At 36.0% G+C, this 72,089-nt stretch overlaps 2 protein-coding genes across 2 annotated transcripts in view; both read left to right on the top strand.

Annotated features, from left to right (window-relative positions):
* Positions 1-38,632: 38,632 nt before the first annotated feature.
* LOC111510534 (uncharacterized) lies at positions 38,633-51,325 on the top strand. The gene is made up of 5 exons (XM_074174934.1): positions 38,633-42,044; positions 45,994-46,273; positions 48,968-49,030; positions 50,921-51,010; positions 51,212-51,325. The coding sequence occupies exons 1-5, from the start codon at positions 41,680-41,682 to the stop codon at positions 51,266-51,268; spliced, it is 855 nt and encodes a 284-aa protein (XP_074031035.1). The 5' UTR covers positions 38,633-41,679; the 3' UTR covers positions 51,269-51,325.
* Positions 51,326-71,288: 19,963 nt separating this feature from the next.
* The window catches only part of LOC111510531 (chymotrypsin-1), a 5,596-nt gene continuing 4,795 nt past the window's right edge, over positions 71,289-72,089 (top strand). The window contains exon 1 of the mRNA XM_023166449.2: positions 71,289-71,439. Coding sequence (XP_023022217.2) covers positions 71,391-71,439 — 49 coding nt within the window. The 5' untranslated portion in view covers positions 71,289-71,390. The remainder of the gene's footprint in view (positions 71,440-72,089) is intronic.

The following is a 72,089-nucleotide window of genomic DNA, read 5'->3' on the forward strand; positions in this document are numbered from 1 at the left end:
TCACACTTGATGAGTTTGATTTCGCTATGAGAAGCACATTGATATCACTTATTTCATGTAAATTTTTACCTCTGGATTTTTGAGAACTTTCATCTGGTTTCCATCTGATACACACTGTTATGTCATTATTGTTTGCAACATTTTCTAAACAGCTTCTTGTCAGTTGATCTTTGGATTTTCCTTTCTGATAACAACATGATGTTCTCTATGGTCTCCTTGAATAATACAATTTCATTGCATGAAGACAATTGATTCTTTCAACTATTTTATGGTTCCTCTACAGACAATTTGAATTGAATGACAAATATTCTGAAGAAAATTTTTCTAAAAACCTTGCAAATTATTTTTACAAGTGTTTACATCAACCACTTCATTCCTGCTGATTTAATTGTGCGGACTATCCCAAACATTGGGTGAAGTTAGTGAATTGCATGCATTACCAGCATATAGATATAGTACCCATTGCCGCACCTTTTTTCTAAGGAGAGAAGTACTAGATGGAAATTCTCAGGCGCTTTAAAAGCGGTGCCTGTAAGAAAGTAGCGATCTATGTTGGTTTCGAATTGCTGGAGATAGAATTCATTTGGAAAAACGTTCTCAGGAAGTTCATTCTACATTGATTTAGAACTCTTCCAAAAAGAAGTTTTAGCCCCAAGTAAGAAGGTGAGTTAGCGGTTATATTATATTTGACGGGATCTATGTAAAAATCATTGCACTTTCTTGTATTTACAGAATGGTAAGATGAAATGCGATCACATTTCGACCCATTTGTGCGTGAATGATTGTAAACGCGACATTTCTGTAACGGAAGAAATTAGTGAAAATGAAAGATACACAAATGGTAGAATCTCTTGAAGGTTTCATTAATAGAGAGTTTCTCAAAAACAATCTGCCAGGTTTAATCTTGGAGAGCTGACAGAAAATCTGTTTGTTTATTTGAATTGTACGACATTTTGAAACAACTTTTTTGAGATTGAGCTGGTTTTTCAAACAGATTAGTTTCAAGGAGTATCATTCTTTGATCTGAGACATAATTATCCAAAACACATATGATTGGTTCTGGAATATAAGTGAAAATGTGGTCCATGATACTGAAGGAGTTATCACTCAATCGGGTAGGCCACATCACCTTCGAACTGAGTCCAAAACTAGATAACAAATTTATGAAGTCGTTGAAAAGGCTGGAGTTACGTGTGTGATCAGTTGAATCCAGGTTGATGTCCCCGGCAAGAACTATAACAACATTTGGTACATGAAATTTCTGCAATTTTTTAATGTTTTATATAAGCCAATGTTTTATATAAGCCATCGTGTGACTTATAACAGGAGAACACTAGTAAAACTCTATTATTTATAGGGTTTCTCCAGAGAAACCTGTTTTTTCAAATCCTTTTCAACACCAAACTCGCAAATTAAGTCGTGTCTGTAGTATACAGCCTGCCTACAGAAAAAACTACCTAGATTGAAGCTGCTAATATTTTTTGATAAAATTGACTCAGCATTGGCATGAGTTTCGTTAAAGCATAAAAATTTGAAATTATTATTTTTCAGTATATCAGATTCTAACACATTTATAGTTTCATTGTTCAGGCATCTAACATTCAGTGAAAAAATGTTAGGGAGAGTATATCACTTTGGTGGAGTTCTTCTGGGTTCTGTTTCCCAAAAAAACTCACTTATGCAATAGCCTTTTGGCCAAAGCTTAGGTGTCAGTTCTCTTCGAAAATTTCTGTTGTGAATAGTTACTTTGAAGGAGATGTAAGCCTCTGGATATTTGGCGTTGATTTTTTTTATTTTCACCTCGGGGAATGACGGTTCTAACAATTTATGGAGATCAGTAGCACTTGTAGCTTTATTTACTCAGTAAACATGCAGATTTACGAATTTGGGAACGCCCTTGACTTCAGTATCCTGATTGTTTCCAACTATGCACTTTCTCCGTGGACATTGGGTTTCAATCCTCAAGAGCTCAGCTGATACATTATTTACGTTTATTTGGGAATTCCCACTTTTTCCATCCCCATCTGGTGTGCCGATCTTCGGTGCTGTTTCTTTATTCGGTTTGTTCAGTATCGTTTTTTTCTGGTCCGAATTATCTTTTTTATCCGTCAATCTTTTTTGAGGAGATAGTATCACCTCCGAATTCGTCGAATTGTTTTCATTGAGAGATTCTAATTGATTTGTTGAAATTTCGCTCTTATCATACGACTCGCGAATCAATAAGTTTTTTTGTTTTATAATTTATAAGAATATCACATTTTCGAGTTTATTTACTGATATTACTCTCGACATCCATGGCTTCAAAAAACTCGTTGTCACTCTCAACGTTATCTTTGTTACTGCAACAAATAACATAAGTTTCATTCTCTGAAACTTTCACTTTCGCACTATATCTTGCGCAACTTGAGTGGCAAACACTGTCACACTTTATGCATTTCAGTCCAGTTGAAGATTTCGATTTACGTCTTGCATCAGGCAATTTTCAAACAGTTAAGTTCGAGGTGTAGTAAGTTGAGCCTCTAAACGATGAGCAGCTACAGTCCGTCGCGTATTTCAGATATGTACCGCTCTTGGTATAATCACATGTGCCAATTCACTTGAACACTTCCTGTGGAAGAATCTATAGAAGAGAGACAAATCTCCCACTTTTTCACGTTGTTCCAGACTATCAAGATTGCAAGTGATGTTCGTGTTTTCAGTAAGGCTGATGGCTGTTTCCTGAATTGAATCTAGCACCTTCAGGGTGTAGCATTTAAATTTAAAATACCATAATAATGAGATGCTATTTGTTTTCCTCTCTTGACATGTGAACTATTCAATACCATGAGATGAAATTCAACAAAATAAAAGTTATAGCTTTATTTGTGAATTGATACAGTATCACTATGTTTCCCTTGATTAATCTACTTCCTAGTAGTACAGTGTTGTGATAACCTAAAATAAGATCGAAATTCATTTATCAATTCTTCAATTGAATGATATTCTAGAGCTAATCTGCTGTCTCCTGGAAGTACACATAAATTTAGCTTTCTGTATCTCATATGCAGAGTCTAAACCATTTTCTGTAATGAAAAGAAATAGTTTTAGAATTTAATCGTAATTACCTTCATTTGATGAATTTGTTTAGTGCTATACTATCTCACTCACCTGATGTATTATACTATATATATAATTGTTTATTTCTTTGTATTGTTGTGATAATCGTAACATTTGATGTTCATGATCTTACTGAATCTCAAGTAATCTTTCCGGAGTGGTGTTCATTGTTTACATTTGAGTCACAGGTTATTTACCTTCAAGGTTGACCCAATCTAGTTAACATTTCTATACCGTCCTCTGCTCTTGCGTCAGTATGAAATCCTCCAATCCCGTTCATCCAATGTTCATGGTGAGACCTTCAATTGTTTATAACCTTGTACTTATTCTGTACTCATTCTGACATGTATTGAAGAGAGATGGATATTACACTTCTGTACGTTGGGCAAAGTTTCAACTGAAGCCGAAGGTTTTAGAGTTCAAGTTAGTTTCTTGTTCAACAAAAACAGTTTTGAAGATTGCCGTTTTTATGAGATTGTGGAAAAATGAAAAGTCGTGCAATATCTGTTGAGAGGATCAGACCTCATATTAATCTGCTCTATTTTTGGTGTTTGATGATATGTCTATCAAGTACAGGCAATATTCCATTCGTTTATTTGTTTGAAGACCTATCGTGGTTTGAAATCCCTCTAGAGTCAAGAGGTATGTAAAAAAAACTGTTTAAAAAAAACCGTTCTATATCGGAATGACAATTTCAAATTCCATCCGTTCATGCAAAATAATAAACATTAAATGGGTAATAAAATGTACCTATTTCACAGGGTCTTTGTTTTGGGACGTACTTTTGGAGCTTCCTGGTTTCCAAGTTTCCATTTTTTTTCAATGCGAAAGGCAGCAGATTTTGATGGATCATCGTTTTGCTGAACACCCCTCAATCGCTGAGATGCTCAGTTGCTGAGACCATTTGGTTTTGAGCCCATATGTTGACGAGTCCAGTTCATTTTGATCATTCCTGATTCTATATTTTCGTCTAAGTTTCCATTCAGATGAACGAAAAACATTATATCCAATTGAATGTCACCACTACCTTGTGAAGATTATTGAGGTCAGTTTCACCTAGTTTTAAGTATGTTTTGAAGATATTTTATATATGAGTATCATCTGATTGAAAATTATCATTTTTCTATTTTCATCATATTACATTAATAATATAAGGTGGTATCATCAAACCGGTTGAAAATCGAACAATTTGAAGACTGATCAGTATAAAAAATTCATAGTTACTCCGTTATTAATTGTATATACTCATCTAATTGTATATCATGTATTTGGGTTATTATTAAAATTTATTTGGGTATTTTAAACTTTTATTTCATTACTCTCTGTCAATACTCAAAAGGTTTCTGAGTTCCACAACACCAAAAACTTCAGTGGTGCTCCGTGGCAATTGACCATCAAAAAATAAATGAATAAATAAATAAAAGGTAACGTAGTAATAATAATAACATCGTTTTATGTAGTTTGAACCCATGACTCAGTGCCGCCAGAGGAAGAGCTGCCGTTAGCTTGTGCAGTTGTATAAAAAAAATACGCTACAAGGGTATACTAAGGAACGGAGCTACATACATGTGAACAATACTCCAAAGAAGGTTTGAGCTGAGCTTAATAAAGTATCAAAAGTTGCTGAGGGGTGTACATTTTTCTGGTTCGGAACAGTGTTCCAAGCTTTTGAGAATCAGCCTTAGCAATTCCAGCGACATGATTATGCTATGACGAATTGGTGTCCATTTTGACCACTAATAAACTTATCGAAGCAGTAAGCGGAATTGTCGGTCCAGACATTATTATATCCAGTTCAAAGACATTTCTCTTTGTGGAGAAAACCGATGCCTAGGTTTTCGTGGCATTGAATTGAACCTGGTTACTTTCACCTGAATTCGAAATCACTTCTAGATCCCCATCAAGATATGCAACCTCCTGCTGTCCGTGAAGATGTACATCTGTAGCCAATGTCTTGGAATCCAAATGGAATTATTAGACAAGTGTGCTGTCGTCAGTAAAGCAATGTATTGGATCTTGGTTTTCTTCAATAAATTGTTGATATACTATAGAGTTGGAGACAGTATGGATCCCAGGAGAACACCAGCGTTGATGGTAAAATATTCGAGAGATATCATTGGATGGCCATTTGCAGGAAACGTTGTTTCAGGTAGCTAGAGCATCGAAGTTTGGCCAGCAAACCCTCATGCCACACACGTTTAAAGGCCTCAAAAAATAGTTATACTGGTTTATGATGGAAAAATATAGATTATAAAATGAGAATTGCCGCAACGGATTCAAGAACAAACTCGTTATACCCATTAATACCTGTTAAAGTTATAAGCTTCCCGACAAACAAGAGATTGTTCTCTTGGAATTACTGTCAAATTTCAGGCCGACTCATTCATCATCTCGTTGTCGTCGCGTAACCCAATTTTGGTGCATTCTATCAATGTCTTTCGAAGAATTATATTTTCAACGGGAATATCTGGTGAAACCACTAACAACCGTCTTTCAATTTTGGGATATTTTCATAAATTGAAGACATTCCAATTAATATCCATTAATTTATGACGTTTTCACTGTGGAATATGGAGAGGATTTTTTATGATATCTGCTGTGTACAGTTTTATAAATTAGCAATTGTTGAAGTGAAAAATCAATGACTTTTTGAAGATTTAAGTGGATTGAAGGTGGTTAGGTTGAAAATAGATCTGTTGAACGATTCTTCCAGACTTTTCTAGCAAGGCAGAAAAAATAGGTGAATGAGGGATAAAAATACATGAAGATATCCTCTTGAATAATAAAATGAAAAATAATTTTCCAGAGATTATAGACCCAAAAACTATCGAAAATGAACGAGAAACTTTTCAAAAAGCGACTGTTACTGCCTTGAGAGTAGCATTTTCCTTTGATTATTTTATTGAAAACAAGAGATAAAACAAAATTTGATATAATCATACGGACGCAATTTCGTAGGAGAAACAGTACTCAGTACTTTTTGTGTGGAGGGATAACAATCATATTTTTCACCTCAGAACCATATTGCGAAAGTCAGTTCTGAATGTAATTTTCCGAATTTCCGGATTTTTTCGTTCAAAGGGTTTTATAAAAAAGCAATTCGAATGTAACCTGCGACGATTATATACGCCATAATAGTCCTACCGAGAGGACTATTTGCAATGTTCTGGATGAATTGAGTCCACTGGTTCAGTAAATGATCGGCCAATGCCCTCACGTCGACAAAACGAGAGATCTGCAGGAAACATCGTCGCTGTCTGTGAGAGTGTACAGGAGAATACGGGACAGTTGATTTCGGCCACTCAGCAGAACTCGGTCTTTCGTAGAACAGAAATTGACGAATTTTACGTCGTGACTTGGGCCTGCATCCGTACAACCATATATAACGACGTGTGTTCGTTAAATGGGCTCTGGAGCAGTTGGTAATGCGGCCCATACGTGATCAAACAAAATTGCGGAATTTGGAACGATACCCATACACATGAGATCCTCAAGCGACCAGTGTATCCCGAAAATGTCACTGTTTGGTGTGGATTTTGAGCTGGCGGCATCATAGGTGCATATTGTTTTGAGAACGACTCTGGTCATGCCATCACTGTCAAAGGCGGGCATTAAAGGTTGATGATAACCAATATTTTGTGGCCTAAATTGAATGATCTGAAAACTAATGACATGTACACGAGCCAATTGAGGGTATGGTCATCTCACATGGAAGTGATGTGAACTGGCCATCGAGATCATGCGATTTGAGCCCATTTGACTTTTTTTGTGACGTTTTCTTAAGTCGCAGGTGTATGCGAATGAGCCACAACTTACAGCTGTCCTCGAAGCAAACATAATCCATGACATCAGTCGGATTCAGGCTGATTCATGCACCACAGTCATAAAAAACTGAACGTTTTCAATGCAGCCAGCTCATTTTTTAATTTGTAAAATATTTGGTCTCTCCTTCTCGTACCACGAATCAAATGAAAACAGGAATTTTGCTGTATCACAGTAGTTGAAATGGGCCAACACCACTAAATCACTTTATATTTTTTCAGTATTGCTCCTTCCTTCCCTGTCAACTGACATGTTATAGAACTGTTGTAATTTAGTCAATCGTTCGGTTTAACAACTTAACGTCATTTAGATAACAACTACAGTGTTCACATTCTGTTATTGATTGGCAGGCGATGACTGTTCGCTTTTACAAATTCCGGATCGTACCTACAAACTCCGGTCGGAACATTTATCATGAACTGAAGTTGGTTGGACAGCAACGATCTTGTAAATTTCTTCCGTCCCATTTGAATTTCCTTCTGTTTTCAGCGGGAAATAATTCTTTTGGTTTCTGTCTCATTCGTTAGTTTTTTAAAGACTGAAGTTGTTTTGTGGAAAAAAAACTTTCCGAAGAGTTGGGAAATGGAAATACTTTTCAGTTTTATTGACCCAAGTGAAATGTTAACTCATTCATGACGAATCACCTTCACATTTGTTCATGTGTTGGTGTAGCCTCAAACAAAAATGAAGCATCAATGAATATATATGGGAAGATTTGAAGGATTTCCAATTGAAAATCAACTTGCCCTCAATATATTCCCCTCATCATATTGAAGAAGTAACACTAGTAATGATAATAATTATACAACTTCCACCAAATATGTTAATCACTGACATTTTAAGTCAAAACCTAAATTATAGATTAGGAGTTTTGGCATAATATTCCGTCTGAGATGATGACAAAAACGACTACCTTGCAAGAATAATCAACGGATGAACAACTGGAAACTTAACATACACACAAGCCGTCTCAAACGGTGTGTGGTGTTTTCAGACTACGAAACCATTTTCAAGAAGATATGACCACAACGAGGAGCTAATCTGCCAACCCATCAGATAGTGTCACGCTTCTGAAGTTTTGTGACTTGACACCGGGGTCTCAATCTACTTATACCCAGGTCTCGTCACTTGTCTCCAAAATAGTCTCACTCTGGCTGGTCTCAAGCGTCAATTGATTCGAAACCTGGAGAGTAGGCGGATTGAGACCTCAGTGTCAAGTCACAAAACCATCAAAGCGTGTTACTACGTGAGGGGTAGGCAGATTCAGACCTCAGTGTAGTCATACTTGGTTGAAAATGGCTTCAAATTCGAACCTACACGCGTATATCATTTGTTTGCGACTGAAAAATATAAACAACTGCTGATTACTCACAGACTGCTGATCTGATTTTCAAAAAAGAATCAATGAGTTTATAATCAGGAGACTGATCAGGAGAGGTTGATATTTACTCACATTCAAGAGTTACGGGGGGAATCTTTATGTCCGCAGTACCTATATACGGAACGGCTCCTATTCACTGAAAAATCCATTTTACACTTTCGTTTGGGACATGATTTGGAAGTCAATTTGATAACTGGTATGATGGTGAGTTTTACAGCTAGCAATTACATAAAAATAAAAAATCAATTTTTCTATAATATTTTATGAAGATCTAGGACATTGGGAGATATTAAGCAGTTTTATTTTCTGGATGGAGGCTACAAGTCTCAAAGGTGTTCCAGATACAGAAAGTGAGTTTTGAATGAAGATTGAAGTGTATTTCGATTGAAAAAATGCGTAGTGAAAATTTTCTACACGTGAAGAAGCCAAAAATACATTTATCTGAAGATAACACTGCTTCCACACCCGTGCATTTTGTTAACAAGTTGGCATCATCATCAACGGTTACATAGAATCAGAAAAGTCTACTGTCACTCAACATGAATGATTTAATATTGGTTTTCCTTTTTTTTCTGATTCGGCTGAATAGTACAATCGAACTTATATTCAAAATTCAACTATAGTTACAGCAAATTTAGTATAAACATAATTTTTATGAATATTGAAGAGCTCTGACAACTACAACCGGTTTTTTCATATTGTCCTGGTGGACTTTTATATTTCAGACAATGAAACTGGAAATGGGAATATCACATAAAGCCAAAGCAATGATATAAAAAGCTGCCTCATCAAAACCCCTCTCTCGCAACCATTTTTCATTTCATACTGAACAAATGCTCTTTATTGTTCCATTAATTCGAAGTTATTGCGCATTTCGGATATTCCAATTGGATCAGGTAATCCAACAGAACAATCAAATACTGGAAATATCTCATTCATCCTGTAATTAAACTTTGAGCCCTTATTGTGAGAGAGATTGGAAAAGCACTTGAGAATCAGTGGATTGGTGGAATTTTTTTCACATTCCATTGAAATTCACTTGAACAAAATTGACACAATCAAAGTTAGATATCTTTTTGTTAGATGTAGAGAACCTATATAAGTAAGACAATTTCTCTATACATAGATGTATGGATCATGCAAATAAGTAACTTTCAGACACAAATCTTTTGACGTACTCAAAAAACACTTTATTGTGAAACACGTGTTTCACCATACAATGGCTTTCTCGAGCTTGTGCAAAGACACGCCCGAGGAAGTCATTATATGGCGAAACTGAAAATCTGAAAATCTCACAATATAGTGTTTTTTGAATACGTTATTTATGGATTTTCATCCAGTATCGGCCAATTCCATCAAATTACAAAGCTTTTGGCTGAGATTTGATCAAATACGTGAATGAATGTTACTACGATGTCATCGATGACATAAGGAGAGCAAACTCATTCCGCGACATAAAAATCGTGATTTATGAATTTCACTAGTTCGGACTTCCATTGTCTAATATATAAAATGATTTGAAATCCCCAAAACAACTAAAAAAGAAGCATCAAAAATGAATAGCTGAAAATAACAATTATATCAAGCAAAACAACCTGAAATGAAATAATAGTGAAATAAATAAACATTCCACTGCAGTGGAATCCACCAGTTCCCTTATAGACCAGACCAAGGCAGAAGAATTCAGATGGAAAATCAGAGAACAGCTGGATCAAGAACCAGTTCCAACATCTAATATCAGCAATGAAGAACGTAGAGCTCTGAACGGCATACGTAGAGACAACACAATCAAGATCCTACCTGCAGATAAAGGAAACGCTACTGTGGTGATGGATTCTGTTCTCTACGAACAGAAGATCGAAGAGGTTCTCCAGGAGGGACGATACACAAAGATCTTACGGAACCCTACTGCATCAATTGAAAGGAAGTTGTACCAGATTTTGAAAAAACACCAAATCTATTTTTCGGACAAGGAAAGAGCATCGCTAACTCCGCACCCTCACTTGTATGGACTACATAAAATCTACAAGAAGGATGTTCCGCTTAGACCGATCATCAGCTCCAGAGATTCGGCTACTCAAAACTTTTATAGATTTTTACTTCCCATGATATAACCCTTACAAGGAAAAACATTGTCTTTTGTGAAGAATTCAAGGCATTTTGTCGAACTACTAGGGACAATTGAAGTCACACAGGAACATCAACTAATTAGTTTCGACGTGGAAAGCCTCTACACCAACGTTTCGGTCGAAGAAGCACTCCAAATCATACAGAGAAAGCTATTCGAAGACGGGAACCTGAAAGAGAGAACGAATCTACCTATAGAAGTAATTATCACTAGGATGCTGCGGTATGAAACTGTTATTTCCAACTGAAGGACGAATTCTTTACACAAGATGAGCTACTGCCGTTGGGATCGCCACTTCCACCAGAACTAGCCAACATATATATGGAGTTGTTTGAAACTCTGACCATTGAAGAAGCCCACAAGAAACCTCAAGTCTGGTTGAGATATGTTGACGACACCTTCATAATATGGAACCATGAAAATACTGAACTAGACGCCTTCCTGAAACACATCAACAGTGTGAGACCCTCCATCACTTTCACAATGGAGAAGGAAATCCACAACGAATTGCCATTCTTAGACGTTACGGTGAAGAGGACCGACACTAAGTGGGAAACATCTGTATACCAAAAACCCACTCATACCAGGCAACCAACATCAATCGACTGAAAGAGGAATCATCAAGACTCTATTGAACCGTGCTTTCGGGCTCTGTAATACGAAGGAAGGTCTAGAGAAGGAACTAGACATCATCAAAAATAATCTTCAACGGAATGGCTACTCCAAAGCGATGGTAGAAAAGACTGGCAAACAGACAGCAAGAGCCTCACAAGGAAGAGAAACCGTCACAACCAGTGCTTACACTTTTCTACATCAGAGGATTATCGAAGAGAATAAGAAGAATTGGTTGGTCCCAAGCTGAGATCATATATAGAGAGGAACATTGATTTAGGATAAAATTCAAGGAAGCCGCATACATGTTGTCCAACAACGTATTCAGCCAAGCTAGCGTAGAGATACGCAACATATGGAAACCCATCATCAAGCGAAAACTAGCCAACTCCCGTCAAACTGTCATCTCCCACTGACTAACGAACCGGAAAAAATTGGAAGCGGGAATGAGTGAAAGTACTCGAACGACCCATAAATAGTCATCTCTCGGAGAAATCAGTCCAGTTATCACCCGAAGACGATTGTAGATAACAACAATCGAAACGTCGTGAACTAACTTGGCTTGGAATGTTTATTTCTTTATTTTTTCTTCAATTGTTCTATTTTTACTTGTATTTTATTTCACTATTATTTCATTTCCAGTTTTTTGCTTAATATAATTGTTAGTTTCAGCTATTCATTTTAAATTTTTCTTTTTCATTTGTTCCAGGGATTTCAAATAATTTTATATATTAGACAATGGAAGTCGGAACTAGTGAAATATATCATGAAACATTGTCGATCACCTTCAAACATCATGATTTATGAATAAATTGTATGTTTTTTCTTATACTATTATCCAAATTGGTACTGAAGGGCCCTAAGACAAGTGTCTTACGGCGAAACATTGATGTCTACCAGTGGGGATGAAAGTGTTCTTTGTAAGTGAAATTTTAACCTTTCATTTAGTATACTGCGTAGAAATCCTGTGAATGATATCTGATTCAATTCCAAAACGAATGTTTGGAATACAAAATGAGTAGAGGAAATTGTTCATATAAAAGAATTTGTAGCTATTTCAGGAGGGCTTCTTCGTCCAGTTTGTATCTGAAAGTTACTTCTTTGCATGATCTACACATCTATGTACAGAATTACTTCTTTTGGAATTGATTGCTACCTTCCTATCTTTGGAAGATTCCTACATTCCTACAACAACACTGGTGTTCCCCAGGGATCCATATTGTCTCAAACTCTTTTTTTATATATCATTCGATATATTGCTTTGTTGACGAGAGCACACTTGTCCCTCCATTACATTTGGAATCCAGGACATCGGCTGCGGATGAATATCTTCACCGGCAGCAGGAGGTTGCAAATCTTGATGAGGATATAGAAGTGATTTCGAATTGGGGTGGAAGTAACAAGGTTCAATTCAATGCCACGAAAATCCAGGCATAGGTTTTCTCCAAAAAGGTTTATGTTTTCGAACCGGATATAATAATGTCAGGAGAGATAATTCCGCTTTCAGCTTTGGTAAGTTTGTTGGGGGTTAGAACGGAAAACAATATGTGTTGGCACAATCATGTCACTGGAAATGCAAAGAACGTTTCTCAAAAGCTTGGAACACTATTCCGAACCAGAAAGCTACACACCTCAGCAACTTTCGATGCTTTATAAAGGTCAGATCAGACCTTCTTTGGAGTGGTGTCCCCGTGATTAGAGCTTCGCCCCTGAACACATCCTGAAGCTGCTGGATTCCATCCAGAAAAGAGACATCCGCCTGATTGGACACGCGAACATCACTTGCATCCTTGATAGTCTGGATCATCGAAGAAAGGTGGGAGATTTGTCTCTCAATTATAGATTATTTCACAAGAAGTGTTCAAGTGAATTGGCACATTTGATTCCGCCAAGAAATAATCGACGGATTGTGACTGCTCATCAATTTGAGTTTCAACTCAGTTCATTTCAAACTTCACTGTTCAATTATATCAATTCTCAGAGCTCATCTGTTGAACTACATTCCACAAAAATATTCAGATTCATCAAGAAAATTGAATTTTTTTTTGAAATTTCAGTCAGTATTATTTGTGAAGTTTCTTTTTCTTCTAACTCACTGGAATTATAGAACTGATTTGCAATTTGCTGCTTGTTGTAAATTAATTTACAGAGTTTTTCATATTCTTAACCATTTCGGTTAATTTTTTTCGTGGTCTCTTGAAATACCGAAGGATCCATCAACTTTTCTCATATGATCATCAGTAAAACCTTCAATGATTTCCACTGTTTTTCCACCAGCCGATATTTGATGAAAATCCATATTGAAACCGAGACACGCGTTACGCTATACAAGAGCTTTCTCAAGCAATAGCTTTGTCAAGAGTTTATGTTTGAGACAGCTATTGTATAGCGAAACACGTGTCGCGGTTTTTGTAAAACTTTTTAAAGTGAAAATCGTACAATGAACTGTACTAATTAGTTTTTTTCATGTTTTTCTTTGGTCGCAGTTTCTGAAATGGAAGCATATGTCTCTTCCTGTTGTAAATTACAGTTTTTTAGTAGGTTTTGGAATAATTTTTTGATATTCGCTCGGAACTATCAAATCTAGTTTGCTTTCTCTGAATTTTCTTATCCGAGGAACAATTCTGAAAGCACTGCGATAAGATGAAAACAAATCACCCGACTACAAATGAGAAACGACCGATAATAACTGAATTAATGGTTCCAAATTATTCATCGTCTCTAGGAGTCATAATCCATCGTTCCAAAATTCTCCTTAATAATTCAAACCCGTTCCATTAGAGGCGGCTATTGATTATTCGAACGAACAAGAAAACTCAGTTGACAAAATAATCACTCTTCGTTCTTTGTGAAGATTCCTTTCAAAGAATTAATTCATTTAGTGAGGCTCCACGACGTAGAACACGTAACATTCGAATAACACTTTGGGCATTACGACCGTCTCCTGAAGTGTTTGAAAATACCCGCAGAAAGTCAAGAGATATTGCTAAAAGGCCATTAACTTCCTGGGCAAACACAAACGATTGCACTTCCACCAATTCGAAATACTTTAGTCCTGTCGATTCCGAACAATTATCAACTGGCGGTGAATGCTTGGAAATGATAAGATAAAATAAGATAAGATATATAGTCCATCTTTTCAGGCACATATGGTATACATAAACAGGTCAGTCAAATCAATTTTAAAAGTAGTATAAAAAAACATAAGTCACTAAGTGAATAAAAATTGTTATCCAATAAAATTTTCTTCAGTTGTTTTTTTAACTTTTTGTGATCGGAAATATCTTTAATTTTTCCTAGAAAATATATAAATAAATATTATATATATATATATATATATATATATATATATATATATATATATATATATATATATATATATATATATATAAATATATAAATATGTATATAAATAAATCTATGTTCTTCCAACCTTCAACATCAGACGATATTAGAATTATTTTAAACAAATTGAAAACTAAAAAAACAAAGTAATAAAAGGTGTAAATATTGTAATGAATCTGAGGCCGGCCCTGACCGTTATCTCAGACACCAAACATATGACTCATCGCGAAACGCAACGACAATTCTAGATTAGTGCCAAAATGACGAGAAGAGATCAGCAGTGATCGTTGCCGCTATATAAGCTGGCCTTCCGTCCCTAGAGGGACATCATTCATCAGTCCAGCTTTCATCCGTGATAGATCAAAGTGAGTGAAGTGAAATTACCTAAGTGAAGTGTACCTGAACCCAAGGATTACCTCAAAGTTGTCCACCGGCGTGAGGAGTCACTGATTCAATCAAACTCTTCCGATAGGGATAACTGAGCCTAATTCGAAAGGCGAAGGCCAGTGACGTGTAGTGCCATCGGTAGCACCCGGAGGTGCTGCCCAAATCAGCAGATATAAGGTCGTATTCTATATGTTATTATTAAAACATTAAAACACTACTATTACCATTAAAACATGACAAGACAAACTCGACTACAAAAAAAAACTCAAATACCCCTTACAAGTCCTTCCCCCTCCTTTTCTGGATCATCCCCAGAACATGAACCTACGGAGACTCCTCCGATGACTTCCACATACGTTCCCCTTCCTAACCTAACCAACATCTTCAATATCCGAGAAATTCCAGAAAAACTTTCCGACCAAAGGGCACTTTTCAATTTACTTAACACAAATGAATTCCTCCGTGGACAAATCACGGAGTTGAAGGTTAACTTTAACCATACCGCCCTGCTCAAAACCTCTAATTGTACCAAATCGGCTGAGCAACTACAAAAACTGCTACGTGACCGCACAGGCCACGTTGCTTTTAAGGTGGTCGACTTGAGACCTAGAAACCCGCAATCCACTACCCCCAAAGAACCACACCTATATTTCCTGATCAGGAGTGTTCACCTAGATTTTACGATCGAGGAGATAAGCGGCTTCTTGGAAGCCGCCAAAATCCAAGTCACCAAGCTCTGGAGGATAACCTCCAAAAAACCTCAAAACCCAACCCCTCATTCGTATTATCACCACCAACAAAGAACACTACACTAAATGTTTGACTCACGGAGTCAACATATACGGCCGAACTCACGAATGCGAGGCCTCCAATTTAAATCCTCTTCCCCCCATTCCTAAATATTGCAGTATTTGCAGTCAAACTGGACATTCGGCAGCCGAATGTCCAACCCACAAACCCAAATGTCCGCACTGCGGGGAAGCACACCCTCCCACCAAATGTGCCAAAATTTCCACACCTAAATGCCCCAACTGTGAAGGCGACCATCCCGCCTTCTCATTAAAATGCCCAAAAAGGGTTACCACCCCCGAAAACCCCAAGGAGGTTGCTCCCATCAAAATCCAAAACCCCCAAACAATCACCCCAGTCACACAACAGATCGAGGCTGTTATCAAAATCCAGACAACAACACAACACAAACACCAACATAAAACACACAACTCACTCAGCCTGAAGAGGCATAAGCCTATAGCAGGGTCCTACACAAACACATACACACACAAAAATTGTAAAAACTGTAAAAAACTTGTAATATACGATTTTCATTCATTCATTCCCTAGAGGGGGTAGTCTGTACTTAGAAAGTGAATCGTGCGTTTAAAGAAAGGAATCTAACTGTGAAGATAAATTAAGCGTTAGTTACTGAGTGTTGTATATAAATTAGTTGTGATAGTGAAATATTGTTAAAAATAAATTTGATTAAGACAGTTAATTCGTTAATTCGTTACAATATGTTTGTTATCAAAAGCTGTGCTCAATACATAACTGATCTTTTGGCGGACATAGTCAATACATGCTTCACTGAGGGTTATTTTCCACTAGAGCTGAAAATCGGAAAAGTACTTCTCATTCACAAAAAAGGGGATTGCTCACAAGCAAAAAACTTTCGACAAATTTCCATTCTACCATCTTTCTCGAAGATAATTGAACATGCAAAAAGGATTTTTGTGCAATTTTGAATACAGAATTGCTTCCTCATTCTGAAATCCCAACGGTCTTTTCGACACTAGTTTCATCAATCAAGTTGACGTCATATTCTTCATATTCGATATTTACTATACTGATGACGCTAGTATCTATAACAAGTAACACCAACTATCGGACTACAGTGTGTGTCGCCTCTGTTTGGCCTCTGGGCACCAAATCAGGTTTTCAGAGCTCTGCAGTGGCGTACTCTTGCCATGTGACGTAAAAGACCACTCACCATACAAACTAATCGGCTTCGTTAAGAAGCTGGGTTTGTTTGGTCGAGTGTGAATAGATGTGAGCCACAGTCAGTCGTGTATTTCTGATATGTACCGCTCTTGGTAAAACCAAATGTGCCAAGTCACTTGAACACCTCCAGTGAAAGTGTCTATAGAAGAGAGACAAATCTCCAACGTTTTTTCGATGTTCCACCTACATTCTTAATTCGAATAATAAGGCCAGGGATACATGGAAAATTATTAAACAAGAAAGAGGAAAAAAAAGTTCAAATACCCACCCATCTCCTAATTTAAACGCAGAAGAGTTTGTTAATTACTTCTCTACTATTGCCAAAATACTAGTTGATCAACTGCCACAAACAACTCACTCAGCAAAAAACTATCTAAAATCAATACCTGCTAATCCAAATTCATTCTTCTTAGCTCCAACCACACGCAACGAGGTCATAGAGGTAATATATGACATGAAAATATCGAATTGTTTCGATATTTATGAGCTGAATAGTGTGATGTTGAAAGAAATAGTGTATATTATTCTGAACCCATTGCTATACTGTGCAATTTGTGTTTCAGTCAAGGATTTTTTCCTGATATTTTCAAAAAAACAAAACTTATTCCAATTTTCAAAAAAGGTGACATTGACATGTTGGAAAATTATCGTCCAATATCGATTATTCCCATTATTGGCAAGGTGATTGAAATCATAGCTAAGAAAAGATTAACTGACTACTTTGAAAAATTCAAATACTTGAATGAACATCAATATAGATTTAGGAAAAACCGCTCAACTATACATGCTGTGTCGAGATTGGTGAATGATGTTGTGGATGCTTTTGAAAAAAGGAAATTCATGGCATCTACCTTTTGTGACTTGAGCAAGGCATTCGATTGCATATCACATCAAGTTTTACTTGACAAACTTGAATACTATGGTGTAAGAGGAATCACAAACACATTTTTCAAATCTTACCTCACAGGGCGTAGTCAAACAGTTCATCTGAAGTCTGTACCCTCTTCATTTCGGGATATCACTTGTGGTGTACCTCAAGGATCGGTTCTAGGACCACTTCTGTTCATTATTTATATCAATGATATATTTGATCACCTTAAGTTTGTGAAGGGGCTTTTATATACAGATGATGCTACATTTTATTTCTCGGACTCGAATCTTGTCAATTTGAAACAGAAGGATGAAACCTTGATTGAAAAGATCGATGAATGGTTAATACCGAATAGTCTGACACAAAAAATCAAAAACACAGAAATTGATTTTTTCTTCCAATTTTTCATCTAACAGTAATCAGTCTGTGAAGGTATTAGGTATTACTCCAGACCAGTCACTTAAATGGTCCCATCATATTGATATTCTTTCGAAGAAGCTGGCTTGTCAACTCTTTCTCATGAGAAGACTGAAAAGATCTGTCAGCACAGATATACTCAAGATTTCCTACTTTTCTCTTGTCCATAGCCACCTGACTTATGGAATTCTACTCTGGGGTAACTATATCCATACTTCCAGGATTTTTGTGATGCAGAAACGTGCGGTCAGAATCATTGTAGGATTGGGTCCTAGAGATTCATGCAAATCTCATTTTATAAGATTAGGAATTATGACAGTTCCCTCTATATTTATATTTCAATGTTTATTAGAGATCCATAAAAATTGCCACACTTTTTCCACAAATAGTTCAAACCATAATTATAACACTAGGCATGGCGATTCTCTATTGAATAGGAAGTTTAGACTAGGAATATCAAAAAAAATTCACTCGATTTGGATATATATAATAAACTACCAGCGGAAATTAAGAAACTAGGACCAGCAAACTTTAAAGCGACAATAAAAAAATTATTAATACAAAACTGTTTTTATTCGATTGACGAATATATGAGTACGCCAACTACTGAACTTTTGAAATGACTTGTATATTTGTAAGTATTAGTTTTAGTTGTTTTACGACAGTGTATGTTTCTATATACATGTATATATGTGCTGAACTGATTTTCCGGGTATTTGATCCGTGTTTGTGATATTATCTCTAATTTCACCGACGTTTCGACAAAATCTCATTTGTCATTATCTAGGTGTGCTGTTACGTGTTCAGAAGTTTTGTTGACCTTGCTCAACTCACTTCTTACTATACTGGTAAAACGGTATTCGTTACGTGTTCAGATATAGAGTGTCCATAAACCCTCTACTACCTACTACTTAAATGTTGTTGAGTTTTACCTGAGTTCTTCTTCTTCTTAGTTGACCTCATCTCCCCGTTAAGGTATCGAATATGAAATCTGAAGTTTTCACGGATAGGAATATGCTGAACTGATTTTCCGGGTATTTGATCCGTGTATGTGATATTATCTCTAATTTCACCGACGTTTCGACAAAATCTCATTTGTCATTATCTAGGTGTGCTGTTACGTGTTCAGAAGTTTTGTTGACCTTGCTCAACTCACTTCTTACTATACTGGTAAAACGGTATTCGTTACGTGTTCACATATAGAGTGTCCATAAACCCTCTACTACCTACTACTTAAATGTTGTTGAGTTTTACCTGAGTTCTTCTTCTTCTTAGTTGACCTCATCTCCCCGTTAAGGTATCGAATATGAAATCTGAAGTTTTCACGGATAGGAATATGCTGAACTGATTTTCCGGGTATTTGATCCGTGTATGTGATATTATCTCTAATTTCACCGACGTTTCGATAAAATCTCATTTGTCATTATCTAGGTGTGCTGTTACGTGTTCAGAAGTTTTGTTGACCTTATGGACACTCTATATCTGAACACGTAACGAATACCGTTTTACCAGTATAGTAAGAAGTGAGTTGAGCAAGGTCAACAAAACTTCTGAACACGTAACAGCACACCTAGATAATGACAAATGAGATTTTGTCGAAACGTCGGTGAAATTAGAGATAATATCACATACACGGATCAAATACCCGGAAAATCAGTTCAGCATATTCCTATCCGTGAAAACTTCAGATTTCATATGTATACATGTGTGTATATGTGTATGTATATGTGTATATATGTGTGTGTGGGTATATTTATATGAATTTTTCAAGGACACGAGTGTGAATATGTTCCTATTTGACTTGCTACAAATATTTCATGTATATAACGTAGCCAATAAATATCTATCTATCTAATAAATATCTATCTATCTATCAAGTTTGCAAGTGAAGTTCGAGTCTCCAGTCAGGTGGATGGCTCTTTTCTGGATATAATCCAGCAGCTTCAGGGTATGCTTAGGGGCGGAGCTCCATACATAAGAACAATACTCCAAAGGAGGTCTGATCTGAGATTTATAAAGTATCAAAAGTTGCTGAAGTAGGTACAGTTTTCTATGGAATGCTGTTACGCTGAAACTTTTTATTGTCACAAATATTCATTTCTCAATTTAACCACCTAACAATTTATTTGTTTGAATTTAATTGATTCATGTATTTGTTGGACACATTAAAAACGATTGTTCGCAAAATTTGTTCTATTTGTAGCACTTTTCTATTTGATGAAAAGGAGCTAATGCAGACGGCAGCTCTTCGTCGGTTGGCACTATGGGTTCGTTTACAAACAAAAGTATATCATTGTACAATAATTGATTGGTTAAAAAATAGGAGGGACGCCACTGCAACTTTTAAAATGTCTATGTCAAAGAGTACTCACTTGGAAAGTTGAGCAACCGAGTAATGACTAAATAGTTGTTATAGCCAAAACTATAAGAGACTTTACCATATGATGTTATCAAATTTATGAGTGTTATTCAATAAATAAATAAAACATAGTAAAACATACAAACATATAATATTAATAACTCTTCAATGGTTCAGAGCAAAAGTTCCCAGAAATAAGACTTGTAATTCTAATAATAATATTCAATATTAGATACTTCGAGAGGTTAATTGATTAGGTAGAAGATGTTTTAGGAAATTAATTTCCCAGGGCATAGTACTATGTGATGGTTTACATATATTCGTTGAAAAACATATACTTTAACCTGAGTGTATCTAGATTGAATGTACATTAATAATTAAAAAATTTAAATGTTAGGATTTTATCCTGTATAAAATATATGTAAGTAAAACCTGTTCCTCTAGCGACAGCACTTAAAACTGAGTACGGAATCCCAGGCCAACCAGGACTGGAGTGAATGAAGCGATACTACGATAGCTTTATTCTCTCTGATTGCAATCAAATGTTCATCGGGCTGAACCATGGAGTGTACACTTCGGGCAAGTGAGTCCTATTGGAACCATAATACCAAAAATATCCTTGAAATGTAGACGAGGGGTTAAACCAAAGCTTGGGAGATAACCAACCAGAACAGAAACTGTGACAATTCCCTGGGTGAAAATCCTCCGTGTACACAACCCTTCTGTGAAGGTTTTATATTGTAGCAAAAAGGCGTTGGCGTGGTACAAAGTATTCAAACACCAAATTGTTGTGAATGTTCAATATAGGCCTCTATCAAAAGCCAGGACGCAGTGGTTGATAATAAGATGGGTAGAACGAAATATCCACTAAGGATCATTTAACAAATTCAGGATTCGTCAGCCGAACAAAACCAGAAACACCTGTAGGGCAGACATCTGTCGTTTTTGCGAAATCTACCATCCTAACTCATCAGGAAACAATTCCTTTTCTTCTTCTTCTTTTCGGAAGATAGGTACTAGCGTTTGACCTATCAATATTTGCATGTTCCATGCATAAAGGACCAATCTGAACAGAATAAAGTAATGGTATGTTTGGTTGTATATGGTCAGACACCCCCTAAAGCTAAATTGGCTACACTAACGAAAAATGAAACAGTTGACAGTCAAAATATCATCAAACAGCTGACAATTAAAATCAAACAGAAAATACCAACTCGAAGACACTCCTTGTGAAACTTATCCATAACCAAAACATTCGAGATTAGCAATGGGATTTTTATACGGTTTCTATGGATGAGGTTAGACAACCAACTTTACATATCTATGTTTGTTATTTTCACGTTCGTTGAGGGTAGGTCACCACGGAGTGAACTCCATGTTGCTCTAAAACTTTTTTATTTATTTACAAAATAAAGTAACAAAAATTTACATGCTACATATTTTAAATGACACTTGATTTAAAATGTTACATGAATAAAATTGTTATTTGAATAAAAAAGACTAATGAAATAACTTGAAGCTTTTATTGATTCCAAAGAAAAATATTGTTTCAGAGTATTGGAGAATGGAACGCCAATTTACTATATATTATGCTGAAAAATAATCTACATACATATAGATCTCTCAGCAATGAACAAACCTTTTTATTCAACAGTCAATGGGATGTATTATTAGAGTAAATTCAACAAATGTTTCAATTCTGCATATAATTTTGACCTTTGAATAAAATGTTAGTTATTTATATGACTGTTTAATTATAATGAAACTTCAAATTCACTTACTAGAAGTAAGTTTGGGAATAAAATTTCAATGAATATATTCTAATGACTGTCAAAGTGTTCCTGTGAAACATTGTTGGTAATAAAAATAGACTTTCGTTTGTCTGAAAATATAGCAAAATAACTTTCCATAGTAAATATTATTCTATGAATAATAAAGATTGTTATATTTCAATTTTATTGAAAGTGTTGAATATTTCCAACATTCACTTTAATGCATCAAATTTAAAATTTGGTTACAACTTTTGTGCAAAACATTCTCAAGCAAGTATCATTTCATTTCACCGATCTTTTTAAAAAGCTAATTTCTGACAAAGAATTAATTTTGTTGATGATTTAAAAAGTTTGTTGTATTTGAAAGATACATTTAAAACGATTGTTGATCTTTTCATTTGGCGCTGGTATCGAGCGGATTTAACAAGAACTCCAAGTGTTACATATGACAACATGCTAGATCATTTATAGTACCACAAAACGCCGTTCAACCGTGGCGCCGAATAAAAATTATTAACAATTAATTTAATTCATATATGACTGAAATTCAACAAAATAATTCAACTCATTTCAAAGGAATATTAATAAAATGTAAAACGGCGTGGCACGCCGTTTTACTTTCTATTGGTATTTTGTAAAAATGAATTGTTTTGACTGTTGCATTTAGGTGACACATGAATTAAATTGATTGTTGATAATTTTTATTCGTCGCTGCGGTCGAACGGATTATTACCGTACTATGACCAACGCCATACATATATGCAGTTATGTAGTTCCACAAAAATACGCCCGACGTCAGCGCCGAATAAAAATTATCAACAATCAATTTAATTAATTCATCACTAAAATTCAACAAACAAAATAATCCAGCTCATTTCAGAGGGATATTAATAAAAAGTAAAACGGCGTGGCACGCCGTTTTACTTTCTATTGGTATTTTGTAAAAATGAATCGTTTTGATTATTGCTTTCAGGTGATACATGAATTAAATTGATTGTTGATAACTTTTATTCGGCGCTGCGGTCGGACGGAAAATTGTGTAACTATCATGTTGGCAGATTTAAAAATTCAGCTTCTGCAAGAATCCGCTCGACGCTAGCGCCGAATTAAAATCATCAACAATAGTATTAATACATGTAACTATAATTATCAACAAACAATTTTATTCATGTTTCACAGAAATTGTGTTGAATCATTCGATAGTTACAAAAAAATTATATATGACAAAACATTTACTTACAAAAATTTCAAACAATGAATCTATATTATTACTGTTCGCAACTTTTCATCAAACAAATTAATTCATGTAACATTTTAAATCAAGTGTCATTTAAAATAGTCAGATTTTTATTACAAAACGCTTGCACCACAAATCTCTCACATTACCATATTTTCAGGAGTTATAACTGTAGAACGCATTGAGCTGTTGACTTCGGATTTTCACTGTACAAATTCACTGGTGTTCTACTTGGTGATGACAGTGTTGTCAGATCTCAAATATGTCTATAATCTGAATAAAAATTACAAACAAATACTTTGTTTCCAAAATTGAAGTTGTTGTAACTTCGTTGTTAACAAATATTTTTTAATGAAAATTTGACAGTTTTGATTTATAACGACTACGAATCCAGTGGTGTAGTCAAATTTGAAAACAAAAATTGCCTAATAAACTTTTGCCGTTTTTGACAAACAAAAAAAACCATAGAGTGCCTTGGAAATGAAACTAAAATTGTGAAAGTAAGTGTCAAGATACAGTTTTTCATGCTTAATATTTCAATAAAAAAAAATTGAGATTGATTGAAAAATGCACATTCTACAGGGGTGGTTGCATTTTAAATGGGTCACACTGTATATATATATATATATATATATATATATATATATATATATATATATATATATATAGAACAATTTTCAGCTATATAAAATTAGTTTCACAATATTGCCTATCTAAATATATTTACAATGTGTGTTTTTGTAGTAATCAGTAAACCCAACAATATTATTTCAACAAGCTATATAGTATGCTATTTGGTATTGGTCCGTTATCGTTATTCATAATATTATTATGTTTACTTATTTCTACACTCTCATAGGCATCTAGCTGCCTGTTGTTGTTAACTTGTCTAACTAATCTTGAAGAACTGAAGTCTATGGAATGGTTTTGTTGCAAAATATGATGGGCGACTGCTGATTTTTCAGGTCTTCCATATTTTAAGTGTGCTATGTGTTCCTTATATCTCACTTTAATAGATCTTTTTGTCTGTCCATGATATTTTGCATCGCAGTCCTTACATTCAATTTCGTAAATTCCAGACTTTTCCGAAACGGAAGTTACAAGTTTCCAACCCAACGGTGTCGAAACTATATTGCCTCCCAAAAATCTATAAACCGGGAAAATCAATGCGCCCCATCGTGTCAGCTATTGGAGCTCCTACCTACCAAATAGCGAAGTGGCTCACTAAGGAATTTAAAACCTTGTCTATTGCGGAGCCAGGTTTCAGTATAAAAAACTCGTTAGAGTTCATACAACATACAAAAAACATGGTTCTGCAAGAAGGTGAGATTTTGGTTTCTTTTGATGTTAGTTCATTATTTCCTAGCGTCCCAATTCCACAGACCTTGCAATACCTCAGCGAACTACTAGAGAAAAATAATTTCAATAACAACGAAATCGATGAATTCGTTTCTCTTACCAATTTGTGTATGAAACAAAATCGTTTCCAGGTAGAAGATTGCTTTTATGAACAACAGGAAGGAACGGCCATGGGAAATCCCTTGTCCCCCTACCTGGCAGACCTGTTCATGAGCAGATTCGAAATGGAAACTAAAGAAAAGTCAAAGTATTTTCCTAGAATTTGGCTAAGGTATGTGGATGATATTTTCGCGGTATTCGATACCAAAAAATCGAATATCGAGTACTTTGTTTCCTTTTCAAATAATAGATATCCATCAATAAAATTCACGTATGAATTAGAAAATAAGGGACAACTACCATTTCTTGACGTTTTGATAATGAGGAGCAAAGATGGAGGGTTAGAATACGATTTATTTAGAAAAGAAACAAGCACGTACAGGTATATTCCTGACAGTTCACATCACTGTGGACAGCACAAACGTGCTGGGTTGAATTTTTTGGTGCATCGTCTTTTGACTTTCCCTCTAACACATGATAGGTTCACAAAAGAAAAACGTACAATACAGGAAATAGCAGCCACTAACGGTTTCCCGAGATGACATAATTAGGAAAAAGAAGTTTAGGTTAAGAATGAACGAAATCTCGACTTTCAGAAAGGACAAAAACCAAGATAAATACATCACAGTTCCATACCACCAATATACGAAGAACTTTGGAAAGATTTTCAAGGAACTAGGTATGAAGGTGGTTTTTAAAACAAGTCATACACTGCAGAGCCTTCTGGGAAGTCCAAAAGACAAAGTCGAGAATTCGGAAAAGTCTGGAATTTACGAAATTGAATGTAAGAACTGCGATGCAAAATATTATGGACAGACTACTTAAAATATGGAAGACCTGAAAAATCAGCAGTCGCCCATCATATTTTGCAACAAAATCATTCCATAGACTTCAGTTCTTTAAGATTAGTTAGACAAGTTAATAACAACAGGCAACTAGATGCCTATGAGAGTGTGGAAATAAGTAAACATAATAATATTATGAATAACGACAACGGACCAATACCAAATAGCATACCACTTAGCTTGTTGAAATAATATTGTTGGGTTCACTGATTACTACAAAAAGACACATTGTAAATATATTTAGATAGGCAATATTGTGAAACTAATTTTATATAGCTGAAAATTGTTCTTTATATAGCTGTAACATTTAAACATACATAAGGACATATTGTAAACTAATAGAAAGGCCAATTGTAAAATTAATTTAGGGTGATACACTTGTATGGGTGGTATTACTGATTACCTACCTGTATAATGTACCTGATTAGTATAAGTAGCTTTAGTTATGGGTAGTTTTTAGTTTTATCTTCCTCTTGAAGATGATCACTTGGTGATCGAAACACGTGTCGAGGTGTAAAAATAACGATTTGGTGTTGAGGAAAAAAAAACTCCAGTAATATTCAGTATCTTAGGGTTGAAAATATGCTGAATGTGCTGTTACTGTCAGTAAACTAAGAGAAAACGATACAGTAGATGTCGATATCAAGAATAATGAAAGTCGCAAAATGGAAGATATTCATATCAAATTTTGTTAAAAAATGCCAATTCACTAACCCAGTTCTCCTGCCCTAGTCATAGCAATACATACCGCATGATGTACCACAATTTTTCATCAGTATTTGAGCTTTATGGAAACTCTGAAAAATGCTTCGTTCTGCGGGCAAATGCATCATAAAGTGTGTAAGCAAATGAACGTGATATTTGTTAGCCGTCTGTGGATATGCATTCGCGGAGAGCAGGAGAACAACGGAACGGAAGTGATAAATCTCTGAAGGGAGGTACAACCCCACGACATATCCATACTCACCAGACCTGTGTGTCGACGTTGATTTCAGAGCAAGAGAAGGTGATACATCGTTGAAACTCGAGCGGAAGGAAATGATACGAGGAGAAAAATATATGTGTTTCCGAAAAGAAGCAACACGAATTTTCCATTCCCTCACTATGAGTTAGGTTCACCAACATTTGCAAGGAGTTTGATAGCGATGATTTAATTGCTATCAGTTTTTCATTCATTTTGAAGAAAAGTAAACTTCAAAAGCATTTCGAAATCCAGGAAACGTAACTCCGTATACTCCGATTCTGAGTATAATATTTTGATTCGCAATTTAAATACATATGATTCCAATTAGATCTAGTGATAACGATTCCACAGCATGAAATTAGGAGGATTGGTGGAGCGATTATGCCGTTCATACATATTCATGAGATTATTATGTGTCTAGCCCGCGAATCACGTATAATCAAGTGAAACGAATGAGAAATGGTTTCAGATATTGATTATGGGGTGAAATGATATCCTAATTCGCTTTTGTTGTATAATTCATATGAGTTATGTTTCTCTGAAGCTTTGGTAATTCAGAAACTTCTATAAAACAGGTAACGAACAAATTGGTGATCTATTCAATGTTTTGAAAATATTTTGATTTGAATTAATTCATTGATTCGTGGTACTCGAACTTTGAAATACGAATTTGGTGAAAACATTCGTCCATAAATCAGTATTATTAGATTAATGGCCAAAGGAATTATCAGCCTAAAAATAGGCCTCAGTTTCGAAGATTATCTCTTCATCAGCGCTGCTTCTCTTTCCAACGAGCATTCTCTTGAGGTCTGAGAACAGAAAAAAGTCGCCGTGGTGGTGGATGCGGAAGCAATTTGAAGCCAAATTCATGTAATTTTGCCATTGTTTCCATTTGTCCATTTGTGACTTTCCAGCGATCATTCTCTTTTGGTTTGAAACCAGGAAAAAGTCGCTGGGGGTTAATATGGTGGATGCGAAAGAAATTTGTAGCAAAATTCCTGCAATTTTGCTATGGTTTTCATTGATATGTGACTTTGGATGGAGCTTCCGAAACCCAAAAATTCATGCACGATATGTCCAACAAGTTCCTTCGATATCATCACTTTGCGGTCATCCATTTTCCGGATTTGAAGGCGTGGATACCACGGCTGCGTTACGCGCATTCATGTTGACTTCTCAGGTAGTTTAGTGAGCTAGTACCTGTGCTTATGCCAGGTCATAAGCTTTCATCTGCATAATTGTCCATTTTCGAACTATCGAGATCATTATGACTGAGAACGCTAACTGAGTTGGTGAAACGCCCGACTTGAGACCGTATTTCCGCTCTGGTGTTGGGAAAGTGTTTCCAATAGTTCAATTTTTTTGTCGTAAAATATCCAAGTCAACCTAAATCTTTTTCCAACCCACCCCAAACTTATTTCCGTATTTGTATTTCGATAGATATCGCAAATTCATCCATGAATTACCTTTTCAAATTGCCCTTCGTGGTAGCGAGCAGTTTTCTCGTTATCTCCTAACCTCAAAATGGAATTCACATAAATTTTCCGATCACATATTTTATTTTCCCAATTATGAAACTTCCTATATTCCATGCAGGATTTATTAGAATAACATGCTTCTTTGTGTGTGTATTTTGTGCCACTTCGAATCTAGCTACGAGCATAATTTCAGATATTAAAGATTTGAAAGATAATAAAATGGGGATTGAATATTTTTCTGAAAATTTCAAAGGGTTTTTGGTAGATATTGCATTCCAAATTTTTCTAAGGACAAAACACAAGCACTACAGGAACAACTCAAGGCGCTCATAGAGCGCCTTGAGGGAAAAAAACAGCGGTGCCTGTCCGAAAGTAGTGATTCACTTTGTATTTGAACCGCTGGAGATTAAATCTATTTGAAAACACGTTCTCAAGAAATTTATTCCACAAAAACGCAGTTCTACAAATGAAACAGTTCTCAAACAGTGAAGTTCGAGGTTCACTGAGTTGAACGATGAGCACCACAGTCCGTCGCGTTTCTGATATGTACCACTCTTGGTGGAATCAAATGTGCCAAGTCACTTGAACACTTCCCGTGAAAGTATCTATAAAAGAGAGACAGATCTCCAACCCTTCTTCGATATTCCAGACTATCAAGGTTTCAAGTGATGTTCGCGTCTCCAATCAGGCGGATGGCTCTTTGCTGGATGAAATCCAGCAGCATCAGGGTATATCTGGGGGCGAAGCTTCGTACATAAGAACAATACTCCAAAGAAGGTCTATCTGAGCTTTATAGAGTATCAAGTTGCTGAGGTGTGCCTTTGCAATTCCAGTGACATGATTGTGCCAAGACATATTGGTGTCCATTGTAACCCCCAAAAAACTTATCGGGGCAGAAAGCGGAATTGTCTGACCTGCCATCATTATATCCGCTTCGAAGACATTTATTTGCAGGGAGAAAACCGCTGCCTGGGTTTTTGACGCGTTGACTTGAACCTAGTTACTTTCATTCCAATTCTAAATTACTTTCAGATTCTCACCAGGATTTTCAACCTCCTGCTGCCGGTGAAGATGTGCATCCGCAGTCGATGAACTGGAATCGAAATGTAATGACGGGCCAGGGGGTTTTTTCGAATGAGTCGTTGGTATACAATAAAAAGAGGGTTGGAGAAAATATGGATCCCTGGGGAACACCAGCGTTGATGCTGAAAGTATTCAGAGATATCAATCGACGGCCAGGAAACGTTTTTTCAAGAAGCTGAAGAACCATTTACAAAAATAATCCAACAATCCATCGCATCGAAGTTTGCCCAGGAAATCTATATGCCACACACGGTCAAAGGCCTTAGAAATATCAAGCCCAACGGCTTTTGACTCTTCTTGTTTCTCGATAGGGTTATTCCAAATATGGGTGACATACGATTATTTCGGACTTTTGATCACCAATTATGACATATATTTTTGAATCCTACCACAATTTCCCGATACAAGACAGTTTTTACAGTTTATTTTAAAATAGAATTCATGACCCTTCGTATTGTATTAAGTTATATTTTTCTTCGACAAATTACAAACGTTTCGACTTTTACGATGTCTTAAGTTTCCAGAACGAAATATACAATATAAGCCAGTGAAAACTTACCGGTGTTAGAGTGATGCAATCAACATTATCTGCTTTTTGTATTAGTTGTGTGGAGTAAGAGTCTCAATGAAATTTTATGATATCAAATATATTCTCCTTTTTGATACACATAGACATTGGTTGATCTTACACAACATACTTGAATATTTGGAAGGATTCAACATCTTGAGCGATCAACAAAATGGCTTTCGAAAACAAAGATCAACAGGCGATCTTCTATTCATGTCACCCATATTTGTAATAACGCAATTGAGAAACATGGAAAGTCAAGTGCTGTTGCGCTATATATTTCCAAGACATTTGACCGTGTGTGGTCAAACCTTGATTCTATGGCTTGTCGGATCATTTTTGTGTATGGCTCTCCAGCTTCCTGTAAAAACGGTTTCTGCAAGTGGCTGTCGATGGATATCTCTCGAATGAGTTCACCATCAACGCTGGTGTTCCACAGGGATCCATATATTCTCCAACTATGTTTTTATTGTATATCAACGACTTATTGAAAAGAGTGAAAATCCAATATATTGCTTTGCTAACAACAGCACTCTCGTCTCGTCAATCCATATGGGTTCCAGGAGATCGACTGCAGATGCACATCTTCTCCAGCAGCAGGAGTTTGCATATCTAGATGAGGATCTAGAGGTGATTTCGAATTAGTGTAAAACTAACCAGGATCAATTCAATGCCACGAAAACTCAGGCATCGGTTTTTTGCTTTGATATGTTTATTGGAGGTTGAAATGGACACCATTATGTCTTAGTACAATCATGGCGCTGAAATTGCTTCACATACGCTTGGATACTGTTCCGAACCAGTAACTGTACATACTTCAGCAACTTTCGATGCTTTATGAAGCTCAGATCTGACTTCCTTTGGAGTATTGTCCTCATGTATGGAGCCCTGTCCCCAAACATACCCTGAATTTGTTGGTTGCCATCCCAAAAAGAGCCATCTGCCTAATTGAAGATGCGAACATCACGTGCAACCTTGATAGCCTGGAACATCGAAGAAAGGTTGGAGATTTGTCTCTCTTCTATAGATACTTTCACGGAAGATGTTCAAGTGATTTGGCACATTTCATTCCACCAAAGATGGTACATATCAGAAATACGCAACGGACTGTGGCTGAATAAAGTTTTGAGTTTCAACTCAGTACAATTTGAACTCCACTGTTCAACAATTCTTTCATTTGGAGAACTTCGTTTATGTGAAATAAACTTCCTTAGAACGTTTTTTCAAATGGATACAATCTCCAGCGATTCAAATCCAATGTGAATCAGTAATTTTGTACAGGCACCGCTTTTGGAGCGCCTCAAAAATTATTCTGTAATGCTTGCGCCTTAAAAAACTCTTTGTAGTGTATTGGGTTTATATTTTGATTCGACATATTACAAATGTTTCGACTTTTACGATGCCCAAACTTTCAAGAACGATATTTATCATGTAGGTCAGTGCAGACATTTTGGAGTAGAAGTGATTCAATCAATTTTTTTTTTTAATCAATTTTGTATAGTGGGAAAGTCAATGAAATTTCATGATAACATCATGAAGTTTTTTTCTTTTGCGTGGACGATATCCACACATAGACATCGGTTGATCTTAAACCTAGAAAATTAAATATTTTGTCGTTTGTATCTCCTGTCAGATTTTGCTTCTCCTACTGTGAATTCGTATCAAAATAAAATATGATTTTTTCTTGTCCGAACAACATGGGATTTCAAAACACATTTCAAAATCCCATGTCCATGTTGCTCCTTCGCTTTCGATTTTCGTCCCGTAAAAATACAAAACGTCCTATTTTAACCTACTGTGGAGTATACTGAACATAAACATGATTTATTATCTTCCTCTACCACGTCCGTCGAACAAATTGCGTGAAACATATTGACATTTAAGAAAGAGATAAATCAAAAGCTATCGAACATAATTCTTTCATTTCAATTCTAACAATATAAATCGAGGGTGTTTGACGCGAAAAACATGTAAATTTCACTATACATCATGCCCGCAAGAAAGTAGGACGATATTTCAGGAGAAGCAGGTTGTATCTGGAAAATTTGATTTACTTTTTCAATATTCAGAATTCGGAGCAGCGCGTGTACATGAAAAGAACATATACACAGGAAATAGAAAATTTCAATCGAGACGGAATAATGAGCGAAAGTAAAATCAGAAATTTGATGGCACTGGAATCTCAGGCATAACCCGAATCTTGAGGAATATTTTTCACACACATTCTATAACAGTACAGGAGATGCCTTAAACTCATTCTTCACTAAATTGAATGCTTCTTTACATCGGGATCAACCTTCACTTCGATAATAAGGGTCATCAAATGTATTCCAAGTAGGTACCACAGACCATATACCCTAGACGGTTCACGGCAATACTAAACAACAGAGACGGAAAAAAGCGCCATCTGAAGATTTGTATCGGTACCATTGTGACGAACGCGGATATTCAAATGTTGTATATAGTTGATTTTATTCAAATGTTTTTTGGAAATTTCAGCGTATTGTTTAGAGTCTCAAACTACACTTTATATTGAGTGTTGTGTGGACTTTAAACAATACGCTGAAATTTCCAAAAACAATGTAAAAATTATAGTTACAACAAATTCTTAACCACTGCTTTATGTTGCAGGGCAATAAGTTTAAAAAAAACAGCTGAATTATTATAGATTTTCATTCAGAACATTTCAACATTGAACATTTTGTGTGATTATATGTTCAGGTTGCTTGGAATTCTTTTTCTTCATTCTGTTCAAACGAATTTTATTGGCTTGTAATTTAATTACATTTGTACCTGTATACAGTTTCGATCTTCCCTGTATAATTTGATTTACACGCTTTGCACCAATTATGTGTGATAGTTGTTGTGGTGAATTTTATAACAAATTGAATTATATTATTTTTATGTTCCTCTTTGTTGCAAGATAAGAATTCAAAGCTAACCTTTCCTCTTATTGTATTTTCAATTGTACAAATTGAATGTTTGGAGTATGGTTGTTTATCTAAACAATAGTTTATCACTTGGACAATAAAAAGAAGTGGACAATATCATCAAATAAAATGGCTATATATTTTTCAGAAGACTCCTTGTCAGCTATCAACTTCGGTAATGAATCAAAAAGTACATCATTTATACCTGGTCCCCCCGCAATTTCTGCTAGAAGCCTGGTCAGTGTTGATTTACTGGGTAAAGTGAAAATTTTTGAAAGAACTGAGTAAGACTTAACGCTTTGTTTCTATAGGATCAAAGCCAATAATTTTTCATCAAGTGTAAACCGTCTAAGTTTTTTTGATTTTTTGGATTCCCGCAGCTGACATTGAATAAGAATAGATGCCATACTGTTTAATTTGGCAACATTTTCTTCGAGGTAATGTGCTCTTTTAAATTGTTCAGCTTCAGACAATCTACGCAGGAATGATTTTTTCTTGTTTCTTTCCATGGTATACTTTTTATGCAATTGTTGCAGTGCTCCATACATTTTTTTCTTTTTTGGTGTCATTGTATGTTTTGCAATCCCAGTTGATATCAGTAACTGATATGGTGACAATAGTGCACTGCCTGCATTACCTAAAAAAGAGATCAAATTTTATTAATTCAAAAATAATGTTATAACGCTAATGTTATACTAAAACTACATTAAAATAATTCTTTCGAAGTGAAAAAGGTGCACTACGGCTATGCGCTAATTTCATACCAAGATCTATTATCCAATGAACTTAGATTTCACGCATCAATTTTTGCCAATATGAATATGAAATTTTTGACAGAACTCATGTATCTCTATCTTTTAAAATGTAGAGTGTTGAAAAAAGAGAGTAATACACTGACTCTGCACGAGTTCTACCAAAAGAATTCGATATATGTCTGTATGTTTATATTCATTACCTTCAATACTGTGAGAAGATTCGTTCAATTCTGGAATCTCAATAACTAACTCATTAAATTGAGTACTTTCTTGAGCAGAACTATTTGAAGACCTAGATGTTGATGGAGTATCATATACATCATTTGGGCCTGTTGAACCTATAAAAAAGTCTGTTTCATTCAAGTTTCACGAATGAAACATTCGTGAAACATTCTGTAAAACCCTTCATACTTAAAATCATACAACAAACAGTACTTATGAGTTTCAATATGGATTTTCATCAAGAAACAGAGCCTGTGCCAAAGTTGCAATTCACATTGAATTTGAAACGCTGGAAGATCAAATCCATTTGGAAAACCGTTCTCAGAAAGTTTATTCCACATAAACGCAGTTCTCCAGATGAAAGAGTTCTTGAACAGAAAAGTTCGAGGTGTAATGAGTTGAACCTCAAAGCAATGAGCAGCCACACTCCTTCGTGTATTTCTGATATGTACCGCTCTTGATGGAATCAAATATTCCAAGTCACTTGAAAACCTACTGCGAAAGTATCTACAGAAAAGAGACGAATCTCCAACCTTTTTTTGATGTCCCAGACTGTCGAGGGTGTGAGTAATGTTTGGATCTCTAAGCAGACGCATGGCTATTTTCTGGATGGAATCCAGCAGCTTCAGGGTATGCTTAGGGGCGGAGCTCCATACGTGGGAACAATATTCCAAAGAAGGTCTGATCTGAGCTTCATAGAGCATCAAAAGTTTATGAGTTGTGTACAGTTTTCTGGTTTGGACTTTGAATTTTGCAGTTTCAGTGACATGACCCAAAAAAACTTATCGAAGCAGAAAGCGGAATTGTCTGTTCTGGCATTATTATATCCGGTTCGAAAACAGTTTTCTGTTTGAAGAAAACCGATGCCTGGGATTTTGTGGCATTTAATCAAATCTGGTTACTTTCACCTCAATTCGAAATCACTTCTAGATCCTCATTTAGATATGCATAAAATAATAATAATGGCTTTCATTGAAGGTTCCATACAATTACAACAAATGAAATGGCAAGATTCAATATCTGCGTAATATCTGCGTTCTAAAGGATATTTTTTCGAAAAGATAGGAGGGTTTTTTTGTTTCAAGGAGTTTTTGAAAAAATGTTGCAGAATGAAATATTCATCTGGATTCCATATTCAACCAACCCATATCCCCGAACAGATGAGAAACGTGTTCTCGTTTCCTCGTACCCGTGCTGAGCCTAATGCATGCATTCTGGAGTTTTTAGATTCTAAAACTGTCATTTTTCAAAATTCCCGGACCATACACCACGTCTGGGTAGTTGGCATGTGAAAGGACTGAAGCATCGCAGTATAATTTCAATTTTTTTATTCAGAAATGCTCTGTTGGAATATATTATTTTCAAATATGCGTAACCTCGTTTTAGAATTTGGAAAATGTGTGTTTTGAAACGAAAACGTCAAGATATAGGCCCAAGTTTTTTGTAACTCCTTTCAAGGAAGTTCTGTTTCATCTATTACAATATTTATGAGAATAGCACAACGATTTCTTGCCACTGTTCTACCAAAGAGCATGACTTTAACAGATATGCAATATTTAGTTGACAAAGATAATAAAATATCGAGATCAGTATTAATTGAATTCTCGACGAATTTCATATCCAGCTGAGTATCGTCGGCATAACAATAGAGGGGCCATTATTGAACTTTGGGGAACACCGTTTTAATTTGTATTGAGTCAGATTTTTCGTTATTATACACAACTCTTTGGAAACGATTGCGAAGGTAACTTTTAAGTAGTGCTACAGCATGTATTGAAAACCCTAGATAGCCCAAAATAGCACAGAGGAGGTCATGGTGTATGCGATGGAACGCCTTAGAATGGTCCAATAATATCAGAGGACAGAGATTGTTATTATCAATAGATCTGTGCACATCATCCACAACTTTCAGGAGAATAGTCGTACAACTGTGATCAGGTCTGAACCCTGATTGATACTCTGGTAATATATCGGAGTCATTCAGATAATCACGCATCTGCAAGTTCAATATTTTTTCGAAAACTTTCGAGAGCGCACATAAGATTCTAATTGGTCGGAGATCGCCTAAACTTTAGGGGTTAGAATTTTTGGCCAACGGAAGAACGTTTGCTTGCTTCCAGATGGATGGATAGGAATTAGTCGATATGCAATGATTGAATAAGTGAGTGATATGTGGAAGGATTGTGGAGCAGCAGTACAGCAACAACTCAATGCTCATATCATCAGGTCCTACAGCATACGACTTCATGTTCAGAATGAACTTATAGGTTTCATAAAGATTTCATTAACAGCTTCAACTACCGATAAGAAGGATCTGGACCTGTTGAAATTCGGCTAGCATTTTTTCGTGATTCTCTCTTTATGAGGTTCTTTGCTTTCATCCATTCTGAGTTTGCAGCTGTTGCGAATATTAACAAACCTAGTTCAGTTTTCGGCACTGGCGTTTTTGCACCACTGCCGGTAGGCTAAATTTTTGGGGCGACAGCTTGCTCGCATCTTTTGTTGGACCAAGGTTTGCCTTCAGAAGTTATTCAAATCAATTTAATCACAAATGACACACTGGGAATTCCTGAAATCATTCATCACAATATTTTTCACAAGATTGTGATGTGATGTGATGAAAACATTTGTTTTTGAATTCACGTATAGTCATGTTCGCCTGTGAAGAAGTGACCACGCATCAGTTGAATTCATTTCTTTATTCAGGAAACTGTTTCTATGGTCTTTCATGCGCCCCTCAAATATTATCCCTATTCATAATTCCATTTGGCCTAAATGGTTTATCAGACTTTATCACTCAACTTGCTGTAGTGTAATCTCAGTAAACGAAACTTTCTGGCATATTGCGCCCAGAAGGAAGAATAACCTTTCTCAGCTCATTCCTGAATTCTTCCATGACTTCTCAATGATCTTCCAGCGATAAAACCATTCCTCAATATATCAAGTAGACGTGATGCACTGTTTAGAACCTTTGGTGTTGTAATGAATGTTACTGTTACCAACACCAAAGCGTTATTTTTACCACTTGGTGATTGAAAATCGTGTCAAGGCGTTAAAAATAACAATTTGGTGTTGAAATTCAGCTCCAGTAATGTTCATATTCAGAGTAGAATAAAAGTAAAGGAAAACATATAGAATGAAATGAAATTTTGTGCAAAAAGTTGTTGGAACAGGAAATAAAGACATAAAACAGGGATCGTATAGCATCAAATAACATTCTTCTCATGTATCAGTCCAACAAATTTTTGATTCCACTTATTTAGAAGAAATCTCGAAACGAGTACTGGAAGTAGTTTTTCCTTTGGACTGTTTCAATTACAAACACACCTGGTTTATAAATCCATATCAAACGATATGATATCCATAATATATGCATTTTGCATTCAGTATCAGTATAAACACCAAAATTATACATAATATGCATGCATTGCAATTGATTTATATCTCTTGTTTCAATAATTATTCGGCTTATCGAATTCTATTCTGTTCAAATAAAGTTTTCGCCTGAATATGACACAATAATGAAACGATGATATGGATATGTCCATTTTGATAAGGCCATCAAAATAATTGACAAGTTAGATCAGAGTTTCTGATATTCTTTATTGATGCAGGCTCAAGATAATTATTCGACAGATAATCAAATCAGAAAATATATCGTTCTTAAACTTGACTCTCATCATCAGAGAACAAAATTGAACATTTTCCTAAGAAAACTCATAACACATTGTTTGTAATGCTTGAAAAAACCTTCAGCTATGTTTTTCACGGAATTCTTCAAAATCAAAACTGGGGTAGTTATCATGAAAATAATGTTTTCCTTTTCCAACCAAAATGTAGAGGAAAACGGAGCAAGAAGAAGTAAAGTATTGTGAAAACAAATCTGAAGAAGCTATTGTATAGCGAAACACGTGTTGTGAGGATATTTTCTTTGGAAATTTCAATTTTGAAAGAAGTCTCCAACATGAGAATGACAAGTTTTTGACATTGAATCATGTGAAATACTTTTTTTTATGATTTTTCAATGTCGTTCATCATGGTGATTTATATTGTTTCAATATTACAGGATGACAGGATGTATTTCATTATATATATATATATATATATATATATATATATATATATATATATATATATATACATATTGATTTCAACTTGAGAGCCACCGGTAGACAGCTGTTTCAGCCTATTGGGCATCGTCAGTACCGGGCAGGCAGTTGTCTTGGGTGTCACACCAATAGGTGGTTCTACTTATGTCTCGCTTGCGTTTACGCAGTTATTTTTGATAAGTACTTTTCTTGGTTTTTCACTTTTTGTCTTCAATCGAGGACCGCCTGCCCTGTACTGACGATGCCCAATAGGCTGAAACAGATGTCTATCGGTGGCTCTTAAGTTGAAATCAATATGTGAATGATCTGAATGACGAATGATCTGAATATTCTAACTGAACAATGATGTTCATTGTGGTACTGACAGTTTTTTTGTCGTTTTTATAAACAAAAAATAACTGAACAAACCTTATCGGGATTTTGGAATTGCCATATGGCAGGTAAAAAGAAATAGGTCTAGAAATACTACTACAGATACTAAAGTATCTGATATCTATACATATTGTACATCTAATATGATAGTAATGTGATTCAAATTGTACTACAGCGCTTATAACCTTTGTAGTTGATGCGGTAATATTAAATAAAAAAAAAGTATTCGTCAGGAGCTTTCCATTCATTTTTTTTTCCAGATGGCGCTCAGTCGACATCTTGAAAGTTTCATGTGTCAATTTTACTTCAAAATAAAATATTCATGCATTCATTTCATTATCCCAAATTTCAATTTTTTGAGTTGACATGTTCAAATAATAAAAGGGGGGAGGACATTAATGCACTGCATTCCCTTATTTCCAATTATTCAAAATTGAATTGGGTAAAGAGTGCTCCCCCAATGGCATGTGTTGTAGTGATGTGTTTGCTATGACACTATGTAGTTCCCCATGAACTTACACCGGCCTCCAAATACTCCCCCGCCGAGTAGAAGCAGTGTGGCATCAAATATTCCGAATTAGTGTCTTGAACTTATGGGTAGGTAGTTCCTTAATATGCACTGGCAATTCATTATATAACTTCACGTCTGAAAAACGCCGTTCTCCAAATGAAAGAGTTTTGAACAATGAAGTTCGAGGTGTACTGAGTTGAACCTCAAAGCGTTGAGCAGCGACAATCCGTAGCGTATTCCTGATATGTATCGCTCTTGGTGGAATCAAATGTGCCAATTCACTTGAACACTTTTCGTGAAAGTATCTGAAGAAGAGAGACACATCTCTAACCTTTTTTCGATGTTCCAGATTATCAAGGTAACAAGTGATGTTCGCGTCTTCAATCAGGCGGACGGTTCTTTTCTGAATGGAATCCTGCAACTTCAGGGTATGTTTGGGGGCAGAGCTACATACATGAGAAAAGTACTCCAAAGCAGGTCTGATCCGAGCTTCATAAAGCATCAAAAGTTGCTGATGTGTGTACAGTTTTCTGGTTTGAAACAGTGTTTCAAGCTTTCAGCTACATGATTGTGCCAAAACATATTGGTATCCATTTCAACCCTCATCAAACTCATCGCAGCAGAAAACTGAATTGTCTGTCCTGACATTATTATATCCGGTTCGGAATCATTTTTTTTTAGAGTTTACTTTTTTTCGTACAACCAGTTTGTCTCAGCTATCTCATCCCACCCCGATCTCCCCTACATCGAATTATGGTCTTTCTATGTACATTGTTCAGAGTCACCTGAAACGTCCCTGCTCTGTGATCAATACAAGTCCGTTGTCAAATTCAACTGGAACATTTCCTTATGAATTATTCGTTCTGTTTTGTTTTCTCAACAGATAATTCAATTTCTGCTATAGAATTACTGTCATAAACATCGACAGTGACATTTCAATTTTATTCAAAAGTATTCCCTATATATTTTGACTATTCCATTTTTGAATCATTTGGTTTCCCACCATGTTCAAAGCAACTAATATTTACCAATCACTCTTTCCAGTTTACGTTTGCTCGAAAGTTTTTGCCTTTTGGTATATGAAAATAAGCAAACAGGGATATTCTATAAATAGAATGGGATTAATATTCTCATCAACTTTGATTGTATTCTACATTTATATATTTTTTTGTAAAAACCACCTACATTTGAATGTTATTGAGGAAAACAACCTGCGAAATATCGTGATGACTGCTACTGTGATAATAATCTGTATGAGTGCTATAGTTATTCTTCTACATGGAATACTTTTCTGTGGTAAGGTGAGTATGGCAGTTTTCAATTAGATATGTGTATAACAATTGAGTGGTTCCGCAGGTATTTATTTTTCACTGGAAAATTCAGGATAATCTAATAACTGGTTATTTGTTTCAAGGTGTTTCAAAGTGAATTTCATTAGTTCTGATTTGAAATCTATGAAAAACAAATGAAATTGAAAACTAAAATGGATACCTGGAAATAACAATTATATTAAGCAACAAAAAAACTCTGAAATGGAATTTCAATTCTTCAGTTATAAATTATTCGCCTGATTTTCATTTCATTGTAATTCCATATTGAATATTATAAGCCAAGTAACTTCACGACGTTTCGATTTTTGGTGTCCACAATCGTGTTCCGGTGATAACTGAACTATTCCCCCGAAAGGGAGTTGACCGGAGTTGACCGTTTATAGGTTTCCATATGTTGCGTATCTCTACAATAGCTTGACTGAATGCGTTGTTGGACAACATATATGCAGTTACTTTGAATTTCCTCCTAAGCCAGTGCTCCTTCCAAAGGATGATCTCAGCTTGAAACCACTCGATGTTATGTTGATGAATCCAAACATGCTCTGCTTTTCCTGATTTGCTGGTTTCAGCCTCTCAGTTTTCCCCATATGGGATTTGCCGCACTTACAGGGTATCCGGTAAATACAATTCTTGGAATCGCAGTCCGCGTTTGGTGGCCTGGTTTCATGAGACAGCTACATATGGTGTTTCCAGATCTGAAGCTGGTTCTAATGTTGCAGTTGGACTCAATTCTTCCTATCCTTTCTGACAATTCTCGTGAAGTGCAATCACTAGTTTTGACGGCTTCTCTTCCTTGCGAGGATCTTTCTTTCTTCCAGCCAGAATATGTTCCAACATCACCATTTCATACTTAGTTCCTTCTCGAGACCTTCTTCCATATTACAGAGCCCAAAAGCACAATCTACTGGAGTCTTGAAGATTCCTCTTTTGGTAGATTCATGGTGGTTTGATTCGTGATTCAGATAATGTCCCGTGTGAGTGGGTTTTGGTATACAGATGTTTCCACCTTAGTGTCGGTCCTTTTCACCAATACATCTGAGAATGACAATTCGTTGAGGACTTCCTTCTCCATTGTAAAGGAGATGAAAGATTTTACGCTGTCGATGTATTTAAGGAAGGTGTCTAGTTCTGTATTCCCATGGTTCCATATTATGAAGGTGTCGTCAAGGTATCCCAACCAATCTCGAGCCTTTTTCGGGCCACTCCATATATATGTTGGCTATAAGTGGTGAAAGTGGCGATACCATTGACAGTTCCTCATCTTACGTGAAGAATACGTCCTTCAGTTGAAAATAGCAGTTCCATACAAAGCATTTTAGTAATTCCATAATTACGTCTATAGGTGAGTTCCTTCTATTTTCCAGGTCGACATCTTTGAATAGCTTCCTCTGTATAATTTGAAGTGCTTTTTCAATAGGAACGTTAGTGTAGAGGCTTTCGACGTGGAAAGCCTTCACACTAGATGTTTGAGTGGTCTCAAAAAACGGAAACGTGCGAAATTATTTTTTCAGTTTCAACATATGGATACCTTTGAATAATGATACCATTCTCTGGCATATTATTGTTATTATGTTTTGTTTTTGTTGTAGATTATTCGATGGATAGACAATATAAATGAGTTTGATAACGAAATGTTGACTCCACTGAATTGTCTCAGTTTCAAACGGAGCCACCGAAAAGTTCAATTCAACTCCACAGTCAGCTTTGTGATCATGATCATCTTTTTGGTTTTCAGCGAAACAGTACATGGATTTATTCGATTCAAAAACAAAAATCATGAACTGTTCACATTCGCATCTGCAATTTTCATATTTTCACTCCCTGCGATCACAACAAATTTATTCGTTTTGATATTATCTACAAAGATACTGATAGTGAAGGAGAGATTCACTTTGATAAATACTGAGCTCCTCAGAATGAGGAAGGATTGGCACATAAACTACCCGAAATTGAAAAAACATGGAATTGGAAGTATACCAAAACAATTTGATTACCAGTAGGTATAGAATTCGCACAATATGATAGGTAATTTTTGAAATATAAAAACCATTTTTGGGAAAGAAAGTTTTTGGCTATCTACTACTCCATCTTGATACAAAAAAAAAGAATGAGGGAGTCATCAATGAGGAAAAATCAAAAGTCAAAAACTTTCTTTCCCAAAAATTAATCACTCCTGAAAAATATAACCCCTTCATTTCATGAAAACCATCTTCCTCCTTCATAAAATTCAATTCATAGTAATGATAATAATAATAATAATAATAATAATAATAATAATAATAATAATAATAATAATAATAATTATACACACGAATACTCACCACAGTTGACCGAGTATTCGAACGGATATATGAGCAGAGAGGGTCGAAGAGAGGAGTCGCTGGATGTAAAGAGAACCTGCTCATCGGTAGATGTGTAACGCAGGACTCGATACAATATAACCGTAACCTCTCTATGGCCTGGATCGATTACCGTAAGGCATTTGATATAATTTCGTCTGAGCTTATCTTACATTTGCTCAGATGCCTTGCGGTACCCGACAACATAGTGAGATGCATTGAACAACTGATACCACTTTGGCGAACTCGCTTCACCATAACATCTGGTCAAGCAAGAGTCCAAACAGGGTTGGTCACTTTCAGAAGGGGTGTATTTCAGGGTGATTCCCTCAGTCCCCTTCTATTCTGCATCTCAATATTGCCATTATCCGTTGCGCTCAGAAATACTCGAGGGTATAACTGTGGCACCCCCGAAAACCGGAGGCACAAGGTCACCCATCTGTTCCATATGGATGATCTTGAACTTTATGCCTCTGGAGAGAAGGATCTCCATCAGTCCTTGAGGGTGGTGGAAGAGTACACGCATGCTATCGGTATGAAATTCGGGATAGACAAATGTGCAATGGTTCATCTACAGAGAGGATGTGCAGCTCGTAGATGGAAGCATCCTACACCATCTGGATGCCGGAGAGACGTATACTTGCCTCGGGATGGAACAACGCCACTCACATGAGGTAACAGTAGTGAAAAACTCTCTCCGCGGCAAGTATTAGCACAAACTTCGACAGATCTGGTCATCGGAACTGTCAGGGAAGAACAAAGTTGATGCAACCAATATGCTTATACAAATATATACTCTACTCGTTTGGAGTAGTTAAGTGGACTCAGGAGGAGCTGTATCAACTCGACATGAAAACTCTATAGGAGTTTGCATTCCAAATCGTCCGTTTCACGGTTGTACTTCCACCGACGACAGGGAGGCCGAGGACTTTCGAGTTTGGAGTGTCTACATGACAAAATGGTACTGGATACAGCCTGTAAAGTTGTCAGGAGTTCGGATCCCCTTCTCTGCATGTTCCGTGGCCATGAACGAGCAGGAATTAGAGCATTTCTTTTTTGGGCAGCTACCGGGCAGCTGGTGAACTCGGTATAGTTTTCGACAGTGAACGAGGTGACCACAACTCTGTCACCGAGTTGGAACCTGTTCAGCAAAAAGCTCAGATAAAAGCCGCCGAGATCACCTTACTTCTGCGGAAACACAAGGATAAGCCAATGCATGGGGTCTTCTTCAATAACATTGGGGACCTTCGCTTATATTATCAAAGCGCCTGACCTTCGCTTTTCTCAGGTCGAGTGGGCTGAAGTCGGAAACTGAAGGGTTCATCATGGCTTGCCAGGATGCTGTCTTCAACACCTTAGTCTACCGCAGTCGCGTGATGGGTATAGAGGTTCCTGACACAAGGTGCAGGGCCTGCCGCGAGGCGCCCGATACCCTAATGCATTTGCTATCAGCATGTCCAGCGTATGCGGTGTCGTCCTATATCCCTCGACATAACGCGGTCCTAAGAGTGCTATATTACCATCTACGGCACTCTTATGGTATTGACGAGACACCGGTGTTGCCCTACGCTCCGGGGGATATTGAATCCGTTGTGGGGAACGAGAAGTGCCGAATTTATTGGAACTATTCGTTCCCCACCCTCGGGCTCATACAAGCTAATAGGCCTGATGTGGTCCTTCTCGACCACCAGAGCAAAACGATATTTGTCGTGGAGTTTTCAGCTCCTGGCGAGACGAATATCGTCAGAAAAGATAAGGAAAAACGGATTAAACATCGAGATTTTCTCTTCGAACTCCGCAGACTATCCAGATCACTCTGTCACTAAGGCAGAAATCTTAGCCGGACAGATGCAGAAAGCAGTCATTATTGGCTCACTGCGCTTGCGCAGGGCACATGATTCTCGGACTCAATAATCACTTACCCACGGTGTGGGGGAGTGATCGTTGGTTGATAATGCTGGCGTGCCCTCCCGAATATATCGGAACTTTGGGAGATAGGGCCTGACCAGCGCGCACTACGATAATAATAATAATAATATATTTATTGCCATGGGTTTCCTATAAAACATCAGCAACGTCGAATACAAAATTACAATTTACAAACACACATATAAATATATAAGTAAATACTTGGGATTACATCAAAATTACAAATAAAATGTAAAAATATATATATCATCACTTTAATTTGTGGCCGTTACAGAAAATAAAAAAGTATGCATATATAATTCATACGTTACACTTTAAAGATATTGTAATATTCGTCAAGTGAATATAGGGATTTTCAATCAGATATTCTCTCAAAGTTCGTTTGAAGATTCTCATGGTATTGATTTCTTTGAAGTGTGGAGGCAGTGCATCATAAATTTTTATACAATTATAGTACGGACTTTTCTCGAATAGACTTGTTCTATGTAGTGGAATGCGTAGATGTTTACTTCATCTTGTTACCATATTGCAAATTCATTCATTATTTGCAGGAAATTCGTACAGGTACTTTTTAGCGATTATTGCAATATTATATATGTAGGCACAATGCGCAGTCATAATTCCTAGGTAAGAACATGATTGTCTGCAAGAGGTTTAATTTTTGTCAGATTAAGCATAGTTCTCATGATTTTTTTCTGATAGATGAATATATCCTTGGATGTTGGTGCCTGATACCAAAATATTACGCTATAATCAATCACCGAATGGACATAAGCGAAATAAAAAATTTTGATATTGTTAATACTTATGTGATCCCTGAGGTATCTAATGACACAACAAGCTGACGTTAAAATGCCCATTACTGCTTTCACCTGATCAGTCCAACGCAATTCTTTATCTATCATGATCCCTAAAAATTTTAAAGAAAATGTTTCATTCATTTCGGAATTGTCTATATTGATATGTAGTGATGCTTCTGTACCGTTTCTGAAAAATATATAATTGGTTTTATTTTTATTGATTAGAAGATAGTTCTTTTCACACCACTCATCAACTCGAGACACTGTCACATTAGATCTTCCATTTATATTATGAATATCCCTTTCTGATACAACAACTAAGATCTCGTCAGCGAACAAAAAAACTGAGCTGATATCTATTTGGGGACTTATATCGTTGATAAATATCAAGAAACGAATTGGACTAAGTAAGGAGCCCTGAGGTACTCCTATACCAGTTTTTACTTTTTTGGAGTAGAATACCGAAGATTTGAATTTTTTTTAAAATGAGATACCGACTATTTGTGTTCGGTTGCTGAGTTGAGATTTTATTAGATCAATGACTTTTCCTCTCATACTATAGCGCTCTAGTTTTAGCATTATTAGCTCATGATTTATGAGGTCAAAAGCTTTCGTTAGGTCAAAAAAAATGCCAATTACTCTATTGTCCTTATCGAGTTGATCAATTATATGGTTAAGTGAATCATAAATCGCAGATTTGGTGTATCTATTAGGTAGGAAGCCGTACTGATTCATCACAAATATATCATTTTCAATAAAATACGTGATACAGTTTCACCACTGACTATAACATTGAGTGAGAAAATTCCATTGTGGAAAAGAAATGCGTTAAAATTTTCCTTGAAATGAGTATTTTCAACAAATTTTATTTTTTTAGGTACAATGAAGGAATTGTGATAAGTGTTTTGGAGAAGCTTCGTCTAAGTTACTGTCGTATGGAGAAACTTAAACAAGATCTGATTTCCATATACGGTTTTCCACTTCTGATAACTGTCCTGAGACTTTTCATGTATCCATTAGGATATTTCTTGAGATATATGGAATGGTGTGCAGATTCTTGTTTAATTGATATTTCAGCCGCTTTCGTAGCTGGTCCTTTTGTCAATACTTTACAACTTTCAACTCTGGCTTATATTGGTACTTGGACTTCAAAGGAGGTATATTGAATCCTCGTATTTTCAATGATTCGGGTAACAGATGACCATTAGCAAACTATCTATTGAATGATCATCGATATGAAAGAGTCATGGTCGGAGATAATTATGAATATTACTGGAGTTTTTCCCAACACCAAACCGTTATTTTAGTACCTCGACCCGTGTTTCGATCAGCAAGTGATCATCTTCAAGAGGAAAACCAAACTCAGTTTGATCCTCTCGAAAAGGAAAATCAAACTCAGTTTTCATCCTCTTGAAGATGGTCACTTGGGATGAAAACACGTGTGGAGGTGTAAGAAATAACGGTTTGGTGTTGGAAAAAACTCCAGTAATATTCATTACTACACCAAAGTTTCCAAACAGTGCATCACAAGGAGATGCATATATCAAAGCTATTTTCAACTTATTGACAGAATTCTCAGTTACTTTTTTGATAATTTGTTTCATTGATTCTGTACATTTCCCCGTTACAGTGGAACATGGATAATAAAATAAACTGCGCTCTTTTCGATGGAGATAATGATGGGGGATATCAGGAAAAATCTAAAATGCTGTTTTCTTCCCACATCCAGAAATCGTAACATTTTTTTTCAATCACATGACGAACTTCATATTACGGAATCTGTTGAAAAGATAACATTACTTACTCCTTCAAGAACATTTGAGTTGAAAATAGCTGTGATGTCTTGAGGTATCACGTTTTTTATGAGCCGTTTTCTATGTTTTTCATACTTGAAATGATTCTTTTTGGCAGAAAATGCTGAAAATTGTTAAAACGTTTCATTCCTTTCTGCCTCACAAGTAAGCATTCTCAGTTTTATTTTTATCGTTGAAAAAGCAACGAATTTGATATCCAAATTGTAGAAAATAATAAAAAACGGTCATCCACTGAATAAACTGTATGTGATAATCAACAATTCAATATTTTGTGACTAATGACTAACGAACTGATTATGCACAAAAGTTTCATTTCAGAAAATTACGAATAATAGAATACCAACAATTGAAAAATACAGATAAGCTAAAATCAAAAATAGTTGAATTTGTAAGAAATATGAACGGACTCATGAAGCAAATGAGAAAGAAGCATACCAACGACAATGTAGGAGATGGACAATACCTCAAAAAATAATTATATAAATAAATTTACTGTAGGATTTTCACGTTATTGTTTCTTCTAGTTAACACAAATCAATATCGATAAATAATAGTTCGAAGAACTAAAAAAAAAGTTTTAATAGCTACACAAACTAAAAAGTAAAAAATAATTCTGAACTAATTTAAGATAGTGTTCAACATCGACAATAAGTCTTATGGCTTGATGTAGCTGATGAGTTTCAATAAGTCCAAAATTAAAATGAATCCATTTACAAAAAAATCAATTTTATCGTATAGAGTCATGGGATACTTAAATTATATTTTAATTATGGCCCCCATCTGGAATGATGGATATTTAGCACCCTACGCTTTTTTACAACAAAATTAATTTTTTCGATGATGAATTTATTCTGATTACAGACTTATTGGAAGCCATTAGTTACATCAAGCCATAAACTAATTTTAAATTACTTTCTTTAGGACAACAAGAGGACTGCTCCGAATTCTTGGGGATCTTGTAGAATACTCTTCGTGAGCAAAAAATAGTAGGATCAATACTTCACAGCTCTGAGATTGAATGATTTCGTACAGTATATCTCGTCTTCTGTTTGTGAATCTTTTGCTGGAAAAATCCTCACTTGTTTACTTTGTAGTAAATGTTCAAAAGGTAGCGAAAAAGTATGTGATTTTCTAGAACTTCAAGTAGCGTTTCCTACTTGATTGATAACCAGTCCGTTCAAAGCTTATTGTTAAATCGTCTGAAAATAGAGTATGCATCGGGTGATGATCAACTGTATTGCCAAACATACCTCGAAATAACTAACTAACAAGTATAGCTGAGGCACCAGTCAATCTAATAATAACACTGATGATCTTCAAACATGACTGAACCTCTGACGGAAGCACCAAACTCTTAAGAAGGTTCGAAATAGATGAACAATTCAATCTAGCAGACCACTATTATAATCTTCATGCAGTTATTGTTCACTGTGGTTCTGGCGTTGAATCTGGTCATTATAACGCATTGATCAAAGACGAAACGGACCCTTTGTTTTATTTCATGAAAGAGAGGACGGATGATCAAGATCTTTAACTTTTAACTTTTGATGTTTCATTATTGCATGATTTGTAGTACCTTCTTCTTTGATATATTAGAAAATAAAAGTTTCGAATTATTTTTTATTATTTAGTTTGTGTTTGAATTGAATCATGTTTTTAAGTTTCTTCAAACTATTTTTCATTTTCCACTTTTCAGTTTGGCTTGCTATTTCAAGTCCATTTGTTTCAATATGAAATATATACACGTATGCGCAAACAGTGTGGTAGTCTCTGGAAATTATTCAATCCTGGCGATCCTGATCAGGATAATTAGATGAACTTAATAAATGATTGTATTGTCCCCGATTCTTGATAAACATACAGAGTTCAAAATACATCTGCCCGTTTGAAATTAGTGAAAATCGAGTCCAAGTCGGTTACAAACAAACAAACATGCAAGGGGAACTAATAAAAGCCTGTTAAAATGGTTGCACTCCATAATTGAAAATCTAGTTTTTTTACCGATTATGTTTGGTCACTCATTCCATATCATTTTAGGCTAAAAAGGCAGCATTTATTTTGCATTCCATGGAGCATACGTCAGAGGAAATGAGTGAATATGTGAGTATAGAAACAATGTTTTTGAAAGTTCATTTTCAGATACTCGTGCTTCAAATATAGCCCTCTCATGGTTGCGAATCACATCACTGATAAAATTGAGTATATGGTAGTATCTGTATCTGTAGAGTAGGAGAGGTGAGTGTAACCCCACAGCACTTAGGCCACATGTGGCCCATTGAACATCCTCCCGAGGAGTTGTCCTCCTAGGTTATCGTCCATCCTGTCCTTTCCAGGAAGGTGGACAGGTCACTAGGAGACATCTCCTTTATATTGGTAGGTGTAGGCCATGACTAGCTGAACACACACTTTCTTATTGACGATAACTCCGGGCAATCGCATAGGACTTGCCTGGCCATCTCATCTTCCTGTTCGCACATCCTGCATAGAGGTGTGTCCAGTAGCCCCATATTATGGAGGTGTTTCCTTAGTTGACAGTGGCCAGTCAGAAATACTAGTGTTGAGCGTGGATTTTTCCTGGTCATCGCCAGATATTTCTTTGACGCCAGCTTCCCAGGGTCGCCCAAGGTGATCCTGGCAAAATTGCATCCTTTGATTCCATCCCATTTTTTCAGGGATTGAGCATGGGTGTAACATTTGGCTAGTTTCGCAATTGTCGAAGTAATCAGGCTGTAGGTGCCGTTGGGTCCTAAAATTCTTAGTCCAGCCGCTTCTTCGGCTAAAGATTTGGCAATGCAATTACCTGTCGTGCCCTTTAACCCACCTCAGGATGATGCTATTATCTACCAAGATTTTGGCTAAAGCTTGGTGACACTTCACTCTAGTACTAGCCCTGAGGTTATACGTTGCCTGTTAAACGCTAATAGGGCTTGTCTGCTGTTAGTGCAGATTCTTATATTTTTGCCAGAAATTCATTTTCTGGTTATTTCTTTTGTGGCGATTGAGATACCAGCCAGTTCGTTTTGAACCACGCTGGTATTTTTTCCCATTCGTCACTTAATCCTTAGGCTTAGTGATCTGGAGTACACTCCACATCCTGACCCTTTTTTGGTTTTTGTGCCGTCTGTATATACAATATATATATATATATATATATATATATATATATATATATATATATATATATATATATATATATAACAGAATAATTAGTGACTGGATTAACTATAAATCGATTTAATTTGTGAGGTTGCAGTCAATAGACCTCTAAGTCGCATCACTTCCCATAAGAGCGACTGTAGACGAAATGTTAATTCTTGTGCATTAACAGAACATGTTAATTCGGAGGATCATAAAATTAATTTTGAAAATCCAAATATTTTAGATAGAGAAACCAATACAACTAAAAGAATATTTTTGGAAATGATACATATCAATAACGAAGAACATTCAATGAATAAACGAACGAATATATATATATATATATATATATATATATATATATATATATATATATATATATATATATATATATATTCTGTTTTATTTGTATTGTGTAGGGTTTAATAAACACAAACCGGGGTACAATCGCATCACTGGTTGCCTGCAGCATAGGTTGCGCAGAAAGCGCTTCCCGACACCAGTCGTGCGCAATCGTACCATTGCCTCCTCAACGTACAGGTCCAGAGGGGTCAGACCCGTAATCAATTACATTGCCGCGGTTGGTGTTGTTCTCATGGCTCCTGTGATGTTTAAACAAGCCAGTGACTGTATTTGATATAATATTTGGATGGCCGTTGCTTGTAGAACATACGGCCCCATGCAAAGGCTCCATACGTTAACATAGGTCTTATTATTGCAATGTAGATCCAGGTGACCACACGGGGTGAAATACCCCATGCGCGTCCCAATGTCCTTTGACAATGCTCATAAACAACATATGTTCTTTTTGCTCTACAGTATCTGGTAGTAATTCAGATGAATATTTTTCAGATCAAATATTTTTCCGGTCAAGTCCTCTTCATGGAAATAAACATTACAGTTTTTGGTTTATTCACCCTGAACGAGTCTTTATTATTTAGGGTGAGTTCGTTATAACTACTTATCTTGTTCGATTGATATCCTATGCATTCAGAGAAAATCTATATTGAATATAGGATACAGAAAATATGTTTTGTCTAATTTTTACTTAGTTTTTTATTCGTTACGACAAACAATTTTTAAAACTTGTGTTTTAACATCTGAATTAAGAAGATATGTTTAATTTTTCATTTTCACTTTTAGGTGATGAGTGAACTGATATCATTTGTCATTCTCTTCATTCAGACAGGAGAATCATAAGGGAAATATGTCAGATATAGATCATAAAGATCACAAAGAAAATAAATGTTACCTTCAAATAATGTGGTATCATTTCAAAACACTATTGCACAAAATGTTTTCAACTGTTGTTCCCTAATTCCAACAATTTCATTCGAGTAAAGAATTATATCATCGATACAGTATGAATATTACTGCAGCTTTTTCCCAACACCAAATCGTTATTTTTACACCTCGACACGTGTTTTATCTTCCTCTTGAAGATGATCACTTGGTGATCGAATCACCTGTCGAGGTGTAAAAATAACGATTTGGTGTTGGGAAAAAACTCCAGTAATATTCATTACTACACCAAAGGTTCCAAACAGTATATCACATCGATACAGTAGTTGAAGAATATTTTTTCATGATTCAATTCAGAGGTTTTCTGGTCCATTACAAATGAAATCAGAAACGAAATACATCATAATTATAAATGCGATTCGGGTTATCAGTGGATATTTCCACCAGTGAATCTGAATGCAAGTCTGAGAAGAAAAAGAGGAGGAGATGAAAAATATAGAGACTGCTCACTTGAAAATCCATGGAAATCACGCCGGAAAACATTGCAAATTGTAAATTTTCATTATTATTCATTTTGTTAACAAACATTAAAAACGATTGATGTAACAAACTTCAACTAATTTCATTTGTTCGGACTTCCATTATCTGAAATTATATAAAATGATTTGAAATCCCTGAAAGAACTAATAGAAAAGAAGAATTAAAAATAAAATCTGAAAATAACAATTATATTAATCACAAAAACCTGAAATAAAATAGCAGGAAACAAAATACAAGTAAAAATAGAGCAATCGAACAGAAATCAAGAATGAAAAGTTAGAAGATTGCAAACCAAGTTAGTATCCACAATCGCCTTCGGGTGATGACTAGACTAATTTCTCCGAGAGATAACTATTTTATGGGTCATTCGAGTACTTTCACTTATCTCCACTTTTTTTTCCATTTCACCGGTTTGTTGGGAGATGACCGTTTGGCGGGAGTTGGCCATTTTTCGCTTAATTATGGGTTTCCATATGTTGCCTATTTCTACGCTAGTTTGTCTCAATACATTTTTGACCAACATGTATGTGGCTTCTTTGAATTTCCTCTTAAACCAATGTCCTTTCCTGTGTATTATCTCAGTTTGGAACCACTCAGTGTTATGTTGATGGGTTCAAACATGCTCTGCTATTCCTGATTTGCTAGTTTTCCCTCGCTGTGTGTGTTTCTTGTGCTCGGCCATGCGAACATTCAATGGCCTCTTAGTTTTAGCGATATATGATTTTTCGCACTCACAGGGTATCCGGTAAAGGCAATTCTTGGAATCGCAGACCGCGTTTAGTGGTCTGGTTCTCGTGAGGCTGCTACGATTGGTGTTTCCGGATCTGAAGCAGGTTTTGATGTTGTACTTGGAACCAATTCTTCTTATCCTTTCCGATAATCCTCTGATGCAGAGGAGTGCAAGCAATGGTGGTGACGGATCCTCTTCCTTGAGAGGTTCCTGCTGTCTTTCAGCCAAAGTCTGTTCCATGCATCGCTTTGGAGTAGCCATTCCGTTGAAGATCATCTTCGATGATGTATAGTTCCTTCTGGAGACCTTCCGTCGTTTTACATAGCCCGAAAGTACAGTCTAATAGAGTCTTGACGATCCCTCTTTTACTCAATTGATGGTAATTTTACGCTGTTGATGTGTTTCTTAAAGGCGTCTAGTTCAATATTCTCATGGTTCCATATTATGAAGGTGTCGTCAACGTATCTCAACCAGACACGAGGTTTCTTGTGGGCTTTATATAATATGAGATAATGGAAGTCCGAACTGATGAAACATTGTCAATTACCTTCAAACAACCTTCAACTAATCAATGAATTGGTGAATATTGACAACTACTGAGTACTTTGTGATAGAAAACTAGAATTTGGTACACTATTCTACAGACCAGGCTTGATTGTTCCTTTTGAAATGGGATCATGTGAAGCATTTTCAAAGCACTAATGAGTTGATGACTTTTGATTGGAAAGAAATGAAAATTAATGGAATTGAGCTACTACTCACATTGAAAAACAGAAATTTTTCAAAAAACCAATTCTCACAGCCTCAACTCAATTAAATCAACTCAATTGAAAAGTTTACCGAAAAAATGAAAGATAATAACAAAAAAAAGTTGTTGAGAGTGTAAACTAACATTTGTTAGAATAACAGATCAAAATAAATCATTGAAATTCTGTAGATTGTGATGTTGATTTTTTGAAATGTGTATGTAACAAGTTTTCCTTGGGAAAATATGCATGGATAAGAAATCTTCAGTTCTAATTTTCAACTTCCACAATAAAACTCCCATGACATCTTCCAGAGACATAAAATCACGTTCAAACCTTCAGTAAGGAAATGAAGCTCTTCACGATTCTACAGTGTTGAATGTTTTCTTCAGTCTATTTTTTTTCTCAAGGATGATACACAAGTTCTACAGCTTCTTGAGGTGCTCGTTGAGCGGTGCCTGTGCGGAAGTAACGATTCACGTTGGATTTGAATCGCTGAAGATAAAATTCTTTTGGAAAAACATTCTCAGAAAGTTCATTCCACATGATCTCAGTCCTCCAAATGGAAGAGTTCATAGACAGTGAAGTTCACTGCTAAGTCACTCCGACACCTCCCATGAAAGTCAACAGCCATCTTGGTTTCGGACAGGTTGGAGCCTGGCTCCCTTACTGAGGTTCGTCAGGAAGACAAACGGGTCAGAACTGATTGTATGGGATGACGGCATGAATGTCCTCAGATATCATTGCCGCCCTTCACATGGACCCCTACCTGGCTGGGGTATTTGGATGAAGATATTGTTCATCTTTTAACGGGGGACATGAGGGCCTCACTCGACAGAGTGTCTGGGCCTTCTATATCGGGAGAGGTAGTCTTTAGCATAATATATAGTTTCCCTAACTGACGATTTGTCTTGGGTTCCTGCACAATCAAAGACTTGCCGATTACTCGACTGAATAGACAGCTTAATCTTTCCAGAATGGAGATATTATACGTGGCCGCATGTCCCCAAACGCCTGAAGCATACATGATAACAGGCTCAAACATCGTTTTGTAGATTGTAATCTTGTTTTTAAGGCTTAGTTTGGAACGTCTATTGATTAGAGGATATTTACGGTTGTAATGTGCGGGTTCCAGGTGAGCCTACGGTCTATTAGAAGGTCGAGGTACTTTACCCGCGCTCGCCAGTCGATCATCCTTTCAGAGATCCTCACTTTTCAGGCCGGAGAAGATATCGTTTTTCCCATGGTTATCGCCTGGGCCTTGTCCGGGTTCACTCGGATCTTCGATTCGAAGTACTAGCGCTCGAGGTCTTCTATGGAAGTTGAGAGGAGAGCCGTGTTATCAGCGTACAAGGATATCTTCACACACTCAGACCTCGTGAGGTCAGTGGTGTAAAGTGAGTACAGCGTCGGAGAGAGCACAGCCCCCTGTGGCACTCCAGCGAGGATATCACTGTTGTTAGATAGAGAGCCCTCTACTCTGACCTGAATTGTTATGTCTTTCAGGAAAGACCTAATCCACCAGATCAGTCCCCGAGGTAGGTCGAACGCAATTAGTTTATGTAGAAGGCCTTCGTCGAATCAAGTGGCGCCATCTATACGTCAGAGGAGAAAGCTCAATTGGCGTTCTTGGGTTGGCCTCTTTGGGTTGGGTTGGGTTGGCCACTGTGCCATACACGGTCGAAGGCCTTCGAAATGTCTAACAAAATTACATGAACTTTTTTGTTTTGATTTAGTTCCGCGATGGTATTTTCGACCAATCTCAGAGCCTGTAACTCAGTGGAGTGTTCACTCTTGAAGCCGAACTGTTCGTCAGGCAGAACATTTCAGTCCTCGACTTCTCCATTATTTAGTCTTTGCAGAACGACTCTTTCAGCCAGCTTAGCCGCCGACGAGAGCAGACTAATCGGGCGATAGTTCTGTGGGAACAGCTGGTTCTGACCCTGTTTTGGGATTATGATAACGATCGCATGCTTCCACCTTCTGGGGAAGTGTCTGAGAGCCAAAGAACTGTTTATAATGTGCAAAAGGCATTCGACGCTGTTGTCTCATGAAAGTTTCTATGAATGAGAGAAAAATCTCCAACCTTTCTTCGATGTTCCAGACTATCAAGGTTGCAAGTGATGTTCGAGTCTCCAATCAGGCGGATGACTCTTTTCTGGATGGAATCCAGTAGCTCCAGGGTATGCCGAGGGGCGGAGCTCCATACATGAAAACGATACTCCAAATAAGGTCTGATCTAAGCTCTATGAAGCATCAAAAGTTGCTGGGGTGTGTGCAGTTTTCTGGTTCGGAACAGTGTTCCAAACTTTTGAGAAGCAGCTTTTGAAATTTCAGCGACATGATTGTGCCAAGACGTATTGGTGTCAATTTTGGTCTCCAACAACAAACTTATCGAAGTAGAAAGCGAAATTGTCTGTCCTGTCATTTTTATATCCAGTTCGTAGATATTCATCATTTTGGATAAAACCGATGCCTGGATTTTCGTGGTATTGAATTGAACCAAACCTCCAAGTTTCTCATGTGACTATGGAGAAATTCCTAATGAATATTGATTCAATAGCTACATACATTCGACTGTGGAATTTATGCCATTGTTCTGTCTCCTCAAGCTTGCATGTTGAATTTTGTAAAATTTGAATGGCTTGAATTCCGTTTACTGTACAAATATATAATTCTGAATTCCGCTATTTCTATTCTGCAAAAAAAACCTTACTTTCTTCGCAATTGTAGAGTTTTGGTCAGATCGATTCGAACATAATTTGGAGAAACAAAAATTCCACATAGCAGAACTGAAACCAAGTTAGCATCATCAGGAGAGTGTGAATCTAAGTCCTTACAACTCAATTAGAGCATTAAATATTTTCAAATATAAAGAAATGAACTTTAAATGTTCAAGCCAGTCTCGGATATACCTTCACAGTAGGTTGAATGGACTGACGCCTATCAGAAAACAACTACTCCACTGGCTGATACCATGAAGGGCGTTGGATTATATCCGACAGGCGTCAGTGCAGGAATCCTCACAGAAAACTTCCTGCATATGCAATTTGCAATACAACTGAAAGAGTCGACCTTCAATTTTGGAACGGGTACACTTACAGACCGGTTTCGGGCTCATTAGCCACTCGTCAGTACGATATAGTGACCATCAGCGACCTTAAGTCAAATTTCGGATATGCAGTTGGTTAGTACCTCGTCCACTAGATGGAGTGACATTTTTGTTGTTCGCTCCAACTTAAGACGAGGAATGAAATACTCTGAGAGAATTTCAATTTCCAATTATGAAATATCATTGACTAGTGGAGTTGTTTTCTGATAGGCGTCAGTCCATTCAACCTACTGTGTAGTAGTTATATCCGAGACTAGTTTGAACATTTAAAGTTAATTTCTTTAGATTTGTTTACTGCCAGTCTTCAAGCATAGTCCACTGACTAATAAGAAAATTATATGTTTTTGTGGGTGAATTGCTACTTTGGTGATGATAATCATTACATGAATTCTCATTACTGAATATTGTATTAATTTGTTAATGTGCGTTACTTGCAAATCGTTATGTTGGCAATTATCCTCTGTCCCCTCTATAGATCAAGATATTTATGGTGCCTACTGTACACAAATGGTAGTATAAAACACACATGTTGTGGAATTTTTAAATCGAACAAATTGTATCATTTTTCTTACCTCCGGATTGAGCAGTGCGCACCGTGTGCCATTCTCTGGCAAAATTTCAGTCACGATTTCGCCCTGATGGGGCCGTTTGGCAAAGAGACCAGGCTTGAGATGACACGGGAGCTTCACAATGGTCTTAATGCAGGTGAACTTGGCCCAAATGACCAATAAAAAGGACAATTCAAAACTCCTACAGCTCGCATAACCTTAAATTCCGTGGGTCAAGAGGCATATTTGGGACTGGCGGGAAGAATGTCGAGTTTTCCACAATTCGTGAGTCTACTGGAAACTGTGCTTTCTTACCTCCAGAATACAATTCAGAATTCTGAATAGTGCAGAAAAAAATATTTCATTCATTTCCATTTTATACAGGGCTATTTATTCTAATTCGTTTCTGTACATGGGGATCTCATAAACGATAAGAGAGAGAGTGTCGGTTACATTATGGCAAAGCTGCGTATTTCAGAGACATATTCGAAGATGTGAAAAAATCGCATATAGCTCTTTTGTTTCTGGAGATATATAGGAAAAACCAAAAAATCCTAAATTATATTTTTGCCTATATCTCATTTACTCGCAGACATATTGAAAATCTGTCCCCATTTTTCTATTGGCACTTGATGTGGGATCTCAAAATATATCCATGAATCTTTTATAAAGGGTGTCATCTGACTTGGGCCAACGCCATCTTTGGAATTTTAAATACGGACCTTTATTTTCTGTTGTAGTTTTTGGATCGTAGACGTTTCCTCCATACTGAGAAACTGAATTTTATTTTATATTTGGGGATGTTTCGATAATATTTGATTGTAATTGGGTGAATTATTCCCTTTTAAATTACGGTCCTGGAAATTGGTTGATTGAGTTAAAGAAAAACACAATAACAACTTTTACGTCTCCCTTTGTGCCAAAGAGTTTTTAGAGAGTTATTTTTTTCATTTCTAGGTAACTATTAATATTTTTTCATGTTTCCATTGCTATGAGCGTTTTCTACAATGAACTTCGAATAAGAAAACCTTTTATGATTATCTGAAACATATCTACAACAATATTATATGTGATTTGATGAGCTTTAAAAAAATGATAGCAATAATAACATCCAAAACCAACACTATAATTGTAATGAAAATTGAAATGAAGTAATTTATATAGACAAAAAAATTAATGGCGCAATAAATGTTTGAATTGGAGTCCTTCCATTTCGAGACAAATACTGGGCCAATATAATGGCCTGCAAGATCACTAGATCTTACTATTTTCTATGGGTAACATTAAAAAATATTATTTACGCTGGTTGAGAGATAGAAAATGTGAAAGACTAGAGATTGACGATTTCGCAACAATGCAGCAAATAAGAGTGTTAAGGACAATAAATAATTTGAAAAACCGAGTTCAAAAATGTCTCGAAATGGAAGGACTCCAATTCCAACATTTATTGCGCCATTAATTTTTTTGTTTATATAAATTACTTCATTTAAATTTTCATCACAAGTAAAGTGTTCATTTCGGATGTTATTATTGCTATCTCTCGAAAAACTCTACGGTACATAGGTAGACGTGAAATTTGCTATTATGTTTTTTTTTAACTCAACCAATTTTCAGGTCCGTAATTCAAAAGGGAATAATTCACACAATTAGATTCAAATATTACCCAAACATCGCGAAATATAAAATTTATTTTAATTTCTCAGTTTGAAGTGAACGTCGACGATACAAAAAATACAACAAAAAACACAGGTCCGTATTTAAAAATTCGAAGATGGGGTGGCCCAAGTCAGATGACACCCTGTATGAAAAAATCATGGATAATGCTGAAAGCCCACATAAAGTGAAAATAGCAAAATGTGGACAGATTTTCAATATGCCTGTGAATAAAGAAGATATTGGCAAAAAAATTATTTGGGATTTTTTGGTTTTTCCTGTATATCTTCAGAACCAAAAGAGCTATATTCAATTTTTTCACATTATTGAATAGGTCTCCAAAATACGCAACTTTGCCACACTTTTACCGATACTCTGTATCTTAACGTTTACGAGATCCCCATGTAAAGAAACGAATTTGAATAGCCCTGTATATCGAACCGTCAGGAAGATTAATTCTCAAACGGAAAAAATATCACGAATAGAACGATTTTTGAGTCAGTCAGGTCCAGACATGTTTCTACATGGTTATTTTGTATTGGTCCAATTTCATTATGAGTAGTCACAAAAATTATATGTCAGTTAGTTTTTACTTTCAAACCAATGAATTGATGATATTTCGAAATTAAATTTCGTAACATCCATCTCTCCCAACTACCTACACAATAGGCTCTACCTACACAGTAGGTCATTCTGTTATATATATATATATATATATATATATATATATATATATATATATATATATACCGAAAGCTTGACATATAACGAAGAGTTTACTTTGTAACAACAGCCCATCTATTGACTGCAACCTCACGAATTGAATCGATTTATAGTTAATTAATCCAGTCACTAATTATCATATATATATATGTATATATATATATATATATATATATATATATATATATATATATATATATATATATATATATATATATATATATATATGATGTGTTGTTTTTCCGGGTGTTCATCCGTTGTGTACTATTCGATAGTCGACGTTTCGCCGTCATCTCAGATGGCATTATCAAGACGTGTTACTGCTTCGCTTCGAGAGGTGTAACTGATGTTAGGTTCTTCTTGTGGTGTTTTTATATGGTTTCGCTTGCGTAAATTGTATGGATTTGTTACCTGTTTTTTTACCTGAGGGTTGTTAATGGCTTCTGGCAGTTCTCCTACCTGCGATGGTTCATTATCGGTTCGTGGTTATCTTTGTGCGTTATTTTTAATTATTGTTTTCCAAATCCTTGGGATGTTTAGTGAGTCAACCCTTTTGTTGATGAGGCCTTGCTTTTCGATTTCGATAGCTTACCTGATTTGTCGAATTCTTGGGTTTTGCACCTGTGCTATCTGTTTTGTGGACTCAAAATTAATCTTGTGACCTGTTTGTAGATGGTGTTGAAAGAGGGCAGAGGAAGTTCGTTTTGTTCTTATCGAGTTTTTGTGCTCCTGGGTTTTGGCAGATATACGTCTGTTGGTCTGACCGATATATTGTTGACCACAATCCTCGCATGTGATGCTATGTACTCCTTGGTTTTCTAGGGAAATTCTCTCTTTCGGTCAATATCTCTCTTTCAATATATCGGTCAGACCAACGTCATTCTATTTGGATTCTAGCACATCGGCTAGGGAGGCACATCTTCACCGGCAGCAGGAGGTTGCATATCTTGATGGGGATCTAGATTGATTTCGTGAAAGTAACCAGACTCAGGCACAGCTTTTCTCCAATGAGATAATGTCTCCAAACCGGATATAATAATAATTCCGTTTTCTGTTTCGATGAGTTTGTTGGGGATTAATAGGGACACAGTCATGTCGCTGAAATTGCAAACGTTACTTCTCATAAGCTTGCAACCCTGAAGCTGCAGGATTCCATCCAGAAACGAGACATCCTCCCGATTGGAGACACGAATATGACTTGCAAACTTGATATTCTGGAACATCGAAGAAAGGTTAAAGGTTCGTTTTTCTTTCATAGACACCTTCATAGGAGGTGTACCAGTGACTTGGCATATTTGATTCCACCAAGAGCGATACATATCAGAAATACGGTGGCTGCTCATCGTTTTGAGATTCAACTCTGTACATCTCGAACTTCATTGTTTAAAAACTCTTTCATTTAAAGAACGTTTTTTTTCAGCTATTCAAATCCAAGGATTTTCCTGTAGTGCTTGTGTTCTGCCCCAAAAAAATACTCGGGTACTTGGTTACGAAGCTCTGTGATTGACAAATCTGGGACAAGCACTACTGCACAATTTGGGCAGTAGGTGTACTTTGATCAAAAGTTTCATTTTACAGACAATTTTGTAGGAAGTGTGGAATTTCGTGAGATATTCAACGACATGGAAGTTACAAATTTCACTGATACATTCAATCAACCGTTACTCCATTGTTTTCTAATTGCCAGTTTTTTGAGTATTATAAAGACAATTAGGAACTCATTTCTTTCTTGTATCTTGTTCATTATATATACAGGCTCTATCATAAGTCGCTTCCTATCTTTGAGATGGAATAAAATAAAGTGTGTGCGCGATTTATTCAAAACTTTTTTTCTTCTGAAAGACGTTTTGTTGTCATTATGTGTGGAATATAACATCCTTCAAATGTCCACCACGACTTCTCTGGGTAAAACACAATTTTCCATGATTCCGGCGCATAAATTAGGCTGAAATTGACCGATGACGTGGGTTATATTGACTTTGAGGACCGCTGTGGCTTCTTAACGAAGACGATTGGTTTGTATGGTAAGTGGTCTTTCAGGTCAGATGGTAAGAGTACGGCTCTGCCGAACTTCAAGAACCTGATTCGATCCCCAGCGGGGCAGGTACAAAGTATATGCTTTGCGACAACCTTATCATATGAGGTTTTTTGCTGCACGTCAGCCATACCTGACGATGCCTTAGATTCAACCGTGCAGGGCTTTTTCGCCTCTGATTTTGGTAAATCATCACTTGAGCTCAAATGTTTGCTAGCTTCTCCACCTGAGACATATTCTGCGCACGCCGCTCAAGAATTTGGTGCAAGGCAGTTTCATAAGGTACCCCGCCCTTGAAGAGAAGACTCAGTAGTCTCATGGCTGCACCACCAAACCTTTTTTTCAGGTTTAGTTATTGGATCAGGATTTAAGAAGCTCTCTCTCCTGATCTAAATTTACGCGGAGGTCCGTTGGAATCGTTAGCTCGACACCCATCTCCTCTGCAGACTCAACGTCAGAAAGAATTTTTGAGTTCACTCTGTCCATAAAAGTCCCACGAGTAGCTAGGGAAAGAAGGTCAATCACGGCAGAGCCCCACATTACCGTGACAAGGCGATGCTACGACGAGAGGGCGCCCGGTATCTCGAAGGTTCCGTAGATGCAGCTGATAGGTTCAGTGCCATCCATCCTTTCGGTACGGGTACACACATCTTAGGATTAAGCCATCGTTGGGATGCCATTCGATTGGGGAATAACAGAACCACAAGTGATTCTGTCATTCCCGTATCCAGCGGGGCAACGTGGAAGCAGGCATCCGTTGGCCGGTTTGCTCAACAAATGCACTTGCCAAAAACAGCATGCACAGTGGTTCAGGCAGTGAAAGATGAACAAGGACAGCTATAGCGCTCGTCGTTGACAGTGATGGCCTGGCCAACGTCGTCCTCAAAGAAATATGGACCGATGACGCCGCCAGCCAAAAATCCTCACCAGGCAGTGATTTTCTCGAAATAAATTGGACGCTCTTGGATTTCATGAGGATTTTTAGCGTCCCAAATTCGACAATTTTGTTTGCGAATAGTCTATTCGGTGGGACGATTATGGCGACCGTTAAATGAGCGAAACGCTCGGTACGTTGCTCGAACAGAACATCCTTTTTGATAAAACAATTTCATTATTCCCACGTGTTGTTGAATATTTTATCCGTTCATGGTGATATGTCAAAACAGACAGTAAATGTCAACCAGTTTGACAAATGAAGCGTCAACAAGTTGGCCGTTATCAATTGTCAATATCATAGATAGGTGTAAATGATTGTTCGAGACATCAACCCTAGTTAAATGACTTCGAAAGAGATTTAAGCTTGTCGTCACGACTGAACGGAATGAACACAACGACTATGCATTGAAATTTATTTCAGAACTTTCCTAACACTCCCCCAGAGACTCTCCGATAACGACCCACGGTTATCAAATTTAAAATTTCAGTATGCCACCCGAGGCGCACCCTCGATTCGGGCCCCCTCAAAGAGTCTGATAGAACTCTCAAGCTGGAATGCTCCTCAAGTACGTTTGTATTTGGTAATTTCACTTTTATTGGACTGCATTTGGGTACAGTTTAGAGAGCGTGTCGGCGAGGAAAGAAGAGCTATTTATTCTAAATCGCTTTGAAAATACGGGGGAACTGAGCTGAAATTTCAGAGGCGGGTTTTGCTTATTTATGAGGGCAACTTCATTCCTTTGAATATGTTTGCTAGCTGCGGTATATAAGAATGGAAAGAATATTCCGTGGGAACTTGTCCAACTTGCAGTTTCTGCGAATATCATTTCCATGTATTTGAGAAGGAGGTTTTTTTAAAAAATAAATTAGATTTCACAAACTACACCGGAAACGATGTGATCTTCACAATCTCTATTTCCAAAAATATCACGGAAAGTTTCGTTTCGTAACATATTCTGTTTAATACGAAAAAGCTACTGAGATAGCAAAACATGGATATGAAGGTTTTCGGTGTAGTTTGTGAAATTACTACGGATCTTCATCAAGTAACGATCATGACAATATGAAAAAAAAGTATAGAATATATATTTATATACATATATATATGTATATATAAATATATTTATATATATATATATATATATATATAAATATATATATATATATATATATATATATATATATATATATATATATATATATATATATATATATATATATATATATATATATACACACAAACATGGATATGAAGGTTTTCGGTGTAGTTTGTGAAATTACTACGGATCTTCATCAAGTAACGATCATGACAATATGAAAAAAAAGTATAGAATATATATTTATATACATATATATATATATATATATATATATATATATATATATATATATATATATATATATATATATATATATATATATATAAATATATATATATATATATATATATATATATATATATATATATATATATATATATATATATATAACTATATATATATATATATATACATATATAATGTAATTAGTTGCATCATTGAATATATTATATATATATATATATATATATATATATATATATATATATATATATATATATATATATATATATATATATATATATATATTTGTGCACCAAAATTCATCAAATTTAAAAAACAGGTAACCGATATAGGTTATAAATAAATGTCGGATGAAATCAAATTGATATATGTTATGAAAAATTAAAAAAGACATAATAAACTAATTGTAAATATTTAGGAATGATGAAAAATTTGAAAATTATTATTGCGAACCATTTCCTTAGATACGGACATCAAGCGATGCTTTTGAAAAATATTTATATTCACACATAAGTTAGGTTGACTATTTCTGTACGAAATTGTTGAATAAAAATGTATATAAATTTAAGAACTAATGTGAAAATCATAGAATAAATAGTTTTTCTGATATTGAAGTTAAAAATTTGTAGTTTTGAAAATTTAGAGGTGGTAACTAAGGGAAGTAAGGAATTTTCAACTTTGTCAACAAGTGGATTTTTCTCAAGGCGACGAATGTGAACACCACGTGAATTTTTAGTCTCCAGAAATTTGAGAAATATTGTGAGAGAACAGTTAAGAATTGAATATAATTATATTGTATACTGTTCATTAAATGTAAATTCAGTAAAAACATACCTGTCAAGCCCAGTTCTAGTCAAGTTTGCACGAGTCAGCTCCGAAGTTTAGAAAACTCACATCACATACCAACATTGGAGGAAACCCAGATATTTACTGATTCCATTTCAAATCAAAATATATGCATATATGAATGAAATTGTCCACGAATAAAATAATAGGACAATCAAAATGCAGTTTGAATCCAGAAATTACGTTTGCAAACAAAATACAGTGACCCTGAATAATCAACTGACATTTTACAAACAGAAGAAAGAGTGCGTTTCGATATTCACACTAAAATCGTGGGTGTAGGTTTAGAACTTTTTTAGAATCAAGTAATTTTCTCTTTTGGTGATTTATGTATTTTTGAATTCAACATTTTCTACATTTATTATTAAAATTGTTCTATACTTTCTGAAATGAGTTGTGTCTTTTTCAACAGGAACATCTAAAAGTAAGCAAGAAACAGAAGTGAATAATCGGACATATCACTCAAGAAAGTGGCAAACCATAGACACGTGTTTCGTACTTTTGGCCCAACATCAGTATGGTGCAACCAAGTGTATGGATGGGCAACACTTGGTGACCAAAATATAGAAATACAAATGCACGGAGCCACCAGTAGGAGCCAACCGCACTGAGTGCTATGTTCGGTTATTAACTTCTGTTTCTATATCGAGACACTCTATAACTTTTTTATTTATATATATATATATATATATATATATATATATATATATATATATATATATATATATATATATAATTCCATAAAAATCAAAATATGAAAGTACTTATCTATTCATATATATAAGAAAATTTACAGTTTGTCATCATTATACTCGTATTCCTGCAGGCCAAAATGAGCTTTCGAGCTTTCGTGAGCAGTATATTTTTATCGACTTCCTGAATAGTCTTGCTCTGTTATATCCCTAACTACCCGCGGTAAATGGTTGAACATTTCTTGAATGAGGCACACAACTTCAAGAATGAGGATTCTGAATAGAGTGAGGATTCGGTATTTAACGAAAAATAATCTACAATTATCCCTATAGTTTGTCCTACATAAAATCCGCAAATATCTCTTTTGGAATACAAAGACCTGAGTCAATCATAGTTGTTTTCTACAGAATCTCCAAAATGCAATGCCATACCTTAGATGAGACTCTACTAGGGCAAAGTAAGTTAATCTAGCAGTGAATATATCGAGTTCATTGGAGCAAAGATAGCAAATAATCCTGAAGCTAATTTTGTGCATGAAGATTTGATATCTTCTCCAAAATTCAACTTATTGTTAATATGCAGTGCTGCAACGCATTTCTTCTATCTTTCTACCATCTAATAGCAAGTTGTCAAAACTGAATTTGAAGTTTACAACTTTGGTCTTGTCTACGTTGAAGGAGAGTAAATTAGAATCACACCTCTGTTTGACATTTTTTAAATCTATTGATATAATGTTAGTATTTTTTTCATGCCATAACAATGTGGTATCATCGACAAAAATTGTGAGTGATCCTTCAAATTCGACTGTAGCAAGATCGTTGATGTATACTTCTCCTTTTATTTTCCCTAAATTGGATGACCTGAACACAACGATATGTGGTTTCAACAGGACGGCGCTACGTGCCACAAAGCTTATGCCACATTGGATATTCTACACGTGCGATTAGCGGGCATGCTCATATCACGTGGAGGTGATGTAAACTGGCCACCGAGATCGCCCGATTTGACTCCGTTAGAATTTTTATTTCGGGGTTTTGCCAAATCGCAGATGTATGCGAATGAGCCACATACATCAATATCAGATGCAAGTATTATTGTTTTCTGATGATGAATAAGAACATACAATTTCCATATCTCATCCTGCGATGAGATCTCAACGTAATAATAATAATAATATACTTTATTGTCATTAAGAATAAATCTTGGACAAACCTTGTGAAAAATAAATACTAATGTAAGTATAGAAATATAAAATGTGATTATAAAAACACCTACAGAAAAGTAATGTTAGAACTATGGGTCAACATGATTGTATGCAGATTTGTTTAAAAATATTATCAACACTCATACAATACACATATAAATATATATACTAATATGGATCAACATGATTGTATGCAGATTTGTTTAAAAATATTATCAACACTCATACAATACACATATAAACATATATACTAATATATAATTTCACATAAATTAACACACTTATTACACCAGAAATACAAACATTTATATCCAAACAAGAATATAAACAGAAATCTTATATAACCTATATTAAATATTCACATTTTGTCAAGTAAATTTACCATTATAGAACTTTTACAAATTATAAAAGGGTCTATCAGCCAGAAATGATTTTACTCTTATTCTAAACATTTTCTTGGTAAAATTTGCCTGTCTTATATCTGAGGGCTAGTGATTAAACATCTTAACCCCATTTTTAATAAATAGAATTCCTGATCAAATTTGTTAAGGGAATGGGCAATTTCAACGCGGTGGAACGGGGGCTATAAGAATTGCATGAAGCCTGAAATAGAGACATATTTTTGCAAATGAGGCAACCCGATTCCAAAATGAACAAAGCAATCACTGTCAAAATCTTTTCCTCAACGAATTCGTGTCTGTATAAATCATGAGCTTTAATCTTACACACATACCTGATAGCCTGTTTCTGCAGTACTAATACAGACAGAAGTCCTGATGAATTGCATACTCCCCAAAAAGGTATTCCATAATGTAGGTGGGATTCAACGAGGATGTAATACATCGTTCTGGCAGTTTTGATTCCCAAATTTATTGAAGTTACTCTCACTGCATGGCATCTAAAACAAATTTCACTTTCAAGTTATTTGATATGATCAATAAATTTGAGCTTATTGTCAATGTGAATACCTCGAAATTTAGATTGAGTCTAGTATCAAACATTATTTTGGAACTATAAAAAGATCGAAATATTTCATTCATCAAATGACTTACACAAATATTTCACTGTTTTTCTTTGTCTTGTGACTCAAAATATTGAACTAACTATAGGTGTATGGATACAAAAATATTATCTGAACGTAATACTCATTTCTCTAACATATGTGAAAATCAAATATACCTCATTTACTTTGCTTTCCCCAACTTTCAGCAAGTAAACTACTACGACAAAACAAAAAACCATTGGGATTTTCTAACATCCCCTTTCGTAGCACTGTTAGAGTTTTGAATTCCACTCAAGGGAGATTTCAACTTTAGAATTCCAGTATACATCTCTAAATCTCTTCTCATATTTCTGGATACCCTTTCGTATATTGTTCCTGAGATTTTGTAATACCGTGAGACTCTACTTTGCATTTACGTTGAATGTGATGCTTTTGCATGGAGTTATTCTCATTGAGGATTCGAGGATATTTGTGATGGTGGAAGGAAAGCTTTCGAATTAATGTGAAGTATTACAAGATATTATTGATTTATTCAAGTTGAGGGAATCACAACAACATACTCGAAACTGATTAATGAAATCACAAAAATAATTTCATCAGTTTGGACTTCCATTGTCTGATATTATATAAAATTATTTGAAATCCCTGAAAGAACTGATAAAAGAAGAAGAATTAAAAATGAATAGCTGAAAATAACAAGTTACTTCGATTGTTAGTATCCACAATCGTCTAAGGGTGATGGCTGGACTAATTTCTCCGAGAGATGACTATTTATGGGTCATTCGAGTACTTTCAGTTATCTCCGCTTTTCTCTTTTCGCTTCACTGGTTTAGCAGAAGATGACTATTTGGCGGGAATTGCCAGCAATTTTTCGCTTGATTATGGGTTTCCATATGATGCGTATCTCTACACTAGCTTGGCTGGATACATTGTTGGGCAACATATATGCGGCTTCTTTAAATTTCCTCCTTAACCAATGGTCTCAGCTTAGGGCCACTCGATGTTATGTTGATGGGTCCAAACATGTTCTACCATTCCTGATTTGCTGGTTTTCCCCTTGCTGTGTGTGTTTCTTGTGCTCGGCAATGCAAACATTCAATAGCCCCTTAGTTTCACCGATATAGGATTTTCCGCACTCACAGGGTATCCGGTAAATACAATTCTTGAAATCGCAGTCCGCGTTTGGTGGCCTGGTTTTTGTGAGGCTGCTACGGATAGTGTTTGCGTATCTGAAGTAGGTTCTGATGTTGTAGTTGGATCCGATTCTTCTTATCCTTTTTGATAATCCTCTGATGGAGGGAAGTGCAAGCACTGGCTGTGACGGCTTCTCTACCTTGCGAGGCTCCTGCTGTCTTTCAGCCAAAGTCTGTTCCACCATCGCTTTGGAGTAGTCATTCCATTGAAGATTATTTTTGATGATGTCTTGTTCCTTATCGAGATCTTCCTTCGTACTACAGAACCCGAAAGCACGGTCTAAGAGTCTTGATGAGTTCTCTTTTAGTTGATTGATGGTGGTTGGATTCGTAGTTCAGATACTGTCCCATGTGAGAGGGTTGTCGGTATACAGATGTTTCCCACTTAGTGTCGGTCTCTTCACCAATACGTCTAAGAATGGCAATTTGTTGTGGACATCCGGGACCACCCTTATGTACATTCATGAATATAATCAATTGCGGTTTATACCTTCGATAGAGTCAGGAAAAAGCAAACCTCCCGAAATCTTTGAGACGCAAGCTCGGGAATTGCGGCAGCAAAACACTATCACGCACCTACAAGACCTACATAAGACCGATCGTGGACTATAAAGTCATGATCTACAGCGCAATCCCTCCGAGACTAACACAGCGCGTACTAACCACAGAAAGGAGAATTTTACGAAACATACACAACATTCTTTACCGATTCCCCTTCAACGAACTATATAACACCGTAAAACTGTGCCCTATGATTCTGAGATTACAGGAACACCGAGACAAATACATTGTGGTTGTGTTGCTGCAATGAGTAGCAGCAACACAACGGAAATTGAGATGTTGGCCACCCCTTTGACGCCCGCGGGGGCCCCAGAAGGATCCAAGATATCCTCCAGGGCTCCTGGGAGTCCTGGAGGATATCCTGGAGCGTTTCCAGGACATCCTTGATGAGTTCCCGCTGGAGAGCTGATAAAAGGCAGCCCACTTCCAGAGAAGACCAGAAATAAATAGATCCATCTATGCCCCAAGACCCACCAGATCCCGACCAATACAGGACAAAAGCACTCTAACCAAACATAAACACATAACAGCAAGAACTAGATTAGGCTGCACATATAAACAATTATTACTTCTTTTTTCGATTAACACAGCCCCTGAAGAGGCATTTGCCTACAGCAGGGAACAACATGAAACACATGTAATACTAACTTACCAACATAAAGGGAAAATAAACGTTTTCGACCGATAAATTGGGGTCTAACTTCTTTCGCTACCCTATCGATTTCTCCAATTTCGTCACTGGATATCAATATTTCTATAAATATCTATAAGAGTGAGAGATTCGTACAATTTTCGTTTCGAAAATAGTGAACAACTCCACAATGACAATGATCATTGAACAAACGGATGTAAACTTTCAGCCAAAAGTTAAACGACAAAGAGATATTACTATGTTAGAGAAAAACATTATCACAAAAATACTGATACTGGAATGAATTAATATATATATATATATATATATATATATATATATATATATAGATAGTGATGCTTTATTCCCAAGAAACATTACATGTTTATATCAGATCATTTAACATGGAAACTCCAACTGGAATTTCAGGAACTATCGGGATTATAATGCTTCCGCTTCTTCCAAGATCTTTGTTCGGCGATCTTTTATAAACATAGAATATCTCGAAGTATCCATTCAGTGAATACACACTGATAATTTCTTGCACTGAAATTTCAGACGTCAAACTGAATATAAATATCACATATATTGGTACAAGAGATGTGACTTCATTTTCTCCTTTTCATAGAAAAGGACGCATGCCTCTTCACTAACAGGTGATTTTGAAAGAATCGGTAACACGTGTGAATGGTTATACTCGTGCCACGTGTCAGTGTAGGTGTGTCTACAGTTAGTTGTGCAATGTCCGCTGAAAGTAGTCCCGCTGAGATTCGAAAGTACATATAGAATATACCGATAAGGAGCTACATAGCTTGCTGCATAATTGCTCATATCTGATCGATAGGGATTTTGTGTATTTTATTCTTTCCTTGCACTCCGAATATGACAGTTTCTCATCTCCGTCCAGACTTTCCTCTCTTGTGAAGGATTCCAAGCATTGCGACAAACTCAATTGACCAGTTCTTCGTAGTATGGAAAGAAACAAATTCTAGAAGGGATAAACCCTTCTTTTCCAAAAATCAATATCTTCTAGAAATGATCCACTCTCAATTTACACTTCCAGATATTCTATGCTTAATTTTTTAGTAGACTTAGATATAACTTGATGAGATCCGTGTTTTATCTTTTTGACAGCTGAAGGATGTCTTCGTTTTAGTAATATTTAATACCCAATTCATCCCCCATAATTCCTGTTTTGTCCTAGGACATCCTGGAGAACTCAGAAAATGGTAACGGAAAATTTGACGTCCTTCATTGTCCCAAAAATGGTCATCGTGAAATTATCAAGAATTATTGTCTTTCAGAATTTTTTCCATACCATTGAAATGATATCTCTTTCATGTAGTCATGAAACTCTTTCAAAATAATATCACTTTTACGAAATCATAAAACTGATTTGCATGGTTTTATGTAACACGACCTATTTCATAGCTATCAGGATAATAAAGTATTAAGTGCTGAAAATTACTAGGATATAAAAATTCATTTGTTCGTGATTCGTGACAACAAAATCTATGTATATATGTTTGATAAACAATTGTATATAAAAATGGAAATTTTTTCAAAATCAGTAAACTGCGAAAATGAGGAAAACGCTTTCAAACGTGTTTTTTGCTTTGATTTTCTTTTCTGGTGAGTTTTTAATCATTTTCATTATTTTCTTATAAATTGTCTCTCGAATTCTCAAAATTTCCGAAGCTTCATAGTTTGTAGACATATAAATTTGTTTTTATTTTTTTTTTGGGAAAAAAAGTTTTTGGCTTTCTACTACCTCATCTTGATACAAAAAAAAGGATGAGGGAATCTTCCAAAGAAAGGAAGGAAGTAATCAAATTTGAAAATAAGTAACTCTATACATGGATGTGCAGATCATGCAAAGTAGTAACTTTCAGACACAAACTGAAAGAAAGTCCTCCTGAAACAGCTACTTTCATATAAATATAAATTTGTATGTTGGTACATGCCAACAATTCAAATTTTTGTAATCTGCATTCTCTAATAACTGTCAAAAGAAATATATTGTCTGATCTTTCTTAAGGAATAATCAGACATGCGTTCTATCTGTCCTCACATACCACTAAATCCGCTTTTCCGTTGACCAGTTGTCGCACCCCTACTAACAAGGTCTTACCTTTTAACGTGTGATTCCTAAAACGGGCTGGACGATAGCAAGTGAAAATCAATCGTTCAGCCTAGGGCTTGAACCAGCGACCAAGACGGCAGTCGTTTTGAGTAAGTGAACGAAGCACCAACGTCGAACCGACTGGCTACCATCCGACTAA

Source organism: Leptinotarsa decemlineata, unplaced genomic scaffold, assembly GCF_025532065.1.
Source record: "Leptinotarsa decemlineata unplaced genomic scaffold, Ldec_3_MD MMD2_tig00000882_RagTag_RagTag, whole genome shotgun sequence".
Taxonomy (NCBI): domain Eukaryota; kingdom Metazoa; phylum Arthropoda; class Insecta; order Coleoptera; family Chrysomelidae; genus Leptinotarsa; species Leptinotarsa decemlineata.

Coding starts and splice junctions, on each gene's coding strand:
- LOC111510534 (XM_074174934.1), top strand. CDS start 41,680: ATGTTGACTCCACTGAATTGTCTCAGTTTCAAACGGAGCCACCGAAAA. Junction 42,045..45,993: donor CCAAAACAATTTGATTACCA/GTAGGTATAGAA, acceptor TTATTTTTTTAG/GTACAATGAAGGAATTGTGA. Junction 51,011..51,211: donor ACGAGTCTTTATTATTTAGG/GTGAGTTCGTTA, acceptor TTTCACTTTTAG/GTGATGAGTGAACTGATATC.